This window comes from Convolutriloba macropyga, chromosome 6, assembly GCF_964194025.1.
Source record: "Convolutriloba macropyga chromosome 6, txConMacr16.3, whole genome shotgun sequence".
Lineage (NCBI taxonomy): Eukaryota > Metazoa > Xenacoelomorpha > Acoela > Convolutidae > Convolutriloba > Convolutriloba macropyga.
The window spans coordinates 70,612,140-70,684,228 of NC_134473.1; the positions used below are offsets into that span (position 1 = coordinate 70,612,140).

General features: G+C 36.3%; 3 protein-coding genes across 10 annotated transcripts in view; 1 reads left to right on the forward strand and 2 right to left on the reverse strand.

Annotated features, from left to right (window-relative positions):
* Positions 1-6,377: 6,377 nt before the first annotated feature.
* Positions 6,378-37,926, forward strand: LOC142340577 (uncharacterized). Its single transcript, XM_075391249.1, has 11 exons — positions 6,378-8,584; positions 9,905-10,011; positions 10,593-10,785; positions 11,479-11,714; positions 17,132-17,271; positions 22,284-22,536; positions 27,532-27,768; positions 30,081-30,281; positions 35,167-35,427; positions 35,764-36,006; positions 37,099-37,926. The coding sequence occupies exons 1-11, from the start codon at positions 7,714-7,716 to the stop codon at positions 37,684-37,686; spliced, it is 3,330 nt and encodes a 1,109-aa protein (XP_075247364.1). The 5' UTR covers positions 6,378-7,713; the 3' UTR covers positions 37,687-37,926.
* A 2,431-nt stretch (positions 37,927-40,357) lies between these two features.
* On the reverse strand, positions 40,358-52,822 carry LOC142341172 (leucine-rich repeat-containing protein 57-like). Of its 7 annotated transcripts, XM_075392074.1 has the most exons (7): positions 52,734-52,815; positions 52,051-52,147; positions 51,678-51,833; positions 44,138-44,262; positions 43,579-43,700; positions 40,958-40,993; positions 40,358-40,888 (listed from the first exon to the last, which is right to left on the reverse strand). In XM_075392074.1, exons 3-7 carry the CDS (start codon positions 51,750-51,752, stop codon positions 40,407-40,409), a joined length of 840 nt encoding a protein of 279 aa, XP_075248189.1. In that variant the 5' UTR covers positions 51,753-51,833; positions 52,051-52,147; positions 52,734-52,815; the 3' UTR covers positions 40,358-40,406. The 7 variants fall into 7 exon arrangements, with proteins under 7 accessions (XP_075248189.1, XP_075248193.1, XP_075248191.1 ...); XM_075392078.1 differs by lacking the exon at positions 52,051-52,147 and having other exon boundaries at positions 51,678-51,799; positions 52,691-52,822; XM_075392076.1 differs by lacking the exon at positions 52,051-52,147 and having other exon boundaries at positions 51,678-51,824; positions 52,691-52,813.
* Positions 52,823-61,243: 8,421 nt separating this feature from the next.
* Positions 61,244-72,089, reverse strand: part of LOC142340578 (uncharacterized) — a 26,886-nt gene continuing 16,040 nt past the window's right edge. The window contains exons 1-2 of one of the 2 annotated variants that reach the window (XM_075391251.1): positions 65,592-65,838; positions 61,244-65,203 (exon numbers count right to left, since the gene is read on the reverse strand). In XM_075391251.1, the coding sequence (XP_075247366.1) occupies positions 61,501-65,203; positions 65,592-65,617 (3,729 nt within the window). In that variant the 5' untranslated portion in view covers positions 65,618-65,838 and the 3' untranslated portion in view covers positions 61,244-61,500. Of the gene's footprint in view, positions 65,204-65,591; positions 65,839-72,089 lie in introns of those variants that run through there. The other variant, XM_075391250.1, reaches the window with a different exon arrangement.

Consider the following 72,089-nt stretch of genomic DNA (forward strand, 5'->3'; position numbering starts at 1 on the left):
GTCCTGGAGGGTTGAGTTGAGAGCGGTCATAATCCCGAGTGCAAAGCTGAAGAATCCCTGGTAAGCACTACCGTTTGTGTATGCTGAATTTTGTAGGGAAACTACGTGAGCGTATGCAATCATATTCTCATAGCTGGCCATCTTAGCCACTGCAGTCAGAAAATTCTTGCGGTCAGCAGCTAGGGTGATGCTATAGGCAACTTCCTGGTAACTCACAAAGTACACATTGGCAGCAATGAAGAATCTAGTCATACCTCGACCACGTATATACTCTTCAAGAATGTGTGTCACAAAAGTTCCCTTTTCCTCCCTGGCCCACGCAAGCAAGGTACACATGGAGCTTGCATACTTTTCACACAGCATACAGTATGAGTTCATTTGTGCCACTGCTTGAGAGCAGTTCTGCACCATTAATTTTCACCATTAAATTTCTGCACATTAAATTTTTGCACCATAACACTAATTTTTGTACTAATTAATGGCTTTAATTTGTAGCTAGGGAGGTGACAATTAGAACTGTGTAGGTGAGATAACTTTGTACGAGTGTTTGAACGATGTAATACCCGAATTTCAGAATCAAGGGCGAATAAATGACCATTTTGAGCAGAATTATTGACTTCGGCGACAAACTTTTTCTCCTCCGGATAATAAGTGAGAGGATACAGACACCATCGTAGGTAATGAACAACCTTGAAGCATTTACGATTTTTTATATTGATAAGTTTCAAGTGCCACTGACTGTAGTAAAGTTGAAATCATGAAATGCAAACCTGAGCTGAGAAAATGTTTGTTTTATGCAAATAGACACGCATCTGATCACTTTATAAATAAGGGCCACTTGGATTGTCGACTTGGATTGTCGTCAAGCGACAATGACTGAATTTTAATAAGTTAAGATATTACTCATTTACTACTTTTGTTATCAAACAATTCATTTTTTCTATCTCAATAATTTACATAACATAGGTTTTGTCATCATTCGGGTTTATGATGAGAGTAGAGAGGGGGTGTGTAGCGAACATGAAATGGAATTTGAAGGGGGAATACCTCTAGGTGGCGAAACTGCATATATTTAATCTCTTTAGAAAGATCGTAATTTGGACAATCTATTTAAGATAATTACTTCGCGGCTAACTTGAACAGAGTTTAATCCCTTTGTGGAAAGCAGACAATTAGCCGACCAGATTCTTATGACCACAAATGTGCACAGATGATAGCAAAGCTCTAAAATAGATAAAATGAACAAATGACACAAGCTGAGAGGATTTAGGGCTGTCAATTTAGATTGATTAGACAAACAAGCAACCTCTTCTGTGTTCAATGTTCAGTTTAAAGAACAGAATAGGTAAGTAAGTATAGCAAAGTTCAAGGACAATCTGGTTCCCACGACAGCGATTGTGCGCCCACTCCTTTGCTCCCTGCTTCATTAATCGAACCATCTACATCGTCTGCTTAACCCCGATGGAATCTACCCTGAATATAGAGGGAAAAACCTAAGGGGAGCTTAAAACTGAGCTCGAATAATATGTACATAAACAAATAACAATTCATTTTTCTGGACTTTTTTTTCATCTGACAGCGGTATATTATTAGGCAATGCGGTGTCTCATCCACTAACTGGAATTTATGAAATATGCCTCCTTGAACCAATCTTTTGTGAGTGCCGGATAAACTAAGATAGTGTGGCTGTTCGCCGTAACCAGAGTCATAATATACATAAATATTGATTCGGAAGCGTCGGGCAACTAATCTCAGGACTGTTGTATTAATAACTTCGACGTCCTCGATCTCTATAGATCAACTACTTCGTCGCGTCTGTTGTAAAGGTTCTTATCGTATCCAGTGCCTAATTTTACGGACAGTTTTTCGAATTCACCCGCATGCGTGCGGGTTCCCTTATTAATAGTCGAAGCCGTAATATTTCTAGATTCTAGATATATCTTTATTGAGATAGACCAGAATTGCGAGGTATAAAAGTCAGGGCAGCTGAAAAGGAGTGGGCTTTGAAAAATCTGTAATTATTTTTAGAAATTGATTTTCTTTCCTTTTAAATGATTCTTAACAATATCATCTCTTCTGCTCTAGTACCATCTTGCCACATACTCCGTCAAGGGTTTCCGGGGTGATGAAATTAATCGGTTCCTTAATGTGGCGATAGATTATACTCTCATTTCAGGTAGAGAAATTGCGTATAACTTACGCTCGATTCTTTAAGTTGCAGCCAGCTTCTTTGGCCAACTTCCGTGGTCATAGGCATTAACAGTCATATCCATCTGATTAGGGTTTTGTCGGTAGTATGTGATTTGGTTATCAAGTACTCTACCCAGCTGAGACGGGTTTGGGAATCGATCCATCTCACGACGAAACTTCTCTATCAGCTCATCCCGTTCTCGCTTCACCCACAACATACCCATCTTAGTATAGAATGACTCTGTATTCTGTGTAAAGAAGTCCTGGAGGGTTGAGTTGAGAGCGGTCATAATCCCGAGTGCAAAGCTGAAGAATCCCTGGTAAGCACTACCGTTTGTGTATGCTGAATTTTGTAGGGAAACTACGTGAGCGTATGCAATCATATTCTCATAGCTGGCCATCTTAGCCACTGCAGTCAGAAAATTCTTGCGGTCAGCAGCTAGGGTGATGCTATAGGCAACCTCTTGCTAACTCACAAAGTACACATTGGCAGCAATGAAGAATCTAGTCATACCTCGACCACGTATATACTCTTCAAGAATGTGTGTCACAAAAGTTCCCTTTTCCTCCCTGGCCCACGCAAGCAAGGTACACATGGAGCTTGCATACTTTTCACACAGCATACAGTATGAGTTCATTTGTGCCACTGCTTGAGAGCAGTTCTGCACCATTAATTTTCACCATTAAATTTCTGCACATTAAATTTTTGCACCATAACACTAATTTTTGTACTAATTAATGGCTTTAATTTGTAGCTAGGGAGGTGGCAATTAGAACTGTGTAGGTGAGATAACTTTGTACGAGTGTTTGAACGATGTAATACCCGAATTTCAGAATCAAGGGCGAATAAATGACCATTTTGAGCAGAATTATTGACTTCGGCGACAAACTTTTTCTCCTCCGGATAATAAGTGAGAGGATACAGACACCATCGTAGGTAATGAACAACCTTGAAGCATTTACGATTTTTTATATTGATAAGTTTCAAGTGCCACTGACTGTAGTAAAGTTGAAATCATGAAATGCAAACCTGAGCTGAGAAAATGTTTGTTTTATGCAAATAGACACGCATCTGATCACTTTATAAATAAGGGCCACTTGGATTGTCGACTTGGATTGTCGTCAAGCGACAATGACTGAATTTTAATAAGTTAAGATATTACTCATTTACTACTTTTGTTATCAAACAATTCATTTTTCTATCTCAATAATTTACCCTGATGGAATCTACCCTGAAAACTAAGAGAAAAACGAAAGGGGAACTTAAAACTGAGTTCCAATAAGTTGTATATAGACAAATAATAATTCACGTTTCTGGCCTTTGTGTTATCTCACAGCGGTATATTATTGGGTAATGCGGTGTCTCCTCCACTAACTGGATTTTATGAAATATTTATCCTTGAACCAATCTCTTGTGAGTGCCGGATAAACTAAGATAGTGCGGCTGTTCGCCGTAACCAGAGTCATAATTTACATAAATATTAATTCGGAAGCGTCGAGCAACTAATCTCAGGACTGTTGTATTAATAAACTTGACTTCCTCGATCTCTATAGATCAACTACTTTGTTGCGTCTGTTGTAAAGGTTCTTATCGTATCCAGTGCGTAGTTTTACGGACAGTTTTTCGAATTCACCCGCATGCGTGCGGGTTCCCGTAATAATAGTCGAAAGACAGGCACTGACGCAATTGTATTTCGTATGCCTGACGTCTAATGCGATAGGCTAGTTTTGTGAAGTAACAGTCAGGGCAGCTGAAATGGAGTGGGCTTGTGAAGTCTGCAATTAAAAAGGTTTTAACTTTTAAATAATTCATAACGGTATCTTCTTTTCAGCTCTAGTGTCATCTGGCGACATACACCGTCAGGGTTTCCGTGGCGATGAAATTAATCGGTTCCTTAATGTGGCGATAGATTATACTCTCATTTCAGGTAGAGAAATTGCGTATATAACTTTCGCTCGATTCTTTTTGCATAAAACTAAATTTTTGACTAATGAATGGCTTTAATTTGTAGCTGGGTAGGTGGCCGTTAGAACTGTGAAGATGGTGAGATATCTTCGTACGAGCTTTATCTTCTTTTAATCTTCTTTGTTATACCTGAATTATAGAACCAAGAGTGAATAAATGATCATTTTTGACTAGAATTTTTGGCTTCGACGACGAACTCTTCTTCTCCTCCGGATGATAATTGAGGGGATACAGACCCGATCGTAGGTAAAGAACAACCTCGAAGTATTTAAGATTTTTCATATTGATAAGATTTAAGTGCCACTGACTGTAGTAAAGTTGAAATTGTGAAAAACGAACCTGACCTGAGAAAATGTTTGGTTTATACAATTAGACACGCATCTGATCACTTTATAAATAAGGGCCAAGGCCGATCACTCGCCCAATTTGGTAGTTATTTTAAGCGGACGTCAACCAATTTTTAATGCCATGTACACCGATTGTCTTCTCGGGCTTCTATATTTTCGGGCCAATTCGACTGCCCACTCCGAGTTATTAGCACCGGAATTAGCGTGAATTGAAGTTTCTTGATATTTTGAATAGGAAAATGAATGTTTAAGCGCGATAGAAGGTATTTGAACCGTTGCAATGGGTCTTAAGTCTAGAGTATGGTACGAGGTGTTCTGGTTAAGATAAGTTTTTGGGTTTTCCGCTGTAAATTGGATCTTTTTGCTAGTGGATAGTTAGCACTTGTAGGGAAATAGTAATTTCTCGAAAAGTTGCAGTCGGATTGACGTGAAAATTAGACGCGGGAATCCGCCCGAGTTTGAAGTCAATTTTGAACCCCGCCCCTACAAATCCCCGTGGAACCCCCACACGCGAGTGCTGCGGGTCGTGAAATTGGAATTGCTCGTGGAGTATTGGTAGTAACCTCATAATTTTTTGAGGGTGAACCTTTTCAAGGGCTTTCTAATGGTGCTATTTTTAACTTCCGGGTACGACCGAAATTCGGTGCTTCGGGATCACCCGAGTGCGGGGAAATTGGCTTCTTTGAGCGGCCAAATGACTTCGAAATGGTAATAATATGAGAACCTGAGACCGAGTGACAAAAAAATAGCCACCACGGTAAATTTTGACACTCGGATATTTCGGTTTTCGGCGCCCACGAATCCATTAAAAACTTCAAATTGCAAACGACTGCTAACGATTTATATTAGGATAATAATTCTTGGCGTGGAACTAGTTGGCACCTTACAGCTCCTAAATATTTTTATTACGAGGTGATTTTGACCCCTAGAACACGGTATAAGACCGGTTGTATTTTGTTTCCCTGTGGAACACACACGAGACATGTGCGAATGTACTGCTCGTATCCTATCAAGAGTTAGGTCATAAAAATTTGTGGGTATGTGCACCTGTGTATGGACTTTCCGCGACAATATTTATTTTCATCACCTTGACGCCCTCATCCATGATAATGACCCCTAATTGACCGGGGAATTTTCGGTTTTTGACTGGTTTTTGTAAGGGGAATTGCATGGAATGACGGGAAAAGCACCCCGAGCCATTTTTTTAGCTTTAGGTGGCTTTACTTAGTGAAATAATCATGAATGGAAAACAATGGCCTTTGAAGAACAATAGTGATACAATCAGTTCGGCGACAAACTGAAGTGCGCAAACAGATCGACAAGAATCGCAAATTTTGACGTGATGTGTTTGTTTAACGAATGGTATCCCTCCCACGGATGTCTCAGTTAGACATAAATGATTTAGGTAAGATAACGTTAACCGAAAATTAGAAAGATTTAATCAGGTGATCGAGCTAAAGTTAGGAGAAAAAGAACTGAGCTAGAGAGCAGTTGGTTTAGTGAGACTAAACCTTTGAAATTAATTTGAAGTTGCAAGACCAGTCGGAGAAATATGGGAAATTTGGTTTCTAGAAAATTCGAATGGTTCACGAAAGAGTTTGAAGTTAAACAAAGTTATTCGCAATAACATTCTTTCACTATTGTTGGTCGCTTGAGAGATTTGTTTGAATTAGTAATGTGGGGCAGCCATTCGTATCCCTTTTAAGCTTGCTAGAGTGGACGAGGGCAAATATCGGAGAAGAGACAAGGTGGCGCTTGCTTTATCTTTTTTCTTTTTAACCTTCGGTTTGTTACCAAAATAAGGTTGATCGATCTTCTGGGCGACGAAATCCCCTCACTGTTAGCCTAGCTGAAGTTCAGAAGACGACACCTTCTAAAGGGAAAAATCCAAAACTCTTACAAAGAGCTTTTGAAATCTCCAGACAATTTTAGAACACCTATAACCCTGTGAGAACATGTCCTAAAACATTTTCGATAAAAACATGTCTTAAAATGATTTTAACTGTATTTTACATAGTCGTTTTTAATTTTCATTCGATGTGGTGCTATTAGTTGAATTGACATGTTTCATTCAATTATTTTGTTTATCTAGGAACAGCTGATTGTCTTTGACCAAGTCAACATATTGATAACATTGTTTTTAGTCTGCTTTTTTCGTTTTGCTCATTTTCATTTTATTTGGTGATCTCTTGAGATACGTTTTATATATCGCTTTTGTCCAGGAGATCTAATTGTGAAGAAGCATAAGTTCTTATAACTTTGCTTTGATGTCTATGATGACCATATACATTGAGTTGTACACTCTTTAGAATGGTATATAATGATAGTTCCACCTTATATTAGACGATAGAAATCATTATCAACGCTGAAATGCGAATTACTATGTCTTAAATTTATGTCAACCAGCAAAATTGCTCTTGACGTAAAGAGACAGAACAAAGTTATCCTCCTATTATTGCGATACAATTATTGAATCGTTCTTTAGAGTCCTGAAATTTTATTTGACTTTTTTTTAGCTGATTGAAGTCACTTAATAATCAACTACTTCTTCACTTCATATAGAATGCATTTTTTCAGAGAGGAGGATGGAGTGAGAATGAATGGAGGAAATATTTGGTTCCTTGAAAAGAAACAACTTAACTACAATTTGTAGTCAGTCATTGACACCAGATGTTGCGGCGTGAATAAACCACAAGAAAACCAACAACAACAACAAATTGCTCCTTACTTCAATGAATGTTTCTCTTTTCTCCTAATATTGTGTTGTAAACTAAATTTCTCTCAAATGATGGAAGTTTAGTATAAACAATTTTCGTATTAGCTATTTTCCGTTTACAGTTTAGCTATCCTAAATTAGAACGAAATTCTTCAAATTTTTTATGAGCTTTCTTTGTGGGTTGTACATTTTGTCATTTTGCAGCAGCATAATTGTGCTAAAATTAACCCAAGTCCGACGAAGTTCTTCATGGTTTAGATGTTTATCGATAGTGAAAGTTGTTCGTGCCTAGTTATTGTTGTTTAGAAGACATTTATTGTCGATCGCTCTTTGCTTCATAAGCAAATCTACTATTGGATGTAATTACAGATATGCTCTAATTTGATTCACAATATTATAATCTTGAACGTTTTTCCATATTGCTTACTCCGTAAATTATACCGTTCGTTTTTATTGCTCATATTGACCGCTTCAATTTGATTGTTTAAATAAAGATGGCAGTCAAAATATCAAATGGATCCGATAACGGAGATTCGAAAGACTCGAGTCTCAATTCATCCGGATTACTGAGTTCAGAACAGTCAACCTTCACGCAATCAAAGGCCAATGATGGTAATCGGAACGGACCTTTTGTAGCGTTATCAACTAGCCCGGATTCAGTGCCCAAATCAACAGGGTCTGGGAGCGAAGCTGCGGCAGGTAATTCACAAGTTAACGGACTAGGTGCTAGTGACGTAAGCAATTTTGAGGAGTCTGGAGGGCTTGACGATAGCTCCTACTTGGCTGCGTCTTTTGGAAGTTCAACTGTGGTCTCAAATGAAGAAAGCCATGAACCAAACAGGACAATGCGATTGAGAAGCGAAACAGTAGCTAATGGGTCTGTAACAGGAAACGCCGAAATTGCGGCCTCGACAAATTCTACAGAGGCTAGTCCTAATTCTGGAAGCATTAATTCCTCGGAAACAAAATCGAATCGCGACAACTCTGTTCTGACCGATACGTCACTAGAAAGTAGCAGTGCTTCTCCACACGGCGTGCAACAATTTTCATCAGCTCAGCTTTCTGTTAGTGTCCCGAAGCAGGCGCTTTTGAACTCGCCAGCTATGGAACCAAAACTGACGGCTTCCGGGTCTGTTAGTCAGAAGTCGGGTTCAAAGCGGAAGCAGGATCCGAGGAAGGCGTCAGTGGCCAACAGTGGTAGCAAGTCCTCTGGGTCTTTATTCTCCAACATATTTTCATCTTCGTATCAGAAGATTGTGGATGATTTTGAGAAGTTGTTGGGAATGAATGGTGAGAAGAAACAAGGTATTTTGCTGACCAATTACAACTGTGCTCTACAGACGGATCCGGGATTATTAGAGCAAGGTGAGATAAGATTAGGTTTTTAATAGCCGCCCTCATCTTCTCAGCCGGCTATTATAGCGCTCCTATTTTTTTTAATAGCCGCCCTCATCTTCTCAGCCGGCTATTATAGCGCTCCTATTTTTTTTTACAGTTCAAAAAATTTGAATTGTATTGGGGCGCTGTCTTTTTTTTAAGATCTGTTCACACATTTTCGTGATTTTTGAAGTCAAATTGGAGTAGTGATTTTGGTCACGCCGAAACAGGAAGTGGAGCGAAAAAGCGAGTGGTTTTGCGGCGTGAATTTTTTTCGCTCTAAATTTAAAGTAGAGTGAGAAAACGGTGTTTGAACAAAATTTTACTTTCTCGCTAGTGGTTTTTTGTTCACATGCGGCAATTTCACTTTGATTTTTACTGTTTTTTTTATTTTTCGGATCGGATTTTTTTCTAAATGGTTTTTCCAATCCATTCATAGTCCGGTTTAGGTCTAGTTTTTTTAGTCAATTAAAATTCTTTGAATTGTACGTCAGGACTTGTCCTGCTATGTTTTTTTACTTCGTCGAATAAAAAAATGTTTCGCTTTACCTCATTTTGCCGCCTTTTCAACCTTGCGTGAAATCTTTTTGACTTCTCTAGGCTAGTTTCTCTCTTCTCTCATTCTGCTAAAAGTGATTTTGAACATCAGTTGCTCAGCAAAGCAATTCAAAATGAACAGAGTCAGTATAAAAAATTGAAGTCAGAAGTAGAAACGGGATAAACCCATAAAGCCCAATTTTAGATGCCCGCTATTTGAACGTCGTTCCTATGTCTTAGTTACCATCTCTAATGCTTATTGGTATTGATAGTAGCCCCTGTAGCCTCTCTCTAAGAAACAGAAGTACGTTATGTTCAACTACGAAATGCCATCAAAATAAATCGGACTTAAAAAATGTTTTTGTACAAAAATCTTTTTTTTTTCAATATCTTCTATTCTTTCAATCCAAATCATGCTTATTGGAATCAACGGCGGCTATTTTCCGGCAATCTGCCGGGTATGTTTGTTTTTATTCGCTAAGCAGGATATGCTATCCCAGGCGTTTTCATTTTCCGAAGTATCAGGGATAGTTCGTCAGGGATAATTGTGAAGTTTTTGATTTAGTGATGGAAAGTAACGATCGACGCTTGAAATTTTGCAGTTATAAGTTTAGTAGATTTCACAATTTTTCTTTTCGACTTCACTGTTAACAAAAAGCAGGTGTATTGTTGAAGAGTAGATAGATTTTGTTAGGAAAGCTTTAATTTATCGATATACCGTCATTTTTTTTTACCGAGAATCCTAGAATCTTTTAAATTTTGTCTTTTCAGGCAAGTTGTACGTGACGTCACAGGGTCTGTATTTCAACTCAATGATCCGCAGGAAACTTGTCATGTTCATCAGCTTCAGAGAAATCGAAGTACTTAAGAAACATCAGGTATGACACATCAAATCAAGATCTAACATAAGAATTAATGCTAATATAAATTGTGTATTATAACATAAGCTTGACATAGTTTGAAAAGAAGCTGTACTTGTTCAACGTAAACTTGACTAGAGAGATGAAGCCTTGAGGAAGAAGAAAGAACGAGTGAACAAGTTATTAGAGTTAGCATGCTTGGATTCGAATTTACTATTGGTCCTTTTTCACTGTGTTTGCTTAGACCCCCCCCCCCCTCAACAATCAAAAATTTTAAGGTACAGCTAAAAACAGTTCACATAGAAATGGAATGAGTATTTAGGGGTGGAATCTAATGTGTATTTGGTGGCTGGCAAATGCGCCTCAAGTACGCCCACTGTCTTTTGTCTTCATATCTTTTGCACCAAGTTCTTGGCAGTACACTACAATTGCTGACTGTGAATAAAATTGGTGTAATCCATTGAAACCTTCCGCCACATAGCTTTTCTGGTCACTTATTTAGACGGCAGATCCAAACGCTCAAAAATTTAACTTTCAGGTTCATTGCACTTGTTTTTGGGGTCTTTTTCGAAAATTATTTTGCTAATATTTTGCAACAGGTAATGGTGGTGTTCCCCACTGCAATAATGGTGGCTAAGAAGGACGGATCCAATACAGTGTTTGCTTCCTTTGCTAGTAGGGACAAGAGCCTCACTCTCATCAACCACTACTTCAAGTGCTACCAAAAAGATCCATTCTACTTCGAAAATGGCAAAGAGGAGCTACTCTTTAAAGAGCTCAACCGAAACTACGGTTAGCATTAGTTGCTGATTGCACAAGTTCATTTTAGAGAGTTGTACAAACTTGCTTTTATTCAACCTCAGCCCAAGATCTGACGCTTTTTACTGGTAAGTGTTCCGTCGGCATAAAAATGTGACTGGCAAGTGTTTGATTTGAAAATTAACGTTGTTATAAATAAAAAATAATAAGAATTTTTTTCCGAAGATCAACGAGCAATAGCTTATCTCAAGGGACAGTTCACGCAAACAGCATTTCAATCTATATTTAAAGGGATCCACATAACCGGATCTTCAATTCTTGTGCAACTGACCACACAATTGGCAAATTGCCGCAATGTTCACGTAGTCGGGATTATCTCGTTTTGGATCAGTTGTTACTGTGATTCCTGAACTCTCATTGAAGAGTTATGTACAAATGCATTGGTTACATGCTTCAATGATCCCAAAGTGAATGAGATACTTTGACGGCTTCTTCGATCAAGATATCCTAAAATTTTCGGCCGCAAAGTTTCCTCTGTCAACAAAGAAAGCCCTCATCATCTTCGCTCATAATTGGTGCTCAAGATATGTATGAATTGCATATTAATACATGTCTTAAGCACCAATTATGAGCAAAGATGATCAGGCTAGAGAGCTTTTCTTTGCTGGCTGTTATTGCAGTAGCATCCCAATCTGAAACTAGATTTCGTTTTTTTTATTTATATAGGACGTAAGTTTCAACCGCCAGCTGCAAAGGATTCTGACAACGACGAGAATGAAAACGAGAACAGTCCGGTAGAATCAGAGAACAGTTCTCCAGAATCAAACAATACGCGCAGTGCACAGCCTGCTGAAAGTCAAGCTGTTTACCCGAATATCCTTCATAGTGAAGCTACAACTACAAGTGTCAATGTGGTTGCATCGAGCGCCTCTGTCAATGAAGTTCCCGAGAAGAAACCCAAGGTTTCGACTATTTTCTCAGCATACAATTGCTTTTTTTAAATAGACAGGAAGTGGAGCAAAAAAGCGAGTGGTTTTGCGGCGTGAATTTTTTCGCTCTAATTTCAAAGTGGAGTGAGAAAACGGTGTTTGAACAAAAATTCTTTCTCTCTAGTGATTTTCTGTTCACATGCTGCAATTTCACTTTACTCTTTTTTCGATTTTTTGGATCGGATTTTTTCTAAATGGTTTTCTCAATCCATTCATAGTTCATTCTAGGCCTATTTTTTTGTTTGAACCAAAATTCCATTTCTCGCTAGTGGTGTTTTGTTCTAATGCGGCATTTTGACATTGATTTTGTTTTTTAATCTGATTTTTTCAGAAAGCGTTTTCTCAATTCTTTTTTAGTCCGTTATAGGTCTAATTTTTAATAGCCGCCCTCATCTTCTCAGCCGGCTATTATTGCGCTCGTATTTTTTTTTACTTCGTCAAACTTTTTTTCGCTTTACCACTTTGCCGCTTTTTCGACATTTTGCGTGAAATCTTTTTGACTTCTCTAGGCTAGTTTCTCTCTTCTCTCATTCTGCTAAAAGTGAATTTGAACATCAGTTGCTAAGCAAAGCAATTCAAAATGAACAGAGTCGGTATAAAAAATTGAAGTCAGAAATAGAAACGGGATAAACCCATAAAGCCCAATTTTAGATGCCCGCTATTTCAACGTCGTTCCTATAAGTCTTAGTTACCACCTCTAATGCTTATTGGTGTTGATAGTAGCCCCTGTAGCCTCTCTCTAAGAAATAGAAGTATGTTCAACTACGAAATGCCATCAAAATAAATCGGACTTAAAAAATATTTTTGTACAAAAATCTTTTTTTTTTCAATATATTCTATTCGTTCAATCCCAATCATGCTGATTGGAATCAACGGCGGCTATTTTCCGGCAATCTGCCGGGTATGTTTTGTTTAGTCAATGAAAATTCTTTGAATTGCACGTTAGGACTTGTGCTGCTATGTTTTTTTATTTCGTGGTCAAGATTTCACGACCATATAACGTCACAACCACTTCAGATTTGCTTTTTGTTCATTCGATCATGCAATGTCATTTTAAGTGGAGCGAGTTTTTTTGTTCATTCGCGTGATTAAATTTTTGGTCACATGTGACTTGCCTCACTCTCAAAAATGACTTCCTCTCTCTGAAATTGTCTTTTTAAAATTTAATTCAAAGAGATAACGTCAAGTGAGTTTATGTTACCCTAATTGAAGGTTATTTATGAGCAGCTAATAGAAGCTTCAATAAGTTATACAGATTCATAATCAAAATATAACATCTCAGCATTTAATGAAAATTCTTCTTTTTTCGTCTCCTTTTACTATCTTTTTGAGATTGCAGATCTACAAAGCTATTGCGCCTATTTTCTGGCAATCTGCGAGCTATGTTTGTTAAATTGTTTTTTTGTTCACGGTGTGTTATAAGTGAGGAAAGAATCTTTTAACTGGATAAATCTTCCAACTTTTAACAAATATTTATGATACTGGTTTCTTGGATAATTCACGTGATCATAAGGAATAGATGACTTTAATTGGGAAAGAGAAAAATTCAGTATGAATTGAATTTTGCATTCAGTTTTCATTAATGCAAGTCACATGTGACCAAAAATTTAATCACGCGAATGAACAAAAAGTTTCGCTCCACTTAAAATGACATTGCATGATCGAATGAACAAAAAGCAAATCTGAAATGGTTGTGACGCTTTGTAGATCTGCAATCTCAAAAAGATAGTAAAAGGAGACGAATATAACGTCACAACCACTTCAGATTTGCTTTTTGTTCATTCGATCATGCAATGTCATTTTAAGTGGAGCGAGTTTTTTTGTTCATTCGCGTGATTAAATTTTTGGTCACATGTGACTTGCCTCACTCTCAAAAATGACTTCCTCTCTCTGAAATTGTCTTTTTAAAATTTAATTCAAAGAGATAACGTCAAGTGAGTTTATGTTACCCTAATTGAAGGTTATTTAAGAGCAGCTAATAGAAGCTTCAATAAGTTATACAGATTCATAATCAAAATATAACATCTCAGCATTTAATGAAAGTTCTTCTTTTTTGGTCTCCTTTTACTATCTTTTTGAGATTGCAGATCTACAAAGCTATTGCGGCTATTTTCTGGCAATCTGCGAGCTATGTTTGTTAAATTGTTTTTTTGTTCACGGTATGTTATAAGTGAGGAAAGAATCTTTTAACTGGATAAATCTTTCAACTTTTAACAAATATTTATGATACTGGTTTCTTGAATAATTCACGTGATCATCATAAGGAATAGATGACTTTAATTGGGAAAGAGAAAAATTCAGTATGAATTGAATTTTGCATTCAGTTTTCATTATAGCTGTGAAGCTGTAAGCTGCGGGGCGCTGTGTTGCGGTGCTCTTAGTTTTTATTACAATTCAAAGAATTTGAATTGTATTGGGGCGCTGTCTTACGACTCGAAGAGGAGTATTGGAAAATTCTTTTTTAAATCAATTTCATTGGAGTGAAATTTGAAGCAGGAAATGAACCACGTGAAAAAATGTGGAGCGACTTTGCTGCCGAACAAAATGAAGAGTGGAGCGAGAAGAGAGCGGAGTTTTTCATATCTCTGTTTTCTAGAGCGAGAAATTGTGGTGTAAAAAAAATTTTGTAAGCCTGCGAAATTTTCACGTGCGGCATTTTAAAGCAGTATTTTTCATTTTTTTTGGTTAACAGGTTTGGTTATGATTTTGTTGTAATTTAAGTCTAGTTTTGTTTGTGTTTTGAAGGTTTCTGGAAATTAATTTGAATTTTATGCTAATTTGGAGGTTTTCATTTATTCTGCTGTTTTTTGGGTTAATTTTTGCGATTTTTTTGACGATTATTTTCTTTCCTGCCTCAAATGGGTATTGAAAACATCTTAATCACTTGAGCAATTTTTAGATAACAAGGGGTTAGAGTTTTGTGGATATGAAGTTTTCGTTTTTTTCTGTTTTTTAGACAATTTCTTAGCCTATTATGACTTGCCTATAGTTTTGCGAATTTCTGGATACCCTTTTGGCTGAAATTTTGTTTGGAATTGGAGCAAAGGAATTTTTGTTTGGATTTATGTGCTTTCGTAATAATTTTTTTTTACATTAATTCTCCAGTTTTTTAGTTTGTAAGAGCTTATTTTTCATGCGGTGGCTTCAAGTATTTCTAAAAATTTCTCATAAGTGGTTATTTTAGGCAGAGTTAATTATTTCCGGATCTCAATTTATGACATAGTTTGATCCTTTTTTCTCATATTTTAACAGATTTGATTTTCCTGCTTTTACTTTTTCGTTTTATAGTTTTGCTTCAAGATAATCATGAATTAGTGGAAGAACGTTTTGTTTGACGAGTAGTTGGATGGCGTTTAAGTGGATTACCTCTTCGAATCGTTTCCGGAATTTATCCGGCTATGTTTTTTTTAAGATCTGTTCACATTTTCATCATTTTTGAAGTCGAACTGAATTATTTTGGTCACGCCTAAACAGGAAGTGGAACGAGAAAGCGAGTGGTTTTGCGGCGTGAAATTTTAAATCGCTCTAATTTTAAAAGGGTTTTTTGTTCACATGCGGCGTTTTCACTTTGATTTTTTCTGTTCAATTTTTTGGATTGGATTTTTTCAAGCGTTTTTCCAAGTCATTCATAGTTCAATTTAGGCCTAGTTTATTGTTTGAACCAAGTTTCCATTCTCGCTAGTGGTTTTTTCATTTTGACATTGATATTTAGTCAATGAAAATTCTTTGAATTGTACGTCATGTCTTGTCCTGTTATGTTTTTTGTTTCGTCTGACGCTCTTTTTCGTTTTACATTTGTTCACACAGCAAAGCTGAAGGTTAAATTTTCCGAATGAACTCTTCCTCTCACGAACGGCGTTTGCGCGCGTGACGTCATTTATGTCTCTCTCTCTCTCTCTCTCTCTCTCTCTCTCTCTCTCTCTCTCTCTCTCTCTCTCTCTCTCTCTCGCTCTCGCTCTCTCGCTCTCTCTCTCTCTCTCTTTCTCTCTCTCTCTCTCTCTCCCTCTCTATCTCTCTAGCAAAGATTTTAAGTTCATTTTCGTTATTAGATTTTGATCATACGTGACTTACTTGACTCTATAAAATGAATTTTACACTTTAAATTTTTTTTCATTTGAATTAGTTTAAGGTCAAAACAACTCATATGTGCAGTGAAGGTCATTAATAAGAGGCTTCTGTGGAATGAAATTTAACAAGCTATAATAATTTATCGCAGAATTTTTCACCTAGCTTTTTGAGCGGCGTCTATTTTTTTTCAATTTAGATCTGTGTCTGTTTCTATCTCTATTTTACGGCACGCAAGTCTATTCTTTCGCAGCTCTTCAGGCAATCTGTCGGCTATGTTTCAGATTTGACCTGAATTATAAATGTGATAATAAACCTCTGACCTGATAAGGTCAGATAAAGCTTTGACCTGGATTATTAATTGCTCTCAAACAAAGTTTGTAGCAATTATATTAGTCATGTGGTCTTTTTTATGAGAATTTTTGCTTGACCAATTTTTCTTGGCCCTCAAAAACGGGTAACGCCTGGAGGTCATTAAGATAGTTCTTAGCCTTCCACCTTATTAGTCTCTAAGAATGCGATTCAACAAAACTGTTTTCAGGAGACAATTTGTGTTCCTAAAAATTTGTGTCCCTCACCCCTCCCCCACCCCCACTCAGCTCACTCTCCCGAACCCAAATGCTAGCATCCTTCAGCCTCAGCGGGCTATTACCGCTCGCTGATCGTTTAAAAGCAGTTCGACCGACGTTATTCGGTGATGTTTTTGAGCTTTTTTTGTAATATCCGCGAAACGATATCCAGAGGCTAAATATCCATGCCTTTTTACAATTCATTGTTCGTTTGTCTTTGTACAATTCGTTGTCCGAGAGAAAAGTTTTGACTTTTCTTTAGAGATGAAATGTTTTTATTGCTGCAAAGCTGTAAGCTTAGCGTAGCTGTTTTGGGGTGCTCTTGATTTTCTCGGACTCGAAGAGGAATATTGGTATTCTATAAATTTTTAACTGGAGCATGTGTGTTCATGACTTGATTTTTGATTACTTAGTTTTTGAACCTCGACTTCTGTTTTAGAACTTTGACTTAAGTTTTAGAATTTTGGATTTTAACAGTAGCTTTCAAATCTAGTTCCTTTTGGCTGAATATGACTATAGGTTTTTTCCAGGATTTCCCTGTCTGTGTCTTTTCACGATCTGTTATGATAATTTGAGGGGTAATTTGATAATTTGATCTGTTTTGATAATTTGATAATTCAAATTTGAGGGGTGATCTTGGTCACGCCTAACCCAATAAGCGGGGCGAAGAGGGGGATGGTTTTGCGGCTTGAAAGGTTTAAAGTCAGCCATTGACATCAGTCGGCTATATGAAACGAACATCAAGATTTGCTGCAGGTTGATGTCAGGGTAGATGTTCCTCAGACAGAGAGACCCAGAGAGCAGAGACGGGTTGGCCCCAGACGCAAAGAAGTGGATACAAGTTTGGAAGTTGTGACCGCAGAAATCAACGCAAAGACACTCACACGCGAAGAGGGGTAAGTAAATGTTCTCTTAAAAATAGAGGTTTTTTAATTGAGGAAAATATTGTTCTAGAAAGCGTTCTTTACTGCAAATTTTGTTAAATTGTGATCAATTGTGAATTCGCATCTTTTGATTCTTATAATTTTTAATAGCCGCACAGCGATAGCTGGGGCTATTATTGGCCTTCTCTTGGTTTTTTACGACTCGAAGAGGAGTATTGGTTTTCTGAAGGTTTTTTTTTTACCGGAAGTACTATTCGTTCAGACGCTGTTTTGACCTAAAAGCGAAAGTGAGTAAAATTGCCGTGTGAACTAATTTTTTCTGAGCGAGAGAAGTTTTTTGATCATGCGCTGCGTTTGGTGAATGACTTTTCGACTTTGAAAAGCAGTTTTTGACTGAATGGCACATATAGATAGCCATTTTTTCGTCTAAGTGGCCCAGTTTTTATTGCTTGTAATTTGGGTTTTTTGTAGAAATGATTTTTATTCGATGCTATATTGAAATGTAAACCTTGGAAATTGATACCACAGTGTTTTGCAGAGCCTGAAAATGCGTTTCAATTTCAAAATTAGCACATTTTTCTTGATTTTTTAGTTAATTTTTGGCTTTTTTTCTATTAATTTCTTCATTTTTGAATCTTTCAGCCGTCTTTTTGTCAAAAATCAGTTAATATGGCAACTCCCCTTTGATAATTCATATACTCACCGCCTCTTTCCACCTCGGTGTAATTTTGTTTTATAAAATTGTACATATGCTAATCCGATTTTGGTAATTTTTTTTTCCAATTTTTGTCAGTTTTTGTTTGTCTTTTGGTTTTAATTACTATAAATAGTTTTTTTGTGCAACACAAGGAACTTTAATTTCGTTTCAATAAAAATTCATTCATTTTCTGGCGTTAAGGTCTTGGAAATCAGTTAAAATTTTTTTCATAAATGCAGCCTTAAAAATTTTTTGGCCATTTTTCTGCAAAATGTTCCAATGTTTCGTTTGTTTGAATTCTGCTTTCCATTTTTCTGTTGTTCCGCTCAGGAGGATGGATATTTTTCTCGGATGAACCGTTGTCTTTTCGATGTCTCGAATGCTGAACAATGAAATGTATTCATTTTTCTTGAATTACTTTGATTTTTAACTTTCAAAAATCAAGAATGTCTTTTTGTTACTGTGTTCCTTACATTGTGTCCATATTCTTCACATTCTAGTTTGAATCATTCTAGCTTTGTACTGGCACCTACATTATTTTCTTTACATTGATTTTTTCAGTTGTTAGAAAGTTGAATGATTTCAGTTTTTTTTTAGATTTTTGTCATTTCTTTGGTTTGCAGTTGGTTTCATTCAAAATAAGGAAGTACTGAGAGTTTGCTAGACAGCTAGAAAGCCGTTTTCCAAAATTTGCACTCATTGGTATTTATTGCAGTTTTCTTCCGCCCTTGGTATTGTTTTGAAACGACTTTTTGCCTTTGAATATCATTCTGTTGCTTATGTCTTTTCTATGATTATTTTAATTTTTGAGTGACAAAGTATGAAATCATGTTGTCGAACATATATACAACAAGGAAAAAGTATGTGTTGTTTTTGTCTAAATTGCAGTGATTAGAAATCTTATTTTTGTGGTTTTCTGATTCTTAAATTTTGAGCATTCTTGTTTGAAAAATTTAACTTATTTTCTAAGAGCATTGTCTGCCGTTTGCTTTCGCGATCTTTTCTGAGATTAGATTCAAATGGTTTATTTGAGGGCAATTGATAACCCTGTCAGTTTTTTCAGCTTCTCAGTAATTTGACCTTCCTAATTATTTCGGACTTTCTTAACGTTGCCAAAGGTTTTCTATAAAAATATTTGCGGCATTTTGTTTTTCTTGGTGACAGTGGTTAAAATTTCACCAATTTTCAGATCAGACCTTGGGAGGTAATGAGTTGATAATTTTATACAAAAGGTAGTGGCTTCAGCTGCAATTACATTTTTTGTGAAGTTTAGACGCTTCGAGTCGCTTCCGGAATTCTTCCGGCTATGTTTTTTTTATTTCGTCGTCATGATTTTTGTTACGACCATATGACATCACAGCCACTTTTTGTTCATTCGTTCATGCAATTTCAACTGAATTGCATGTGTGACGTCATTTTTCGCTCTTAGTGGAGCGAGTTTTTTTTGTTCATGCTCATGATTAAATTTTTGGTCACACTTGACTTAGCTCACTCTCAAAAATGACTTCCTCAATTTGAAATTGACTTTTATTTACTTTAATTCAAAGAGATAAGGTCAAATGGGTGTGTGTCACTCTAAATGAAGGTTATTTGAGATCAGCTAATAGAGGCAGCAATAACTTATACAGATTTTTAATCAAAATATAACAGATCAGCCTTCAATGAAAAGACGAATTTTTTTGGTCTGTCTTTTTTTTTACTGTTTTTTTAGACTGCCGATGCCGATCTACGAGTCTATTGCGGCTATTTTCTGGCAATCTGCCAGCTATGTTTATCATTGTGTTGCCATTTAACAGAAGATATCAGATGTTATTCGGCAGAAACGTGTCCGTAATTAGTTAGTCTTGTTCTAATTTTGAATGGTTTTTATTCTCTAAAGCTTCAAAAGAACTTTTCTAAATCATTTTTCGAAGCAGATATATTTGTGTAATACGAACTTTGTACGTACTCAGAATAAATGCTTTACTTTATGAGTGATTAGTTCTACGCACTTTTATTACTACTTGCTCTGTTCTTAAATTTGTGCTAGCTCTTTCCAATTCTTCTCAATTCTACTTTCTGTTGAACGTATGAAAATGCTACTAGAGGTCACTGAAGTTCAAGTGACTGAATTGTTTTGCTGGTAATTGATAGATCTGTCTTTCAACAACGGAAAAATTCCAGTTTATTACTAACTTACTACTAACAAGGTATTAGAATTTCGGTGTTTCGGTAAATCCTATCTTTGCTATTTTGTAAACATTTGTGGCAGTTGAAAATAGTAATTGTTATAACAATTGACGCTGTAACACCTATGCTTCGCCGTAGTTGAAGAATTTTGTCATTCCTATAATTCAAATGTTGGACTTTTCCGTTTGTTCCCCCATCCAAGTACGTTATGCACTCCTTTCCAGTTACCGAGTACGTGTCGATACACAGTGAATAATTATTAATAGCCGCGTCAACAATCTCCCTGGAGAGCTCCCGAATCTAGTATATGTTGACAGAGCTTTAAGCATGTTCACGATATCGATGTTGACATAGGTATTCAATGTAGCTATTGCTTTTTTTTTCAAGTTACATCTAAGCTCACATGAGGTGTAAATATGTCAAGAAATGAAAGGCCGCCTTTTGCAAGAAACAAAATAACTTGAAAACATCTCCAAAATTTGATTGGACTTTCCGAGAGGTTTTCAATGCTGCCTTTTCTTGTGTGTCTCTGCAATCATTCGGTCAAAGTTGACTAAGCAAAAAAGTCGCCAATCTCGAAATAAATTTTTTTAAGGTCGAAGCAATGAATTTCTTGGTTAGATATCAATTTTAAGTTACAATGTTGAATTTTGTTTAATTAGACAAATACTTTAGGTGCAAATTAATTTCAAATATCTTTGCGACTGCAGAAATTTAGTGCTGCAACACGTATTATACTAATTATTATAAAATTGTTCTGAGCTTTATAATTGCTCTTGAACGCAGTTCATAGCAATTATTGTAAACGTGTGTCTTTTTTAATGCAAATCTTTCGCTTGACAATTTTGCGCTTTTCTTCTAGAACATTCGTTGACTTCTCAAGTGACTTTTTCACGCTTTCGTTCATCATTTTGGAGTGATCTGTAGTGCTCGGTCGATTTGTCGGTTTATGTTTATATGTACTAATTAAAATCATTATTCGGATTATTGCAACTTTTCGAACCATCTGACAACGATATTCAGAGGATATTGTAGCTGTATGAACTGGTTCAATCAGTGACTCAAAGGAATGCTTTAGTTTATTGTCGAGCATTTCAATATTGTACCAAGAATTTGATCAGAAAGGTGAGGCATTTCAGTTCAAAATAGCCGAGATTGATTGAAATTTGTAGTTCATGGTAAACAACTCAGGTGATCGAATGACTACATTAACAAACAATGTTGATTATCAGCAAATTTGCCACTTAGTCTTTACTGTACATATGTTCAGCACTGCGTTCTTGAAATTTGGACCAAATAGTTTGAAGTAATGATTGGTCCGGCCAAATTCCAAATTGATACCTAGAATTTTTGGTATTAGCTAAATGCTTCTTATCATATGGCACGCGTATAAGCGTAAACGACTCAGTAAAGATATGCCTTACTCTCACCATTACCGATCCTCGTATTCTAAGAAGAGTCACAAATTTGATAGCTCCAGTTCAGATGTGAATGTAAAGAAGACAGGCAAGGACGATCCCGATAATTGTGAACTTGTCAGGAGAAATTCGCGACAGCGGTCTGTCAGATATGGGTCCAGGGCAAAGCGGTGGGTATTTGTAATATTTTTGAGATGTGATTGCAAGAGGGTAAAAGTCAAAAATTTATGTTTTCGTACTACATAAATTCATTCAAAGCGGTTAATAGCTGAGTTGCTTACGCCAAGGCTAATATCAAGCTTTTTTAAATAAAGTATTAGTATGTCGGTTTCTTCCATTGTTCCTGCAAAGTTTTACAAAGTATTTGAGTCCTTTTGAATTTTTTTCTCAACGACGTGATTTATTTTGGTCAGTCTTTTTATGCGAGATTTGCGTGACTGGAGTAGTTTCCGTTTTTAATTTTTAAAGGATACTGAGCTCAACTTCATTTTGATTGGCAGAATTTTTTCAGTGAAGATTGCCTTAAAAATGAAGTTCCCCAGAGTGTAGTGTTTATATGCAGTTCAATTGAGCTGATCGGAGAAAATGTACTATCTGTCGCTTCGTTTTATTTTATTTTGTAGCGTTTGAATGTTTCAAAACCGCTTTATAATCAAATAGCTTTTTCAACTTTTGGTACAATATTTAATTTTTCTGTGAAGTAACTATCATGACAGAATATCAATGGTGTCGTTCTGTAGTGATGAGTTGACGAACCCTCTTAACATAACAAACCCATCCTCTACCCGACCTGTCTTCATCGAAGATGAGGATGATGAAGAGAATGACCACCCGGAACCCGCGATTGCCTCCTCGGACATTGAGGAGGTGCAGTGCCATTGTAGTGTACATGACAAGAAGAGCGACTATACCATGTACCTAGACAATGTCTACTACATCAGTGTGGACAGTGCTTTCAACATGCTTTTCATGAAGAGCGACTTCTATCATCAGGTAATGTTGTGAACAGGAAGCGATCGATTTTAATGTGTTACCATAAGTTAGAAAGAAAGAAAAAATCAATTTCGTTATTGTGATACAAATCAACAATAAGCGAGGACAGATAACGAGATCGTTCGAATCTGCTATTTCAATCTGCCACTAATTACAAATTAACAATAATCACTTAGCATATATAATGGACCTAGCATCATTTCTGAATTCAGTGCCTCTCGAACTAACAAACAATTAGAGTAGTATTAATGATATGTACTTCTAAAGAAATTAATGCGAAGCCCAGCGAGGAAAGAAACTTGTTGCTATAAAAGATTGACTAGTCATCCAGAGATTGACTGCTCATCATTTTGCAGTCGAGGTAGTTTTTGATTTTCAAATAATTAAGATGGTTGATTTTTATTCGAATATTAATCTTGTTAGTTCATAATTATTGACTAAATAGGAGTTTTATTTGGTGGCAAAAATTGGATATTTTCTTTCCAGAAGACAAATCCAAGTCTGATGAAATAACTCTTAATTTTAATCAGTCTGTTATAAAGTTTAGCACCTCGATACCAAATGGAATTTTTATCTTTGGTTTACAAAGGGGCTCTTCTAACAATTTCAGATCGTAACTTCTGAGGATTACCCTTACACAGGATTGTTTAAAAGTGAAAAGATAATTGCAAAAATCTTAAGTTTGTTGACTGTTTATAGCTTTCAGAACAAATTTGAGAAGAGGTATAAGTTATAAGAGGCATGTCAATTAGTGTTGCGAGTTGGAGAGAAGATTTGCTCTGGTTTGTTAGTAGCTATTATAGCTCCAAAGCTTTGGGTTTCCAGTAATACATTTTAATCGACTGCTGAAGGGACGTTATGGCTGCAGTGTTCTTAAGATCCTTTTAACCTGAATGTTGTAGATTATTAATAGCCGCGTCCTCAGTTCTAGGCGGCTATTACAGTGCTCCTAAATTTTTTACAATTCAAAGAATTTGAATTGTATTGGGGCGCTGTCTTTTTTTAAGATCTGTTCACACATTTTCATGATATTTGAAGTCAAATTGGAGTAGTGATTTTGGTCACGCCAAAGCATGAAGTGGAGCGAAAAAGCGGGTGGTTTTGCGGCGTGAAATTTTTCGCTCTAATTTTAAAGTAGAGTGAGAAAAATGTATTTGAACAAAAATTTGCTTTCTCGCTAGTGCTTTTTTGTTCACATGCGGCAATTTCACTTTGATTTTTAGTTTTTTCGATTTTTTGGATTGGTTTTTTTTCTAAATGGTTTTCCTTTCCCAATCCTTTTATAGTCCGTTCTTGGTCTAGTTTTCTGTTTAGTCAATGAAAATTCTTTGAATTGTACGCCAGGACTAGTGCTGCTATGTTTTTTTACTTCGTCTAACAGATTTTTGTTTCGTCTTACCGTGACTTCTTGGAATTGACTTTTTCAATGACTTAACTCACTCAAAAAAATGACTTCTGAGCTCACTTATGAAATTAAAGGTCAATAGTGTGCATCTAAGTAGTGCCAAACATATGCCCTAATTCTTGAATATTAGTCTTGAGTTTTTGATTTCGAATATTAATTTTGTGATCTTTTTCGTTTGTGCCCCCCCAAATATTGCACGTGCATCTGGGGGTGCAAATAATATGCGCCCACTAAGCTGAGGGGGCACAAACGGAAAAGATCCTAATTTTGGAAAGCCCTATTAGGGTTTTCTCCTTATAGAGCTTATGTGTCTCATAAAAATGACAGTCCGAAGCTAACCCAAAAAGTCTAGTGGTATATTAAAGGACTGGTGGTCAACCTGTCTATCTTATTTCTTTAGTTGTTTCAATTCATGAAAGGCCACAAGCGTTTATCGCGGCTATTTGCCGGCAATATGCAGGCTATGTTTTATTTCATAGTGTCTCGTAAATTGAAAACAAGACCAGAAGGTGATCGATTTAAGCTACCATGTGAAAATGATCATGTCAATGAAATTCTTTTTGGGATCAATGGTTATTTGGTTCCAGCTTGATAACGCATCTAAAGTGGATGGAATGAATAATTTACAGTATGTGCTTCATGAAATAAGAAAACAAGGAGGCTCTCTAGTGTACTATGGCACAATGTTCCGTCTTCGCTTATCCACATTCTTGGCTTAATTGTCTACCAATTAAAATGGAGATAGGCTACCTTCAAAAAAGTTAAGTTTTATTAATTGTCATGAAGCGATAGCGGCTATTATTGGAGACATTGTGCTTTTTACAATTGAAAGAATTTGAATTGTATTGGTGCGCTGTCTTTTAAGATCTCTTCACGCTTTTTTCGGCTTTTTCACGTCAGTGAGAAGTCAAATTAGAGTGGTGATTTTGGTCACACTGAAATAGTAAAGGGAGTGAAAAATTGACTAGGTTTGAGGCGTGACGGAATTCAAAATACCTTGCTTAAATTCATTAAGGGTAGCTAAAAGTTTTTATGACTTCATTATTTGTCATAAAATATTAGTGAATTTTAGATTTTGCCACCTTTTTTAAAATTATCTCTTGTCTTATCACTTAGTATCATCAATGACAGGTCTGATTAGTTGCTAATGAGGCATAAAAGAAATTAATTAACAGCTCGAGTTAACAGCTAGTGGTTTTCACGACTTTGACACTACTTTTTTCAAAAATTTTGAGTGAATTTTTGAGTTCTGCAAGTATTTATCGTACTTTTTGATGTCATATCATTTAATCTCATTAGGGACAGGTCTGTGATGCTGCTAATAGGGATTACGTTTATGGAATTAATCATTTTTGTTCAAAGCTAGTGATTTGTATGAGTTTGACACTAATTGTTATCAATAATATCGAAGTTTTTGAGTTTTGCGCGTTTGTCTTTTCAACGTTGTCGTCTTAACTTAGTGTCATTATCGGCCGGTCTCATTGGTTGCTAAAAAGGTTTCAATGAAAGCAAGTCATTTGATTTCACAGCTATTGCTTTTGTGACTTATACGCTTGTTCGGTTTTGAAAAAAGCCTAGTGATTTTTTTAAATTTTGCTAGTAGTTGTACTTATTGCTCTCTTATCACTGAATCTCATTGAATACAGGTCTCAACGGTGGTCATTGAGTAATCAATTAATGGATATAATTGTATCCTTCAGGAGATGTTGCGTTTTGTGACTTTTATACTAAGTGTTCTTGAAATATATTCAACGAGTTTTATTGCTATTTTTGGTTATTTTTTTGAATTTATGATTTAATATTTTTAGTGAGAGGACCCGTCAACATTTAATGACCGGTTGCTAATGAGAAGTATAGGATTATAGTTGGCAGTTTAACTTCATAGCAGTTGTTTTTTTATTTTGATCCTGTCTTTTCAAAAAAAAGTTGCATTTTTAGTCTTGCTTAGTTTTGTTGCTCTGGTGTTATTTTATTGGTTAGTCTCATTACTAACGGCTCTCATTTGCCTTTTAAAGCGGAGTAAATGATTGTCAGGTCACAAATTAATACATTTTTTTTGAATTGTATTTCATGGCATGTCCTATGTTTTTTAATTCGTCGTCTCCATCGATGATTCTTGCGACCCGACTTCTTGGAATAGACTTTCAATATGTGATTTCGACTGCTTTGCAGGTAAAATTTGTGTGCGTGAGGTCATTTTTTCTAATTTTTGGTCAGTTGCGTGACTTACCTCACTAAAAAAATGACTTCTGAACTCGCTTAATGAACTTCAAATTTTATGAACATTTACTAGTTTAAGGTCAATAGTGTGCATCTAAGTAGTGCCAAACGTATATACCCTAATTCTTGAGTATTAGAGTCTTGGCCTTTTGATTTTGAATATTATTTTTGAAAAAGCTCTATTAGGTCTTTTTCTTTATAGAGCGTATGTGTCTTCTTAAAATGACAGTCCGAATCTAACCCAAAAAGTCTAGTGCTCTATTAAAAAGCTGGTGGTCGATCTGTCAATCTTATTTCTTTAGTTGTTTCAATTCACGGAAGGCAACAAGCTTATATCGCGGCTATTTTCCAGCACTCTGACGGCTATGTTAAGACTTTATCAGAAGGCTGACTGAACAGAAATGTCTTTTATTGAGACTGAGACACAAGTCAACTAAAAAACAGTTATTCGCAAATCACCAAAAATTCACTTTTAATTTCTAGAGAAATCAAAGTCGGAAAAGCAAAAAAGTTCTTATGTGCACATACGTTTCAGAAAGAAGCAGCTTGGATTTCTTGTTAATGAGAACAATTTACACATCGTCAAAAGACATTAATTGCAATGTTTAATAGCCGCCCTCATCTTCTCAGAATAAAAAAATGTTTCGCTTTACCTCATTTTGCCGCCTTTTCAACATTTTGCGTGAAATCTTTTTGACTTCTCTAGGCTAGTTTCTCTCTTCTCTCATTCTGCTAAAAGTGATTTTGAACATCAGTTGCTCAGCAAAGCAATTCAAAATGAACAGAGTCAGTATAAAAAATTGAAGTCAGAAGTAGAAACGGGATAAACCCATAAAGCCCAATTTTAGATGCCCGCTAATTGAACGTCGTTCCTATAAGTCTTAGTTACCATCTCTAATGCTTATTGGTATTGATAGTAGCCCCTGTAGCCTCTCTCTAAAACAGAAGTAAGTTCAACCACGAAATGCCATCAAAATAAATCGGACTTAAAAAAATGTTTTTGCACAAAAATCTTTTTTTTTTCAATATCTTCTGTTATTTCAATCCCAATCATGCTTATTGGAATCAACGGCGGCTATTTTCCGGCAATTTGCCGGGTATGTTTATTAATGTTTTAAAATTTAAAACCCATTATCTAACAGAAGTTTAAAGCTCATGAATACATTAAAAGGTTTCATTTATACAAGATAAGAGTTCCAGTCGGGTTTCCAAAAATTGGCTTAGTTGAGAAAGCCAAATATAGTCAAAATTCAAGAATATTTTAAAAATTTTGCGAAAGTAATTAATTAATTAGCGTCTATTGCGTATCTACCGTTTGCTATCAACCGATAAAAAATTTTAACGGATCATAATAAAGTTGTCATTTTTAGGTGCTAAAACGGAGAGACGCTACAGACTTCAAGTGTGGAAGTTGGCAGAATGTACCCTCAGAGGGGAGTGCTTCTGGGGGAGGCGGAGGGGAGTTAAATGGGAGAGGAGGCAAGAAGAAGCAGCAGAGGGAACTGACTTATGTGATGCCCACCAACTCCAATGTACCCATAGCACCCAAAACTGTCGCTTGCACTGAAATGCAGTACGTCGATCCTGCTGAGTTTATCGAGAAAAAGGTACAGTTTTTTTTACCCGTTACTCGAAGAAGTTTAAACTATTCATCAGGATATTAATCTATTTGTGTTTAATAATCTAATATTATGATTAGCATTTGTCACAAATATGCTTTGATCAAACTTGAATTCACAATATCAGTTGTGTTGCAAAAAGAATTGTAGAAAATATTTTAATCTGGGTTAGTTTGCCCGTCATGGCTTTAAACGTGATCATTCATGATGATGATGGAGGCCTTAGCACTTTTTCTGATCTCAAAAGTGCATCAATAAGAATTAGTAGGCCTGGCAAAAAAGCATCGTTTTTAGCATCTGCTTGAACACTTTGTAATTTGGTTCGTTTCTAAGATAACTCTGCAGGCCATTCCAGAAGAGGCATCCACTGTTTGGAAAAGCAGCTTTTGGAATTTTGTTTTACCAGCAGGCACCCTAAACATTTCACGCCTATTTGGGTTAGCAGAGTCCACATTAAGTCGGAACAGACTTTGCAGATACGCTGGAGCATTTTTGTTTTTCACCTTGTGCATAAGACAGCCGACTTTAAACTGAATTCGCTGTTTAATTGGTAACCAATATAGCTCTTTCATCAGCTGTGTTGTTCTTGTTGAACGATGTTTCCAAAAATAAAGCGTTCTGAGGCATTCTGGACTTTCTGAAGCTTTTTCAGTCTTTTTTCAGGTAGGCAGTAATAATATAATGCATTACAATAGTCAAGTGGCGATAGAATGTAGCATCTGACAAATGACTATAAATCCTGATTATGAATCACTATGAATATTGGAATTCATCACTAACCTAGAGTGAATGAAAACGTTTACGATGGCCTGTGGGAGTGAACAAGCTAATGTGAGCTATTTGGCTGATAACTTGAGATGTGAACCGCTGTTTCAATTTATAACTGCCACTTTGAACGTTATGGCTATGAAAATATCAAAAACGGATGGCTTTATTCTACCTGGAGGAAAGAAACTGAAAAATCCTTATTATAGCTGCGAAGCTGTAAGCTGAGCTGAGCTCTATTGCCGTGCTCTTGGTTTTTACAATTCAAAGAATGTGAATTGTATTGGGGCTTTCTTTTTTTAAGATCTGTTCACACATTTTCATGATTTTTGAAGTCAAATTGAAGTTGTGATTTTGGTCACACCGAAACAGGAAGTGGAGCGAAAAAGCGGGTGGTTTTGAGGTGTGAAAGTTTTTCGCTCTAGTTTTGAAGTAGAGTGAGAAAGCGGTGTTTGAAAAAATGTTCGCTAGTGGTTTTTTTGTTCACATGCGGCAATTTCACTTTGAATCTTAATGTTTTTTCAAATTTTTGGATCGGATTTTTTTTCTAAATGGTTTTCTCAATCCTTTCATAGTTCATTCTAGGCATAGTTTTTTGTTTGAACTAAATTTCCATTTCTCGCTAGTGGTTTTTTGTTCACATGCGTGATTTTGACTTTGATTTTCTGTTTTTTTTATTTTATTGATCTGATTTTTTTTTTGGAAATGGTTTTCCCAATTCACTCAGTCCCTTCTAGGTCTAGTCTTCTGTTTATTCAATGAAAATTCTTTGAATTGTATGTCAGGACTTGTCCTGCTATGTTTTTTATTTCGTCTAACAGATTTCTGTTTCGTCTTACCCTGACTTCTTGGAATTGACTTTTTCAATGACTTCTACTGCTTTGTAGTTAAAATTTGTGTTCGTGACGTCAAAATTTGTGTTCCTGCTATGTTTTTCATTTCGTCTATCGCTTTTTTTCCGTTTTACATTTGTTCACGCAGCAAAGCTGAAAAAAATCAAATTTTCTGAATGACTTCTTCCTCGCTAAGGGCGCGCATGACGCCATTTCTCATTCTCTCTCTAGCAAAGATTTTATGATTATTTGCGTGATCATACGTGACTTACCCCACTCAATAAAATGACTTTTTCACTTGTTTAATTTGAATTTGTTTAAGGTCAAAGGAACTCATATGTGTAATAAAGGTCCCTAATAAAAAGGCTTCTGCGCAATCAATTTTTAACAAGCTTTATTAATTTATCGCTGAATGTTTTTTTCATAGCTTTTTGATCGGCTTCGATATTTTTTTCAACTTGTATCTGTATATGTTTCTATCTCTATTATACGGTACGCAGGTCTATTCTTTCGCAGCTATTACGGCAATCTGCCGGCTATGTTTGGCATGGATCCGAGTTCTTATAGATTAGCAGCAGTTGGGAGAAGTTAGGAGCAGTAATTTTGAGAAGTTCCTTAAGAATTGATAAAACTATATTTAACCTGCCTCTGCTCCATTAGATATTTTTATCTGTTTACATGTCATTTATTTATTTTTTAAAGCTGTACAGTGCTCATGCGACGGTGCGCAATCACAGCAAGTTCAGCGACAGTTTCATCATCCACACCAAGTACTGCCTGACTAGAAACAGCAGACACAGATTCAGATTGCAGCTCTTCTCAAAGACAGAGTTCGTCAAGTGGGTCATGATGAAGGACATCATCAGGGAGCAGGTTGAGATTGGAATGAGGAACCATTGCGAAGTAAGTACTTTGACCCCCCCCCCCCTTTGGTCGACTGGCCAGTTTTGGATCCACCTTTATCCTCAAAATAAATTTTTGTGCTAAGCGTATATGAACAAAGTAATGAGCGTTTTAGCATTGAAAACGCTGTTGTTCATATAGCCTAACGAGTGGAGGGATAAATCCACCGAATATCCACTACATTTTACGTATATCTTAGTGAAGAATTTGAAATATCATCAGTCATAGATGACTATGTTCTACCGAGAGAATAAGCAAATCCGAATCTTCTATGCTAGCAATTAATCCAACGGCACGTCCTTTTGGTTTCCGATTTTAGTTGAACCTTAACGCTTTAATTCCGCCTTAATGAAATTATCGCATCTAGAATGTACTTCTAAATTCACTATTCTCATAAAGTATAGATGTAAACTAAATCGATGCATTATTATAACTTTTACGGCCTACATCCTTTTTAATTTCGAAACTACTAATCTGACTTGATTACAGGAAATGCGCTAAATTTCGGCGGATGTGTTATTGCGTTCAATGCAACTACAATTGACTTTCGGTTAATTTGGTTAGTTTTTGTTAGCCACAATTAGGTTATTGAAGCTATTAAACCTTAGTTTATTCAACAACACAGACCCAAGGGTAAATAATCAATTGCTGTTACTTGTTTCTTTTTTCCCATGCACCACCCCATAAAAAAGTGCCAAATAGTTGCTCAATTATGGTAGTTGCAAAAGTCTGTAGGTTCCGCACGATTTATAGTGGTCAGTACAGTTTTCATTGGTTTCAGTTGATGTCTTCAGCAGTTGTTTGGACGATTGAGTTTGGCTTTTTATGACTAGAACAGGAGTATTGGTTTTCTTTTATCTCGAGCACATTTTTAACCGCTTAAACTTTGCCATCTGTTTTCGAATGTTGGGCGTCATTACAAAACGCTAGATTTGATTTTAATGTACAGTAGTTAGTAACCGCTGGTACTATTCACAATCAATAAGTCATTTTGAGAAGTTTTTACGTCTTAACAGTCCATCGCTCCCCGCTACCGAACCGGTCCCCCCCTTTTTTCTATGATTTGTTTACTGACAACGCTAGAAAACTATAAGTTGCAGAGTCGAATCCCATCATGGAAAATATTCCTATCTCTCTTGCTCTCTGTTGGTTAGGGTTTCTTTCCCTCTTTCTCGTTCAGGTTTCATCTCTCTCTCTCTCTCTCTTTGTTGATGCCTTACTTCAGTTGCTGTTATGTGGCGTAATGTCATGTCTGATCCTCATTAACAATGAGTTATAGTAGAAATGTTTTTATCGTACGTGACCTAACAGGCACTTTTTAGGAAATCATTGTTAATTGCTCTCAAAAGCAGTTTGTAGCAAATATATTAATCCTGTTTGTCTCTTTTATGCAATTTCTCGCTTGACCGATTTTTCGTCTGACCGATTTGATTTTCGTCTTCAGAAACGGGATCAAGAGGTAGTGCCTTGTTTGCATTATGTTCTCTTAGAGCCTGTCGACCTACTTGTCTTCAAGTATGCGATTAACAGAAACTGTTTTGTTGGCTTATACTTATGGTGTGAAGGGCGGTTCTTAGAAATTGATCCCAAACCCCACCCACCCACCACCCCCACATCAGTCCCTCCAATCCACTTTTGCACCCCCGCTGGGGTGCACGCCCGCTGCTCTCACCTTACGCCCATTCAATTAATCTAAAGCTAGCCTCAATAAACCGTTGCTAGCTAATGACGAAGGCAACAGCTCGCCGGTCGTTTGAGAGCAATTCTCCCGACGTTAGTAGGTTATGTTGATAATTTTGTTTCTGCGTAATCGCAGCATTAGGCTTCTAATCTACAGTGCATTAACGTTAGATTGTTCTCATCTACGGTTAAGTTAGAGCTCATCCTCACACAGACAGCTTAACAGAGGCACGGGATCGGACTATCGTTCATTGGCGTGTCAATCACACACCTTACCTTTCGCCTATCACGCCATATATTAGGTGCAGAACGGTTGATGGTGGATCGCCGCGTTGATTGGGTCAACCATTTTAACATTCTTTCCGGCAATAAGTGTGTATATTTTAACGAGTGGGTAACCGATATAATAAGCGAGTAACCGGTCATAAGCGATATTTTCAATTTTGACCAACTACTCGCTTTTACTGCTTTTCATTGTATGCAGGTGATACTAATTAGCTCCAACCGTTATTTTACTGAGTGTGTTTTAACTAAAATACTTCTTTTATAAGTTTAATGCGCTTACTGCTGTTTGAAGCTTTGACTAAGTCGTTAACTCATGACTAGTAAGAGCAATATTTGAGCAGTGGTGCGTAATTTCACTGCGCATTTCATCTCTTCAGTTGTTAAAAGATAGGTAAGTCACTGGTTTTAAAACCACATCAATTAATTAATACACGAGACCAAGATGCATGAGACCGAGTGCCAAGTTGGTGATTTTTAGTGGTGGATGGTGTTTCAGTTAAGGATAGTGTTTTTACGAACATAAATATAGACTAGACTAGTGCCTTTGGACACATCAATTAGTAATGGATTGAAACGAGCCCTGTAGACCTTGGAGTGAAACTTCTAATGACAGGCAGCATCAAAATGCAGTTGTCTAATATGCGTGTTTTACAAGCACGTAGTAATATTTGTTTCCCATTTAGGATTGCTTACTTGAATTTGTGGACCAGTTTTGGGCTCAATTACTTAAGATCATATACATTTGATAACTCCAAGTTTTATCAAAATCGCAAGTTTCACAGTAACAAGAATGTTTTTTTTTCAAAATGTTTTCACTTTTGTTCAGCTACGGTTAAAGTTGCATTTGCGTTAAACATTGGACGTAGAAAAGGTATGAATACATTGTAAAAAATAACTATTTTACTGTATAGCTTAGATAGAGTTTATCAACTTTACATGGGCGTATCTGGTAATTTACCATTTCTTTTCCATGGGTACGAAGGCCAATAATGTAGGAGATGGATGATGTAATTAATATGGTGATTGGCTCAAAAATTTGGTTCTTTCTACTAATTTCGGGCGTTCAGTGTAATATTGAACACCAAATTATGATTTTTATCGCATTATTGAACGTATATAGCTTTAATACTACACTGCTAGGTTTCAACCGCTGGTTTGTACGGAGAAATTTTGTCTACTCAAATTTTGAAAAGAATAGAACACTTCTAATACATGAACACGCATTGAATGCACATTAAACTACTGCTTTTTGACGTATCGAGTTATTAAATGATTGAAACAAAGCCGTAGGGAGAGTGAAACTAATAAAAACAAGCAGTGCCACAAGTATTCTAAGTATATGGTACAAAATCTTTGTCACTCGAGGGAATTAGTGCCCTGACACGGGTGCTGGGCACGATGCCCGGCGTGGAGGAATAAGATTTTGTTCTAACTTATTTAGAGAGCCTAAGGATACGAAAGTGTTGAATTTCATTTGAAATTGAGGTTAAGAGTTCAATTTTACAGATTAAACCACAGATTTTTCAGATTTTGGTTGAAATAAACCAAAAGTCTCCGTCTCCGTAGCCGATTATTTTAGTGGTTTGATTCAAGTGTCAAAAGTTAGATTTCTTATTTGGAAAGATTGAACTTAGATTTAAAGAATAGAAAGTCTATTTTTATCCTAAACTGAGTCTCCTATAGGACATTAAATTACAAAAAAATGGACTTTCGCTTCTTTAAGGCTAAGTGCAGTCTTTCAAAGCAAGCTATCTGCCTCGAAGTTTTAGTGACCGAGGAAATGGTACCCTGGTTTCTCTGATGTACTTAATTTTGAAGCGTTCGTGATTTTAGTGTCAGATTTAATTTTTGATCTGTTTTTGATAGCATTATTTGATAGTTGAGTTATCCGACAGTTTTGCATGTATTGCTTTAATCTACGCACACAAAAATCACGTACGTCTGTAAATTAGTATAAGTTACTTAATTTTGCTAATTTAAATGGTGAAATGCCTGTCGTCGAAGTTAATACACTAGGTGAGAAAAGTAAACAATCATAGAAGTTTTACACAGGAAACCGTCTGGGATCTTTTTTTGTTATCCCCCGCACGTCCATTTGCACCCCCACTAATACATGTTATAGCATATTGTTTGCTTGTCATACACTAAAATATACAATTATGCACAAACGGCATTTACAATTGAATGATGCAGCGAAGTTTTGAATTAAAGACATAATTGTATGTGGTAATTAAACTATGCTTATAATTTAAGCAGACAAAGAATAACGCAAGTTTTTGCTATTTTTGCGCTTATCTTTCGTACGAATATCTTCATGACACTAATTTGTTTGACAACCGGAAACCAAAGTCCATCTAATTGTCTACTGGCGCCGGAAATTTATTATTACTAATTCGAGGGACCAAAAAGTACATATTTGGGGGTGCAAGCAGACTGGTTATATAGGAAGGGCGCAAAAACGGAAAAGATCCACTGTATGTTTCTGAAGTCTGCTTTGGTCAGCCTAATTTTGGCCGTTTCATTAGATTTTTCTATCAATCGATACATATAATTCAGGAGTTTAATAGGTATAAATTGGAAAAGCTGACAAGTTTACTTGCTCAGAAAATTCGAAATAGAAGTTGCAGTAATCTGAGCCTCGTTAAACTTAATGCCAGTGACAGAAAACTTGACAATTTTTATTTGGATTATCAGCAATTTGAGCGTTTATTTTGGTCAACGAGTGTATTCTGGCATAGATCCAAATTAATTTAATTGAAAATGCCGCGTCAATGTTAATTGTAGCTTCATTCAATTTTAGCAGTAAAAAGGACGTTTTCTCAATATATATGAAATCGAATTGGTATTTAAAACTGAATTATGGTAATAAGTGTACCTTGATAAAGTGTTAATCTGATGGGTTTTTTTTTACTTTATCCAGGCACTGGACAAGGCTCTTCAGCTGAAGATTAGCGAATCCAAAATAGCCCCAAATGCAGGAGTGTCGCGTGTCGCTTCAACATCGTTGAGAGGGAACCTTACACAGCAGCCGTCTAATAGCAACAACAATCACAATGATGCGAGTGAGAGATCCGATTCTGCGAACAATTTGAACTCATATCCGAATCAGTCTGCTCAAACAACTATTAGAAGACGACCAACTGTTCAGTCTGCAGTAAGCAGAGAGATGTCTATTCATAGGGTTAGAACTCTTCGTCCTTTCTCCAAAAATCTTTCTTCCTTTTCAAAATTGTGCGGACGTTTGTTTTTGCATTGATGATTGTTCGTGTAGTCAAATGAGAGATATTTGGGGACTTAGAAAATAAATTAGCTGCCGGATTTTCGAAGGAATTGGGAATGAACTTGGCGATTGTATAAGTTACTACTACATATTTATCGAGTGCGTTATAAAAGACGTAAGTTGAATTCCAATTCCTTTTAAACTCCCTGAAATATTTCATTAAAATATAACCCAGAAGATCCAAAATTTCGAAAGCTGGTTGTGAGGATTTTAATATAATTTGATTTAATTGTTTAGGATCGAACATTTGCTTTTTCAAATGACCAGATTGCAGCGAATGGAGGAACTGTAGAAGAGTTAGTGGAACACATGCCAGGTGGAAGCCTAGGAAGACACCGGAGCTCTGCTGTGAGTGGAATAGGTGGAGTGGTGCAACAGGTGGCATCTTCTAGCCTGGTGAAAGGACTGGTGGTGATGCTGCTCCTTTTAGCCTCTATCTCTCACTCTATGCTCATTTATCAGCTATCAAACATATCACAAGTGAGTTCTGAATACTTTAATATATTTTATACAGTACTTGGGGATATATCACGCCCCCACCCCGCGCGACCACCCGAATGCTCACCTAAAAATTATGAATTATGTGTTTTAATATAACATATAACACGTTACTATGTAAGAATAAAGTAGTACGTGCGCCTGAGGGCTTAGTGGAAGTTATACGCCCAGTTAGATGGGGGGGGGGGGGAGGTGGGGGTGGGGTGGCAGAGTAGATCTGGACTGGGTGGGGTAGATCAAATGCAACCTATTAAAGTTAAGTTTAAAGGACGATCACATGAGCTTCGCAGCAAATTGTAGTCATTCAATTTGTAAAACTTCACACAAAAGACGATCCAAGAGGTACTTCCGAGATTACAAGGCACGTCCAAGATTTCAAGGCACAAAAGATTTCAAGACTTTACGGAAAGCCAATAGAGCACACAGTTAGGTACCTGTAATCTGAGATGTGACGCAATTGCCAGGTACGACAGATTCCGTGATAAAATAGAATCTGCCTTTACTGCAGCAAATTTGTCACCAGCTGTCAAAACCTCATTCCATCGATCAACTCGCGCACAGGAAATATTTTCAATCTATCGTGCAAAAGCATTTATGTTCCGCGTTCGACAGTTTTCAACTCCTGGCTGCGATCGAACACTGTTCTCAATGCTTCTACCAAAAACGGGTCTTGTTGGCGATGTAGCGGAGCAAAAATTTGTGCTTCATGAACAACTGATAGAGGAATACGGTTTGTGCAGTAGAAGCACTTAGACTTTTCGATGCTCATTAAGAAAACTCACGAGGTGTTTGGCTATAGGGCAAACAATATCTGTTGCGTTTCCGGAAACGGCAAAATGCTCCATGAAATTTAACGTTTCCAAACTTAAACTCACGCAATCAAAGGGGAGTTTTTAGCTGAGTTAGCATTGCGCTATTACTGGGTACATTCTTAGGACCATATCAAGGCAAGGTCTCGCCCAAAGAGGAATGAGCAAAGGAAAAAATTTATATTAATCTGATTGTGTAGATCATAATTTTCTCAAATCCTTGATGCCAATTATGTATTTCTTAGATTGTTTGGCCTTGTTTCAGATTTCAAGATCATTACCAGAGTCCAGAAGCCCAGACTTAGATCTGTCCAAATTCCAACATCAGCAGAACAGTCCGTCATCAGAAAAATTGCAATTTGATAGCAGTACTAGTGAAAGCAGTAGTAAAAAAGCTCCACAAGATTCTAAAGAATACAAACATCAAAACTCAAATCAAAAGTCGACCGATTCAGAGTTCACGTCTCAACAGTTGATGTCGTTGATAGTGAACTCACATATCCAACAACAGAATCAATTCCAGCAGATCATGAAAAACAGTCTTACAGTTTTGGAAGTCATGACCAATAACATGAACAGTATAAACATGTTGGTATCTTCACAAATTGCGCAACAGGGCTCATTTGTGAACGAATTTGCTAAAAGTATGAACAAAAATCCAGTAGATAAACAACGTAAACAACCATCTGGGTCAGCTGGACAATCGCAGCAATCGTCGGAGAAAATAGCGAACTTAAAGCAACTACAAGATGGTCGACAATCAGATACGAAATTAAATATTAACTCAAATCAACGTGATCAAATTATTTCTAACTCGAATAGTAATCATTATTCGGAAACTGATTTAAAATAGTAATGGTCGTATGCGTTTGTTGGCAAAGATGCTCTGCCATTTGTTTGCATTTGTTTTCTGTCAGTCAAATCTCATTGAGTTCGTGTGCGTGTGACCATTTAGATTTTAGTTCTTATAGATGTTAAATTATGGTGCTAGTTTAATAGACATATTCAAATTGTTTGATTATATAGATATGATAATCGAATTGTCGGTCTTGGTGTCACTATAATTCTTTAAATGAAACATTTCCGATCATAACCTTTTAAATTGCTCTCAAGCGGAGTTTGTAGCAATTACATAAGGCCTGTAGTTTCTTGATTTTTTTATTAATAGCAGCACAGCGATAGCTGGGGCTATTATTGGCCTCCTCTTGTTTTTTAATTGCTCTCAAACGACGTTTGTAGCAATTATATTAGTCCTGTCGGTCTTTTTTTTATGCGATTTTTCGCTTTACCGATTTTTCGTCCGACTCTTTTGAATTTTCGTCCTCAAAAATGGGATAAACAGGTAGCGCCCAGTGGGCAATAAGTGCTCTTAGAACCTTTCAGCTCTGTTTCAGCTCAAACTGTTTTTACGACATACTTATGGTGTGGTTCTTAGAGGTTGAAGACCTCTACACTGTTGACCCCCCCCCCTCACTATTGCCCCACCCGCTGTTACCCCCACCCCATTGTTACCCCCATCAGCCCTCGGTGCCCCCCCCCCCGTTTCTAGCTACTGACGAACAACCGCTCGCTAAAAACACGCAAATTTGAACTGTTTTGCACAAGCTTTTTGAAAAATTTTGAAATTATTTGATTTTTATTAGCTCTGTGTCAAGGGAACTCCTCTAAATTATAATAATAGGTTACTGCATAGTTTATAGTGGTAATGGAATAGTTTCAACATTTTAACATCACGAATGTTAGCATATTTTTTGATAAAACGTGCAATTTTTTTCACTTTTTTTCCTTAAATTTTTTCTTCCTTATTCAGATCCTTCCAGACCCAGGGGCCAAAAAACCTCCTAAGGGGTTTGAAAATAAGTTAGTGACATTTTTTTATTGGCCATGGAATAAATTTCAACCTTTTAATGTGACAAATTTTTGCAATTATTTGATAGAACTTGCTTTTTTAAGTTTTTTTTTTAAATTTATTGTCGTTTTTGGATTTTTCAGCGTCACAAGCCACTGAACCTCCTCTAGTGTTTGAGAATAGGTTACTGTATAATTCACAGATGTAATCGAATGTCTTGCATGATTTGAACATCACGAATTTTAGTATTTGTTTTGACATTCGTCTTCAGAAGCGGGATCAAGATGTAGCGCCCAGTTTGCATAAAGTTCTCTTAGAGCCGTTCAGCCACCTAGTCTCCATGTATGCAATTAGCAGAAACTGTTTTGGAGACTTATACATATGGTGTGAAGGGCTGTTCTTAGAAATTTATCCCACACCACCACCCACCCACCGACCCCACATCAGTCCCCCAATCCACTTTTGCAGTCCCGATGCGATGATTCCCCGCTTCGCTCAACTTACATTCCATCGTTTAATCTAAAGCTAGCCTCACTAAACCATGGCTAGTTACTGACGAAGCCAACCGCTCGCCGGTTGTTTGAGAGCAATTCGCCCGACGTTAGTGGGTTATGTTTTTTTTTATTTCGGCGTCAAGATTTTTGTTAGAACCATATGACGTCACGACCACTTTTTGTTCATTCGTTCATGCAATTTCAATTGAAACGCGTTTGTGACGTCATTCTTCGCTTTTAGTGGATCGAGTTTTTTGTTCATTCGCGTGATTGAGGTTTTGGTCACAAGTGACTTACGTCACTCTCAAAAATGACTTCCTCACTTTGAAATTTACTTTAATTCAAAGAGATAAGGTCAAGTGAAAGAGTCACTCTGAATAAAGGTTATATAAGAGCCATTGTTATTGGCAGCAATAACTTCAAAATATAACATCTCAGCCTAAAATGAAGACTATTTTTTTGGTCTGTCTTTTTTACCGATTTTTTGAGACTGCAGATCTACGAAGCTATTGCGGCTATTTTCTGGCATTCTGCCACCTATGTTCTGACGCTTTTAGTTTTTCCAGCTTGTCTCCGGAAAAAAGTTTAAAAAATATCGATGGCATTTCTACAGTAGAATTATTGTGGGTTTCTGTTTTTTAAAACTTGTTCGAAGTTGCTTTTGTCAAAATTAGGATTGCTTGTAGACTTTTACCAATTTTAATTCACTTTTTAATGTAAATTACCTATTGACTGTTAATTGCTCTCAAACGAAATTTGTAGCAATTATAATAGTCTTGTCGGTCTTTATGCAAATTTTCGCTTTACCGATTTTTCGTCTGACCCATTTGACTTTTCGTCGTTAAAAACGGGATAAATAGGGAGCGGGTATTAAGTGCTCTTAGAGTCTTTCAGCTCAGTTTCAGCTCAAACTGTTTTGGAGACTTATGGTGTGAAGGGCGGTTCTTAGAGGTTGAAAACCCCTCCACTGTTGACCCCAACCACTATTGCCCCCACCCCCCGCTTGCTGTTACCCCCACCAATCGCACTGTTGAAAACCCCCCACCCATCAGCCCCAGGTGCGACCGCTCGTTTCTAGCTACTGGCGAACAACCGTTGAAAACATGCAAATTTATACTATTTTGCAATTTTTACTATTTTGCAAAAATGAAAAAAATGCATTTTTGCTAATTTTTCCCACTATACTAAAATATTTCGAAGGAGAAATAAAGTTTTTATCTCATTTCTGTGTCAAGTAAACTTTTTCTTGGTCGCAGTAAACCTCTCCAAATATTTTCCGTATTCTTCTGTGCTGTTGAGTTCCTTTTGCGTTATCAAATTCCCATCAAGACAGATTAACGAAACTGTCGAATTGGCCAAGACATTTTTCAAGTTTTTGCTCAAAGTCAGACAATTTTCCTCTAAGCGAAGTATTTTGAGCCGCGAACATGACGAAAGTTCACACGAGAGGTCAGCAAGTCGATTTCTATTCAAGTTAATTTCGACGATGTTGATTCGGCCAAACCCTGAGGGCAATTTAACCAAATAATTGTCGCTCGCTTCCAGAACCTCCAATCGGGAACATTTTGATAGGGTACTGGGCAAAATTTGAACTCTGTTGCACGATATGTTCAAAATTTTGAGGTTGGTGAGTTGTCCGATATCTCGACTGATGAATTGGATGATGTTGTTAGAAACATTTAAGGTCTCCAATTTTGGTGAGTTATATACACCTGAAATATCTATTTGTGATTGCGAAGTTTTCACAAGGAGGTTCTGGTTTGTATGACAAGGCTACCCACTCTGGTTGATTTCCAATGGTGATCTTGCAAGATTTTCTAAACAATTTTTTTGCAAAACTTAGATGAAAATAAGCACTTCATAGCATCTTGCGGTGCAATTAAACTCGCCCAGTACTGAAACTGACTTGGCGGTAATCACGGAGTGTTTATTTTGTTGATTTTTTCCGTGAGGGGTTTGTTTCCGAGACCCAAAAATGTGATAACAAAATGATCATGAGAAGCCGTACATGAGCTTTTTAAAGACAAAAACATAGCCAGCAGATTGCCGGAAAGTAGCCGCCGTTGACGCGCTTAGACGCACATCGGGATTGAAACAGAAAAAGAAAAAGAAGAGATTAAAATGCACAAAATTTTTTCCTAAGTTTGTTCTAATTCACTGCAGTTTCAGTTATATTCTAAACCTATGCTTACTTCAACTTCTAAACTGAACGGCATTAAGCTTAATACTAATATCAGCTAGTAATTGCTCTAACGAAGTTCGATAACCTAATGCACTATGACTTATCGACCGGGCTTTATCGGTTTATCCCGTTTCTTTTGATTTTGCTCTTTTGAGTTTGATTGTATTGACTACATTGAATAATTCAGTGCGAAAAAAGAAATCAATAAAAGAATTTAAAATCCATTCAGGTGAAACGGGGAGTGAGATAAGTCAGAAGTCAAACGTGAAAATCGTGACTTATGCAAAACGAAAAACGTGATCAAAAGGAAAAGCAAATTAAAAAAAAAACATAGCAGGGCAAGTCCTGAAATATAATCTAGAGAATTGAATGAAAAACTTACAAGTACTTACCTGACCAGAAGATTAATTGAAATGCCAGCCAAAAAACAAACAAAATCGTATCAAAAAGTTGAGAAACTAAAGCAGTCAAACAAAATAAACAAAGACTCAATGCTAAAACTTTTACTCTGAAGGCAATGATTGATCTCTTTAGATAAACCTATTTCCAAAATATGTTCAAAACCAATTCTTGTCTCTAAAATCGGTCCAGGAATGTTGCTGCAAATCCTGACTTTAATATTTCAGAATCATTTCTGTCTTTCTAGAGGCTATCCAGTAACCCAAATCCAAGCCTTAAAAATTCATTTGCTCATAAAATCGGTAGGCCAAAATTTTTAGAAAAAATTTTAAAAATACAAATTTGTTCTGTTCTATTAAAACGTTGAAATCCATTCCCTTGCCCCCTAGCATTTATGTAATAACATGTCATCAAAACTTGGAGGAGGTTTTTTGGCTACTGAGGCAAGAAAAACAAAAAAGGAGAAATAAAAGACAAATTCTTAAAAAAACTTGCAAAATTTATCAAAAAGTTTCTAAAGTTTGAAATATTAATTTGTTAAAAATAATTCAATTTACACTAACAACCAAGCAGCAAATTTTTTTTATCAGACCCTGGAAAAGGTTTTTTGGCTCTTGAGATTGAACAAATATAAAAAATTGATAAAAATTTTAGGAAAACTTGAAAAAAAATTGCAGATTTTATCAAAATAAAGCTTAAATTCGAGACATTTAAACGTTGAAAACCATAACCATTCCATTGTTACTAGCGACTATGCAGGGCCCTACTATCAAACCTTACAAGAGATTCCCTGGCCCCTGTGGCTGGAAATACCCGAATTAATTTATCTATAAAAATTGCAAAAATTAGTATCATTTTGCGTGTATGTGTTTGTAGTACCAAAACATGTAGCTTATAAAAAGGTCATAACAAGTAATTGTGTCTCGCAAAAAACCTTCATCAATTTTTAAAAACTTCAATCTAAGACTAATCAATCAAAAATCTTTAAAAAATTACAAAAAACATGTAAAAGTACACCATTTTGAGCCCAAGAACTCTTAAAAATGATCTTTTAACCTGAAAGTAAGGTCATCCCAGCAGCTACATCACTCTAAGCACTTGAAGGACTAGTAAAGCCTAATCTGGGTCTCTAATGAAACTTAGTACCCGCTGGGCTTTACCTGTTTATCCCGTTTCGATTGGTCAAAGTCTTTAAAAAATGTGTAAAATCTTTAAAAAAAACAGCGCTTCAATACAATTCAAATTCTTTGAATTGTAAAAAAATGAGAGCACCTATATAATAGCGTTTGAGAGGCTGACGGCGGCTATTCAAACTTTTATTGAATGGACTTTGAATTCACCAAAAAGGCTGAAAAAGTATTTTAGCATATCATTGATTGCTCCTAATGCAACTGCTGCAGATCAACAAGCACAACGTTTTTTTAAGTTTTTTTTTCATTAATGCAGTTTTATTAAAGTTGATAAAGTGGCTCAGTCATTTATTAACTAGAAAACAAATCTGTTTTCATTAGGTCAATGAAGATTTGCGTTTTAAGCTGTGCTGATTACTTTTTTTCCTGAAAAAGAAGGTTTTCTTGTAAGGTGCGCGCGACTCACAATAAAATCGTGTCATGGAGGCGTCACTTACCTCGTTCAAAAATTGCAAGAATCTTGCAAGATGACCGTCTTTAGTAAGATCTTGCATGAGAGACCTGACAAGATAACCATCTTCTAGCAAGATAACAGTCTTAAGTAAAATCTTGTAACACAACCGTTATTGGCAAGAATCTTTCCAGATAACCGCCGGAGTTCGAATAGGATTTAGAGAACATAAAAGTGTACCAGGTGGGATATGGGTGAGGTGACAGTTGTACAGCTGTAGAGATTTGAGTGACTGAAAGTGGCCAAACCACCCTGGGAAGCTGTCAGAACGGCCTAATGGGTTCACACTCAGGTCCAAACATCTGAAAACACTCAAGATGAGCTCCCAGACCCAAGATACCTATTGGCCAGACCAACTCGGGTCGCGGACATTGGGGTCCGGTGTGACCCAACCTATTGGTCTGAAAAAAATTTGGTCGCGCCTTCTGTCTGGCCAATACCAATTTTTGGTCTGTTCTGGACCCAAAATTGTCCGGCCAGTACCTATCTTGTGTCTGGGAATTCATTATTCTTGGGAAAAATCAGAGATGCCAAAAGTTTCCATAATAAATATCAAGATAACAAGCATTGACAGAATTCGATAGGAGATGAGAAAATGAACTTCAATGGAGATTAGTTGTGCGTATCTTGTTTATTTTTAGTGTATTTACTGTATAATGTATTTATTGTATGATTTAGCTGAATATTCAGCACCAAACCCGCGCAAAACTTGAGAAATTTTCATCCATTTTTTGCATACCTCAATTTATTCTGTATTGATTTCAGGCTTTCTGGCACGCGTTTTAGTTCAAAGTTAGCCAATGAGAGAGCTCCAATTTTACCAGCAGTGTCAACACGAGCTCGTACTTGGCTGGCACTCTCCTTCTGAAAAAAGTGTTCGGGTGCCCGTGGTGAGGCGTTGGAAATAAGAACTGGTTGATCCGGACAAAAATTGACCATGATTAGACGATCCAGACAAAAATTGGCTAAGACTGGATTTAGCTCGACATGGCGCCAACTACCATGCAATAATCCGAGGAAGCGCGTTTATGTTTCGACCCTCTGGGACTATAAGAAGTTATGGTGTCATTCTCAGTTTGCCCACAGAGATGAAATATAAATTTTTATATTTCAATAGGACTGAGGGCGCAAAATTGACCATGGACTATGATACGAATTAACGCGTTTTTGTAGCCATTTGATTTGACATGTCGGGCTTATGAAGAGAAGAAAACTAAAGACATTAAATTAAACTGATGCAATTTAATCAGACGTTTCGTAACTATGATCCGCAATTATGTTGTCTCATGATTCGACATAGCGCGACAAAAATTATGGTTCAGACCGTTCACTTAACGACTGGTAGGGTACACCCCTCGTCAATAATTTTGGAAACATATTGCCACCACCTCACCCCGGGTGGTCTAAGCAGGTGTAACTACTGTTAAAATAGACCAATACTTGATATATAAACCATCTCCAACATGTAAGTCTATTGTACTATGCCATTACACAAAATGGTCGTTAGGTTCTCAAACTTTGTTATCCCCATAACACGTTTTCAATATATTTCGTGTTCCTCACATTCTCTCTGTCTCCCTCTCCCTTTCTCTCTCTCTAGCCAAGTTTATGTTGAATGGTCACAGCTTCCAATCTAAGATATATTCAGCAAAAAGTAATACGCAATTTACGTTGGTTGAAACTTTTCTACCGAAGTAAAACACATGAAAGATGACAAAATGGAGCTCTAAAGCAGGATTATAGCAACGACGTTGTTTCCATCTATGGAATCAATGAAAAGGAAAAAGTGAGAAATATACTGAAGCATATGTGCTCACTTCGACAAAACTGAAAAGTTTTTAATTTGACTTTTTACACTCTTAAAAACTTGGTTTAATTTATTGAGGCGTGAGTGATCCAGCCTCCTTAATTAAAAGCTAAAAGTGAACTTTATTTTTTACTCGAATTGTGACTTACGTTGAAATGTTTAATTTTTCATCCTTGACAAGGCGGCTCAGCAATGTGCGATGGCACATAAGGTTCCGACCCCGCCCATTCACAATTTTGGCATAATTCTCTACCAAATGAGGAACAGATAGAAAACTCGAAATTTATTTTTTAGGAATTCCAAAAAACCCAAAAAAAGCCCAAGTATTTTTCGAAAAAATTGTGTATGAACGATAAGCCTCCAAAGCAAATAACTCAGTGGAGTAAAAATTAAAACATTAAATTGCTGTGATATGCCAATATTGAGAAAGCGAGTGAAGACCAACAGCAAAATCAAACAACAACAACAACAACAAACATTAATTACAACAAAAACTTTTTGTCCGTTTTAAAAAACAAAATTTAATAACAAAGTCAACATACCGTCAGATGAACCTAAAACTGAACAAAATAACTTATAAATCACCAGAAGAGATATGGACCAGTCCATAAAAAGGTTTGATAACAATTAAACAAAAAAGAACGAAAACAGTAAAGTTAAAAAATTCGCTTATTTTTTAAAACAATTAACTTCAAAGTCATTAAAAACGTTAGAAATCGAGCAAAATATCCCAAAGGTTTACGATTATCAATTTTTCTATAGAAGGGCATTAGAACCTGTCCTTATTCATTTCTTTAAGCGGCTAAAAAGAAGAACAAAAAACAACAAACTAATATTCAAATGGAACTTGCCAGAAAACGCTGTCAAAACCGTCAAGCCATAATTATATCCAAAGTCATGAAAAACCCCATATACAAAATGAAAAATTTAAATGGGGTCGTTTAATCATCCAAAGGAATTTTCTGAGACTTGCAATTATCCAGAATAATTCTTGCTTCAACGAACGTCAAACATGACAAAAATCAAATTAATTTACTTTTTTTGAGAAAAACCGGTGTCGAAGTCAGTAAGGTCATAACGCATTCTTTAAAAAAATAGATTTTGGGACATCAATCCCTTTTGACAACTTGCCTTTACATCCATATTGTCATCTCTGACCTGTAACTAACAAGATTAGGTACCAAAAAGAAAAATAAAAAGAACAAACTTGCGAATTTAAAAAGTTCTTGATTTTCAGTTTTGGAAAACGATTGTTTTCAAAGTCATGAAAGCCATCAGCTATGTACTAATTTCAGAATATCGGCTCATCTATTCTTCCATAAAAAGCCATTGAAACCTATCACTATACATAAAATTTCAAACAACTGAAATGACAAAATAAAAATGACAGTTAAAGACAAAATTAAAAAATTCAATTAATTTCTTGAAGAAAGAAGTGTCGAAGCCGTTAAAACAATAATCTATTTCTTTAAGGATTTTAACATGTTCAATTGTGTTTCATTTTCAACGCTAATAATGTGATAGGAGAACTGTCAGTAATGTTATAATGTGACTAGAAAACGTGAAAAACTGGCTATTTCTAAAAACAAAAAAGAAATCTGAAATCTAGTGGTATGAAAGCCAAAAAACAATAACTTCAAGCTTAAGAACGCAATCGATACTAAATTTGCAATTAGTAGATTGAAGAAGCATTCTTTCTTTGCTGACGCTAAGCTGCAAGTTGGCCAAATTAAAAAAATGGAGGAAAAGTTCATTAAGCCATTATTTATTTAAAAATCAATTATTTTTTTAAAGTCGATAAGATCATAACTTTTAATTAAAAAACTAAATGCATTAGTTTGGAGCTGCTTAGGAAGCCATTTGGCCCTATCACTCCTGAGCTCTCATTTGATATGTTCTGTTCTTTATTATTAAAAAAAAGTCTTTTTTCAGAAAAAAAGACCGACTGATTGCAATCCGGATTCTCTTTGGATTGTAACAGTCCAAGATTGGCCCAAAACTAGCCCTGCGAATGCTTATTGTCCGTTGGGAGCTATTGATTTGTCGAATATTGTAGATATAGATAATTTGTTAGTTGAAAACCCCAAGAAATTTTGCTTTTTTGATAATAAACGAGTAAAGCTAGCAAAAAATAGCAAAGTTTTAATTGCAGAGCACTCTCAGCGGAAGTTGATGTAGCAAAAGCCCACTTCTGAGTCTACAAAGATTGTAATATTGTTGTTTGGGGGTGTAGTGCCGGCAAATCTTATCAAAGTGGACTAAAGTAGCTTATTTCGTCCTGTTTTCGATGAAAAAGGCTGAATTTTGAAATATTATCCAGAGGTTTTGACCAAAAAATTAAATCAGAATAGTCAACAAGGCTTGTTTGTTCTTAAATTTAAATCAACGACTCTATTCTTAAAAATTTCAACAAATTTTAGCAGAATTGACGAAAAATTAGGCAAAAATTTCGAAAATTGTGAATAAAACAACGTGAATTCACTCTACTTTTTTCAGAAGTTTAAACATCGATAACTCCGTGCAAAAAAACGAAAATTCAAAAAAATCTTTTTAATTCAATATTCTACGCTGGACGAGCTTTCTAATGATACTAGTCTCAACTCTCTACGATGAATATATCGATCGGCGAAAATTGACTGAACAAAAAAAAAAGTCCATTTGAGTATATAGTTCCTCCCCCCTCAAGAGGGGTCGGAACAATAAGGATTAGAAAGACGGCCCTTAACACAAAATCTCAACAACTAGTCAGAACTAAATTATTGATAAACGTGCAGAAATCATAAGAAATGAAAACAAAACGCAAGCAATCCATAAAATTTTTACGAAAACAATTGTTCAGAGCCATAAAAACCGTGAGCTTAAGTCAGAAACCATAATATAATCGCGTTGGGTCTCTTTTATTGTAAACAGTATCTATCATTAATTGAGCCCTGATTTGAAATTCTTGTCCGTAATTTACATAAAAAACATTTACTTAGCGGAAATCTTTTGAAAAAATGGTCGCGCCCCATTAAAATCTAAAAAATTTTTACCATGAGGATATATGGGGAGATCAAGATCAGCTCAGATATTGCTGAGCGTCCAACAAGACACTCAATTGTTGAAATGGTTGCGAAATAGATCGACTCTTTATAAAATTTTTCAGTTTGTCAAAAATAAATAATGCATTTTGTATAATTATTGACTTCAAATTTGCAAAAATTGGCAAAATAATATTTCCAGAAGACTCTTAATGACAACAGGAGTACAACTAGCCATTTTTTGAGATTAAGAAGATTATGGTCGCAGTTTAAAGGTGTCTACTTTCAGCGAATTTAAAAGAAGTGGGCTAAAAAAGCCATTTTTCGACGAAAATTGTCTGAATCCAACAATTCAGCAGCCCTCCTCTATACTTAGAGATAAATTCAATTACACAAAAAAATTAAAAATTTTAGCATATTTTAGCAATATTGACGAAAGTTTGGTCAAAATTGACGAAAATTTGGTCAAAAATGTGAAAAAAAAGGTGAAATAGGTCTAATATTCACAAAGCTTTAAACCTCGATAACTCCCTATAAAAATGAAAAAATGAAAAAATCTTTTTAATTCCATATTCAACGCTGGGCGGTCTTTCTAATGATACCACTCACAATTCTCTACGATTATTATATCGATCGGCAAAAATTGTCTGAACAAAAAAATATAGCCGGTAGAATACCCTAAACGACTCGAATCGTCGTGCATTATAATATCTAACCTTGCCTTACTGAAATCAGAACATCAAAATAGACAAGAGAAAAAACAAAAGTAGCCCAACAAACCAATTTAAAGAGTTTTTAAAATGCCGACAACTTTGTAGGTGCGGTGGGAGCTAGGTGGGGTGGGTGGGTAGATAGGTTGGGGAGGTGGGTAGTGCTGGGGTAGTTGGGTTGGGTGGGGGGGGGGGGGGCACGTGGGGTTAGTTAGGTGAAGAGAGGGGGTAGTTTGGGGGTTAGGGGTAGGGGGGAGGGGTAAATTGGGGCGGGGGTAGGTAGGTGGTGTGGGGCTAGGTAGGTGTCTGGGTGCGTAGATAGGTTGGATAGGTTGGTGAGGTGGGTAGTCCTTGGGTAGTTGGGGGGTAGGTGGCGGTAGCTATGTGAAGGGAGGGGGTAGGGGTAGGTGTTTGGTAAGTTGGGGGGAGGGTGCGGGAGCGGTGGGGAGGGGGGGGGGGTAGGTAGGTGTTGGGGTGGGGGTAGATAGGTGGTGGGGGGTGGTTTGTGCGGTGTAGTTGAGATAAATAGGGGCGACTTTTATAGGAACAAAAAATCTCAAAATGACTTTTACCCCTTGAACATTATCAGCAGTTCCTAATTCCTATACATTACAAGCGAAGCTACTGTTAAAGTCCAATCTTCGAAAACAGAAGTCAACAATCAAAAACGGAGATAAATGCTCGAACAGAAAGAAGTCAAAATTTAAGATATGAACAAACTTTCTTTCTGCTAAAAAAGCCTGTAGAATCTCAAAACTCCTCTTCGAATCGTAAAAACCTGTAGAGTCTCAATAATCCTCTTTGAGTCGTAAAAACCCATTTGAGCATGTTTGTGAGACTCTGATATCTGTTTTGGCACCAATTGGAGGAGAACTAAACAACTCTCCTTGTTTTTAAGTTTTGTAAATTTGAACCCGCTTGTTAATTGAGGTAAGTGTATATATAAATTTACACTCTATGGGGCTGGCAAGAGAATTTGTAATTTTTCATTTTTCTTTGCGCACGAATGAAAAAATTTATCATGGTTCCTAGTTTATAAACGCATCCAATAGCCACTATCAGGATCTATGAACACAATGACAACTCGCTCCAGTATCATGGAGTTTATGCACGCTTGCAAAAGTTTTGTGAAGTTTTGTAAATTGCAAATTGTTTCAAGTTTGCAAATCTGATGAAGTAAACATCAATTTATTTTTTTTAAGGTGAACAGTTTAATGATCAGGAAAAGACGTATAACGAAACCCTTATGGACAACTTGATGGCGGTTTTTTGTCATGAAAAATTTCGTGGTCTTGCATACGGTAGTGGATAAGAAACAAAATTGCGTTGTAAAAGTTCACCAACTTTTCTTCTTTTTGCTTACGAGTCAGTTTTTTACATGTAAACCAAATTTGGGATTCCATTTTTGTCCTAAAATAGAAAATAATTTTGAAATTTTCGATATTCTATAGTATATGTTTTGATAAATTGACGCCTGGCGGCAAAAAATTGAATGTCGTATTTGTCTAGGAGGAAGCAACAAGAATTGGCAATTTTTAGTATGCTTAGCACCAAAAAAAATAGTTTCCCGATAAAAAATTTTGAACCGGGAGGTCTAAATAATCACACTAAAATTTTATCCGATATAATCAATTAATTAAAATTTGCAAGATCTGAATGCATTTTTTTTCAAAAAGAAAAGAATGATTTTTGGAGTTATGGATCCACAGTTGCCTGTTTTTTTGTCTAGCCAATGGTCACAGACCAACGAGACACAAAATGACCAACTGCATTTTTTGCATTTTGCAGAATTGTTGACCGATTAGTTTGATTTTCAACAAAACGGGGAATCATTTTTTACTTTCAGTTTGTGTTTTAAAATAAGACTCTATGAGCCAAAAAAGGCTTTTATTTTCACAGTAGTTATTGGTATTACATAAGACACTATACAGGCGCAATCCAGCTTCGGATATTGTCCTCATATATTTAGGATCTATTGTGCCTACATTTTATTCATTTTTACCACAGAAACGGTGAATATTTATTTTCACTGTTTTTGAGCCAAAATTGCAGGAACTTACTTATTGAAGTTTTCGCTGGAAAATTCTGCTTTTTGTCAATTGTATTCAAAAAAAGTGTTTCACTTATTTTGTCTACATAAATATAAACGTGAGTTTAAATATTGGGATCTTTTCCGTTTGTGCCCCCCAGTACGTTATGCGCCCCCCAGTTACAGAGCACGTGCCATTACATAGTAAATTACTATGTAAAAATATTGCACGTGCGTCTGGGGGGTGCAAATAATATGCGCCCACTAAGCTGGGGGGGGGGGGGGGCACAAACGGAAAAGATCCAAATATTGTTAATCACCATTCGTGAGGTAAATAATCGCAAAAACTTCATTTTAAAATTTTAGCTGGTAGTGTGAATTTCACAAAATGTTTAAGCCATGATTCAACACTATGAAATCAAAACGAGTATCAGAAACATTTATTTACATCGTTTTTAATTTTCTAAGAAAACCAGCTCTTCCATATTTTGACCTAGGATTCTAAAAATCTGCTGGCATGAGTTAAGATTTCATAAGAGACAATTTCATCTCCCTTCTTTTTGTTCGTGATCAAGAAAATATTTTTTTATGATCAGCCACTTTGGCATGATATCTATTCATTTTTCAGAAGAATTTTACTCAAATGCTAATGATTAAAGTTCTTTTTTGTAAAATAAAAACCTAAGGCTCGAATTAAATTAAAGTTTTTAAACCTGTTTTGCTCGACCCTGGCTTGAACCCTGACTTTTAGACTGAGCAGTAGTGCTTCGACTGCGTCTGCTCTTCATGACTTCTCTATTGCCATTTCTGTGTCTTGCCGGCTCCGATTGTTGTGCTTTTTTCAGTTAGTGCTTGCCCCGCTCATTCAACTTTTTGGATCTACTCTGTCCCCCCCCCCCCCCCCCCCCCCCCAGGGTTTTTATGACTCCCAGTAACAAATTATGTGCTGTTATATAGCACGTTACTATGTAAGAAAATAGCACGTGCGCCTGGGTCATAAAAAATTTATGCTTACTAAGCTGGGGGGGGGGGGGGGGGGGAACAGAATAGATCCGATTATTGTATCGGTAAGCATAGCACTACTACCAAAAAACTGGCCATTAATGGTGAAAATTATGTCAACTATTGAACAAAACAGGCGCCTGTTACGTCATCTGTCCAATAATATTGGCTATTTCGTCAACTGTGCAATAATAGGTAATATTAATGAACAAATGACGTAATCTACACCTTTAATTGTTCACAGGACGACTATATTAAAGCATTCAAAAGACACGCACAATCGTAAATTAAGCAAATTAGACTGTTTTCGACGATCGTTTTTAAAGGTTTCGTTCGGCATTTGTCCTCGTATCAATCCATTTATAACTCGATAAATTGAAAAGCAGTAGTCTAATATACACATAAAGTACGCTTATCCTTAGTTTAAGGGCGTGATTTTTGTATCCGTAAATTTATAGTGCTAAGATCGGATCTTTTCTGCTAGCTAGAAATTTTTAATGATGCTTACGTTATATGCAACAAATATTGGTTGAATACGTAATATTTTCCAACCATAGCTATGCTAGCTTTTAGTAAATGCATATTGCTCATATATGTTCACGTATAAGATTACTTAGCTTTAACAATATGTTTACACATTTATAAATGGGGGTGCCTAACTAAGCGGGGGGCGGGGGGGGGGGGCTAGCAGAAAAGATCCCTAAGATCATTAGTGCTGATTTACGTCAACTGTTCATTAATAGTGCTGTCTGTTTCGTCATGTGTACATCGAAACTGATTGTTACGCCAGCTGTCCAATAATAGCTGAAGTAATTTGGACAGCTAACTTTATGGTCAGCGTTATTTCATATATTTGCTCTATATTGACTGATAAAAGTCACATAGGCATGTAGGCTAAAAATACAAATGACAAAACTATCAATTCCAATTGCTCTTAAACCTTCAATTTTATTTTGTGCTTTTTGGTGCTTTAATGATGGTCCCCTCAGTGAGTTACAAATCCTGTATCATTAATTGACCTAAGTATATGTTATAACAAAAAACTTGGTGACCCGATGGACTTTGTGGTTTAAAACAGGGGCGCTTGCACCGAGGTGGTGACTTAATAACGTATTAAGTTTTATGTTCTTAATTAATTAGACTACCACATGCAAGCTTCATCGATACTCTAGCAAATGAGTGCAGACCTCTATTGGCACCCTCATTACCTTGCCGTCCACTGGGATCAGTATTCTAAAAATAGAACAAAAATAGACCATTTTCCACATAAAAGATTGGTTTCTGTAGTTAGAAGAAAAATTCTTGACCATGCGAAGAGCTTCAACATTTGTAGAGACACAGAGAGAGAGAGAGAGAGCCGTCAAATTGAGCTGTATATGTAAGCTTTTCATATGGCGTGCTCTTCTAAATTTATGGCCGCGGGAGGAAAATCAAAAGAAATTGGACCTGTATAATTGCGTCATGATTGAATTTTTTTTATCGCACAGCAAATTAAACATTCGAAGTAGCTATTTAACCTATTAGAGTGCTAGAAAATAAGATTGAATGTAAACTTAGAATTTAGGTGGCTTTTAGCGTAGACGTCTTGATCTAATGTCTATTAATACAATTTCTAAATAAAAAGTTTTTTCGAGGAAAAAAATTATATCGGCAATTTCTTGAGATTCTGAATTAATTCCCAGTAAATAAAATTCTATGAAGCGTGTACTAATGAAAATGTTATGAAGTGTTTTTTACTGTCTTTTAAAAAGATTGTTAGTTGCTCACTCTTTGACGACTCACTGGTTAAAAAACGTTTTGCTGTGGTTTGAGTGCCTTGTTGAACAATATTGTTTTAGTTGAGGAGTCTAAAACAATTGGAGAATGTTTTTACGAACCATATTGATTTGTCTCCAGGGATTTGTTTCCTATCGGGTATGCATCAACCAACTCCCCATCTCCCTCTCTTTTCTCACTCTCTCTATTTCTCTCGCTCGCTCTGTCTCTCTCTCTCTCTCTCTCTCTCTCTCTCTCTCTCTTTCCCTCTGTTTCTATTTCCATCTCTCTCTCTCTCTCTCTCTCTTTCTTTCTTTCTTTCGTTTCTTTAATAGAATTGACAGAATATACATTACTAGGCTGAAAATTCTTTTTGAGTTTTCTATCAGTTTGGTCATTATAATCAAACCATTCTTTATAATCAGACCATTCCTTATTTCCATCAATTAACTGCAAATACTCTCAATTATATATAACAACCTATTCTGACAGATAATAGCGAATGATTTTTGAATTTATCGGTTAAAACTTATAAAACATATAATTTTATTTAATAACCAATGGATCCATTCTGTTTTGGCCCACAGTGTTTTTTATACCCCCCAGTTACAAATTATATGTTATATAGCACGTTACTATGCAAGAAAATAGCACGTGTTCCGTGGGGGGGGGGGGCGTAAGCAACATGAGCTCACTAATGTGTGCGGGGGGGGGGGGGGGGGTTGGTCAAAACAGAAAAGATTCGTATTTTTACTAGGTTAACAAAATCGGTCGCAACGTTTTGTAATTACGCATTCTCTCTTATTTTGATTTACTGAATGTTTGAGCTTTAATTTAGAACAAAAACAAAACAAAAAGCTGTTTTCCTTCTTTGCTTGACAATTCATCAAATACCACTGTGAGTTTACATTGCAGTATTCTCTGTTTTGTTTATCAGTAATTTTTTTTGATAAATGGGACATGAAAAGAGTAAACAGCGTGTAAAAAACTTTGTCTAATCATGGTCGCAAAGTTTTGCACAGTGTGTTCCGTTGGATCATGCTTGTTTTAATTTGCGCAGTTTTGAACATTTTCTCTCTTTTTCGCACTTAAGCTTTGAATTTCGAATCTTGTCACCTTCCTGGCTGTGTATCTATCTGATCATAGCTATTTTCTCCTTAATCAAACGGTCTGATCATAGTCGCAGAGTTTCGAGTTTTCTCGAGTTTTCTCGCGTTCAATTTATAGACTCGAAATTTTGCATAGTCCCGCATTGTTGAGACATAAAAGCGTTTTGTCTGATTATTTCGTGGTAGTTCGCGCTATTGGGGGCTAAATCGAGTCTGGGCCAACTTTTCGCTTTGACCGCTTAATCATGGCCAATTTTATTTTGGATAAACCGGTTCATATTGCCACTACGTCAACTCGGGGAGGATGCCATTGGCTATCCGCAATTATTGTCCAGCGAAATGCTATTGTCTGTTGGCTTCCAGTTGATCCACTCATGGTTCCTGAAGTATAGAACTAAAATCTTTGGTTTCAACGTGTCACGTGGAGGTTTCTAATTTCTCATTTTTGCCCCTATGACGAAAGTTTGCTCCTAAAGATTCCAAATAGAAAATTTCGAAGATTAACTTTTATTCACGATGAAGATGCTCAGCAATTGGATTTGTGATGACGGAGTGTTTGGATTTTCATAAAACGGAGTCCACAATTTACGCAAATGAAATTGCGAGTCTAATCAATTAGTCATTTTTGACTGTTCGAACTTTCAATCAAAATGATCGACCGCCACCAATAATCGACCACCAGCGAATATATCACCGACCACATTTTTCTTTTATAACATACAGAAAAAACAATGTATTTAATGAAATGTGATATTGAAAGGTGAGGTAATGATGCCCGAGATAATAGTTATCAAAAATCCAGTATCAAACAAACATTAAAGACATGCACATGGGCAGTATTTTCAGAAAATACTGCCCATGTGCATGTCTTTAATGTTTGTTTAATAATAATAATAATAATAAATTGTTTATGGTTGGTACAGGATAATTATCATTAATTTTACAATGATTGCAAAATCAGAACACTATTTGTAAAATCAATAGAAATCGCACCAACCAAGAGCACACTATTAGGTCTCACTGACCTGTTTTCAAGTGCCTCTAGCGGAAAATAATTCACTGTCAATACCTATTCACTAAGGTAAATCAAATTGTTTGTTTTTAGTAAATTGAAAACAAAAGAGACAAAAAAAATAAATACCATAATCCGTAGTTTTGTTTTTTTGTTAACTAAAAATTGCTTCCGTTAGTTGTTCAATTTCCAGTATGAAATTGTCTAAAAAATTGTGTGAAAGTTTACGTATTTCGTTTTCTTTCAGGTTTTTTACTTTGTCTACAAACATTGGTTCGATTATTAAAACTAGGTTTAATAACCTTCTTAACCTTGTATACAAACAATTTTTCACGCATGAGTTCTTACTAGTTGAGATCCTTTTAGACTGACTGCCTGAAAGGTTTTCTAGATCCTGACCACTCAACAAATTTGACGAGGATGCAATTTTGCATTCGCCCCGAAGGATATTAATCAGAATTTTGAAAAGTTCATATATGTGAATTTTCCTAACAGTGAAGAGTTTATGTTCTTCTCTCAATGAGCCCAGCGATTCGAAACTCCTTTTGTAGAAGATAATTTTAATTAACCGTTTTGTAAGTTTTTCCAGATTTTTTAACACATTTTTAGAAGTTGAGCCATAGATGAGAACTCCATATTGCAATATTGGCTTGATGTATGTTCTAAAAACTTGGATCATTTGACGAGATGTTAAGACTTCTCGGAGCCTGTAGAAAATGCCACAAAATTTGACAAGGCGTTTTTCGATGTAGGATACATGATGTTGGAAACTTAATTGACAATCAATAATCACACCTAAATATTTGTACTGCTTTACTGACTCAATCGTTTCATTACCGAAAGAAAATTCTTTTTCAAACTGAATTTTTCGTCGACCATTAAAGAGCACGTTTTTTGTTTTATTTGCGTTGAGGACCAGCTTGTTTTCTTTTATCCAATCATTTGTGTCATTTAGTGCTAACTGATGATTGTTCAGTAGTTCAATGTTCCTACTTCCTGTTATAATTGCTGTGTCATCAGCATACAGTATTAGATCTGTTTCTTTCTGCATTGATTTGATGTCATTAATATAAATAAGGAACAGAATTGGTCCCAGAATAGACCCTTGGGGGACACCTGTTTATACGAAGTTTCAACGAAGATTTCTTTGTTCCAATTCGAATGTATTGCTCTCGGTTCTTCAGGAACGATTCAATAAGCTTATATGTTTCCTTACGAAAACCATAACAAAAATATTTTTGTAACAAAAGTTTGTGATCAACTGTGTCGAACGCCTTCTTTAGATCGAGAAATGTGCAGCAAGAAACATTAGTTCTGTTTGTCCATAATTGACGAATTGTTTCCACCAATGTAGCAATGGCATCAACTGTGCTCCGTTTGTTCCGAAAACCGAACTGTTTTTCACTCAGAATGTGATAGCGATCGAGGAACTTTACCAACCTATTATAGATCAGTTTCTCAAAAATCTTCCCGATTGTCGGTAGCAAGGAGATTGGCCTGTAGTTTGTTGGCTCATGTTTGTCACCCTCCTTGTGTAAGGGTACAACTTTGGCAATCTTTGAAGCATCAGGAAAATAACTTTTGATAATGCATCTATGAAACAGTCGTTCCAAACAACTTGCAAGAGGATCAGACATTTTCTTTAGAAATATGTAATTTAGGCCATAGCAGTCTAAGCAGTACTTAGGTCGAATTTTATGCAGTACCTCTTCTATTTCTTTTTTGATAATTTTGCTAAAAAAGAAAGAGTTGATGTTTTCCGGTGGTAATTTAGTTTTATTGTTGGGTTCAATTTCAGACGAAAGTTTTTTCCCAATACTCGCGAAAAAGTTATTGAAGTTTTCAACTTGGTTTTGGGTGAAAATATCTTGTTCTGGTTTTTGTGATTTTCCCATCAATTCGTTGTAGATGTTGAAAAATTCTCTCGAATTTTGCCTACTTTCCACGTGTAATTTTTCTTGATAGAAAGTCTATCTTTTTTTCCTTTCCAAGTTTTTTACAAGATTACTTTGTTTTTTGTATGCAAGTTTGTTTTCTTCGGAATTTATTTCATTCATTTTTCTTCTTAGTTGTTTCTTTTCAGTAGTCTCTTTTTTAATTTCCTTGTCAATCCAGTTTTTTCTTGCGTCAAAAGGGGGGTTTATTATTAGCACACTATCTTTCCTCGTATAGCGTTCTTGAGCCCTGAGGCGGTCGTTTATATTTCCTTGTTTATCTTTCAGCGCAACAATTTGTTTCTGTTGTTCTACTACGGTTTTGCGGAGGCTCCAAACTTCTTTTGTTAGATCATTTACCTTATCGTTTTCAATTGTACTCACGATACTCTGCCCCTTGCTACTGCTGGTTGCATCCATGCTCTCCATCGATGATAATCAAAGAAAAAAAGTCAAAACAGTCAAATAATTCGCTCAATAAAAGTTAGATCAAGTCCAATAATAGGTTAAAGATACGATGCAGAGAAAAGAAATCAGCCTGTGTAAGCGCTGTCTAGAAAGAATGCAAAAACATCAAGGTCAACCGACTGTACTCAAAGCGTTCTTTTTCTTTTTCTTATGCCTGTGTGGGCAAAGTTAAGTGTGATTTTGATTTCATATTAGATTGTGCAGCCTGTTAATTAAATGCCATTCCAAGGTTGAGTTCCGAGACCGAAGTAACCTGTGATCAGACACAAATCAAACGCATGTCTCCGTGTTTCCAGACAGGAGACCAAAAAAAGGTTTGATACTGGATTATTGATAACTATTATCTCGGGCATCATAAATTGACCTATCCATATGACATTTCATTAAATACATTGTTTCATGTGTATGTTATAAAAGAAAAAAAATGTGGTCAATGATATTTTCGCTGGTCTATAAAGCACGCGGAACGGGTTTCAGCATAGTCCGTTTTCCGGGTTCTCGACAAAATCAAAATGGCCTTGCAATTTTGCAATCGAGATTTTTTGATGTTAATTTGTTCCCCAATTTAGGAGCACCAACGTTTTGTGGTCAACCAATAATGTAATTATGGTTAAAAACAATGTTTTTTTTTTAAAAAAAATATGTTAAAATTCATTGGTCGGTTAAACTCTTTTATAGAGAAGAAATTTTGTAAAACTGTCTTTGGAAGCTCTAAATTTAACTTTTAAACCTAAATTGTGAAAATTTTTTGAAAAATCCTGAACCGAATCCTTCATAGTCAATTCCCTTCAAAAGCAAATCCAATTACGAAGGGACGAAAATTTCTTCTCATATAATTTTTTCCCTGAATGCAGCTTTAGAGCAAAGAAGCAATACTCATCAGCAAAAATGATTTATGCTCACTGTTTGAAAATAGTCATTTAACGAATTCATTTTTAAAAAATTCTTATTGAAGACTTTGATGAATGCATATGTTTGATCCTGACCCAATACTGCTGCCCGACCAGGGTTGAGGTAAAGGGACCTATTCCAGCTCCGATAAGACTGAATTGGGTTTGGAAAAAGCAGCACAGTCCCTCCCGATAGAAATTGGTTCTAATCAGACCAACTTGAGTTGCGCTTAGAGGCAGTAGACAGACCAGAGTTGGGCACTCGTGTTGTTAGACTCCTTTGAGTTGCACACTGGAGTTACAGACCTACTTTCGTTGGAAGTACCTACCTGGGAAGCACAACTGGGGGTACCCGAATTAAAATGTGTAAATTTCAGACGGCAGTGACAATTGATATAATGAACTATTTTGAAAAAAATGGACACTGCACTTTTTTATACGTCTTCTGTGTTCATCAATAAACATTTTTAATTCGTTAAAAACAAAAAACGCTCAATGCAACAACAGAAATTGTTACTTAATAGTATTTAGCATGATATTTTCTGGTCAACAATTAAAATTTCTGACGGTCGAGAGGATTTTGATCAAATTTTACGCGCTTTGTAAATTGCTCTTTTCAGACTATCCAGGCCATACCATCACACTATCTAGACTCTTACTGAACTACCCACACTCTGGTCGGAATTCTGATCAATTTATACAGATGCATGAACTGGTCTGAAACCGTTCACTCTGGACTGGGCCTGACTGTATTCAGATCGTAAAGAGTTCAATAAACTTTGTCGCTGCGTTACCCAGGTTGAGGTGCCATCCGGAAGTGACCTCTGATCAGACCGTGCCAGACGAAAGTAACCTCTGATCAGATCATCCCAGACCAAAGTATCCTCTGATTAGACTAAAGTGCGCTCGAAACACCGTGTGCGCTCGAAGTGCGCCAGACGGAAAGGACCTCTGATCAGAAAATCGACCATTGTCCAGACGATTTTGCAACCATGGACCAGACCAAACCCAGACCATCGTCCAGACGATTGTGCGCACAAAATCATTTCTGATCAGACTATTGTGCGCTCAAAAGTCACTACTGATCAGATTATTGTGCGCTCGAAATCACCTCTGATCAGTGAATGGTTTTCACTATCAACGAATTTTGTTGTAATATATTCATTTTTATGAAAATTGATGTTTGCATTATTAAATTCGGCTAAAGAAAAGACCATTCTAAAGGTATTGCTAAAAAATAGAAAACCCAACTGCTGAGAATTTATTTACTATACCATTAGTGCATTAGTCCAATTTATTTACTATACCATTAGCACATATTTCGAACTCAATGAATGAATTTAGATAGCTTTCCATATAAAACGTCGTGTGCTACAGTTGAACAAAATTTCGTTTTAAGGGGACTGTCGTTTTCTATCAGTTGGACCTCTTTGGATCTGATCAAAGCCATCAGACTCAAGATTTGTCGGTGATCAGGATACTGCTTTTTGTTGCCTCTTGGCAGAGCCAACATCTCTCGATAAAAAAACAAATAATCAAAAGAAAAAATTTCCGCTCGAAATGGTCTCTGATCAGAATAATGTGCGCTTGAATATGCCCATGATGCCCCCTGATGCCCCCTGATCAGACCATTACCATCTTGAAGTGACCTCTAATCATACCATCCCCAGACCGAAGTGACCTCTGATCATACCACCCCAGATCGAAGTGACCTCTGATTATACTATTGTGCGCTCGAACCAATTCCCAGACCCTGTAAATTTGGTCTGGGAACACGTGTGCGTTGGAATTGGTGTGATCAGAAGTCACTTCCGGATGGCACCTCAACCGGGGTACGCTTAATCACTGCCCCCCCCCTGCGCGTGTCTAAAGATTCTGTCTAATCAGAGCTGGCTTGGGTACCGCTCCTCAACCTGGGAACTCAGGAATATATGGGAAAAATGCAGAAAGTGGCCTGCGTTTAGTCGAAAAATAGGCATGAAATGACCAATATTTGGTTCTAAAAAGCTAATTCTTGTATCGGAATTGGGGCGTCGTTTCCAATCCCCCTTGTTAATTATTCCCTATCATAGTTATACTCCGATCGGTGAAAAATTTTGCAACAAGAGATGTGAATAAAAAATTAAATATTCACAATCAAGCACCAAATTTGTACATGACTATTATTGAACCTGAACTAATCATTCACGATTACATAATCAATATTATTTATCATTCAAATTTACAATATAAATTTTATTTTTACAGTAGAAAATCTAAATAGATGCCAAGCCAAAAAGTTAAATTTTGAAATTTGTTTTGGCGTGGCTGTCACAAAATTATTTACAGGACTTAGTCAATTTTTAGATGTTTACGAGTCAAACTTTTCAGCTGTTTGTATTTGTGTTTGTGTTTTGAGTTGCTTGTTCGCACAATTTTGTGTACTCGGCTAAATGAGCTTGCATTTGTGCGATCGCTTTCTGCTTTCGGGCGAGATAACTTTCAACTTGTTTGACGTAATCTTTAAACGCTTTATTTCCCAGTTCCATTTCTCGTAGACAATTTAGTTCTTTGGTACAACATTTTGAAACCTGAGTTAAATGTTCTTTGTGAGCTGATATTAAAGTGGTCTGGGCTTTATGGATGATGTTACTGGAAGGGGTTGAAGTTCCAGAGCCGGCGGATGACTTCGAATCTTTTCGGTTCTTTGAACCCGGACTCTGGCTTCGGCTACGTTGGTTGCTGGTCGTTGACAAAGCACTTTGACCATTAGAACGATTTGTTCGCATACTTTGAGATCTTACAAAGCTTTGAGATGTTGTCGTTGGAGCTTCGGTTGCGGTTGTGGTCTGATTTGAGGAATCGACAAGTTTTGCACTTTGCAACGGACTGACGTTAGATGCTAGAGTTTGTTCAGGCGAGTTATTAGCTGTTGACGAGGCACTGTTTACTGTGGCTTGTGGCGATGACGAACCTCCCGAACCGGTCCCGACCCTTGGCGATTCTCCAATCACAGATGTCGCATCTTCGCCACTGGACGAGTGTCGGGATCTAGGTCTCTTCTGAGATGTCAGTGATTCCTGAGTACTCTCAGGTGTCACAGGGTGACTGCCGGAACCTCCTTGTTGATTTTGCTGGACTAAGTTTTCAAAACTTCCCACGGCTCTTCCCATTTTTGGGGGTGGTTGTTTAGAAAAGTCGGCTAAGTTCATTTTCTTGGCTGCCGAGAAAGAAGTTGCACGATCTCGAGGAGTTGTGCGGACGTTGGGGCGAGAGGGTTTCGAGTTGGGTGGTTGGGGTGCCGAGGGTTGCTGGGTATCTACATTTGGGTCTGGAATAGCCCGGCTGATGTTAATATTTGATGTGTGTGGACTCGGAGTTTCATCCTCGGACACTGAAGGACTCCGGCGTCGCCTCGTGTCGGCAAACGAAAGTTTTCCGATGTTGGACATTTTGCCAGTGGAACTGGAGGTTGGCGTTTTTGCAGCCGCTTGGCGGATGTCGTCCGCTGAACTTGAGAATCTTTTAGATGCCGATGATTTCGGAGTTTTTGAATTCTCACTAGAGCCAGTTATGTTCCTATCAGGTACTGCAATTCTACTATCAGCATTCTGTCTCTGCGTAGCTACTGGATCCTCGCCACTTGGGTCAATTTCTGAGTAACTGCTTGACTCTATCCCAAAAAATTTCACAATTTTCCTTTGACTTTTGGGAGACCTTGTTTGGTCGGCAGTTCCCAATTTTGAATTCCTGGCTACTGACCGTCTCTCAGCTTGATCCAGGTTGTTGCTTTTTGGGCTTTTCATACTTCTGAAGAACGCGACTGGATTGTTTTTGGATTGGGTCTGTTTCTGAGGGCTAGATACAGGGGTTTCAGTTTGAAGTTGAGCAGAGCCCTCTGGAATAGATAACTGAGATTCAGATTCGCGTCGAAGATCAGGCGACGAAATGCTTTTCCGAGTTGACACAGTCGTCGGATCTTTGGCCGGACCGTAATGATGAAGATAGTTAGAAGCAAACACTTCATTATCAGCAGCAGTGAAGTCTCCTGGTTTTACGTCATTCCCAGCCCGTTTTTGAAAAAAGGATCCAACTTTTGCACTGGACGGGATTTCGGAAATTGGCGATACAGATCCGGAGGAAACCGAAACAGGTGAGTCGATTCGAACTGTATTCTGCTGAGGTTCTGGCACAACATTTTGGCTCCTTGGCACCGGAATTGTAGTTTCCTCATATAAAGTCAATTCGTCAAAACTTTCCACAGATTTTGACCTTTGAAAGTCGGTGTTATCTGAAATATCATCTATAGTTAAGGCATTAAAAGTGGTCATAGTTGTAGTCATGGTTGAAATGTCGCTGTTTGATCTCTTCAGCCCACTGGATGACCCGGCAATGAACCGTTTCTTTTTGGCTGCTCTATTTGGTTCTTTTGCAGATTTGTTCGGCGATTGAACGGCAGTCGCGACAAGCGATTTGACCTTTCGGGTAAACTTTGGGTTTGAGCTTGCTGTGCTTGTCACATTAACTGCTTGCGCTGAGGACGGAGAATTTGTTGAAAAACATTGCGCTTTTAGCTGCTTAACCCGATCAGCATATCTTAGTGTGTTTAAGGTATTATCACAAGCAGAAACTGTGGGCGAAATGTTGGCGATCATGCAAGTTTTGGAATCCCCGATAAAACTCTCCTTCAAAACTTGGGTCAGTTTACTTTGCCTGAAGGGCGTATGTTTTGAGTCCTGATCCAACGCCCGTATACATTCCTTCAGGGCTAACAATGACGTGTTTATTTCAGCACCCTCCTGTCTCGTTTGTTTATTTTGATCACCCGCTTCCGCAGCTCGTTCGCTGCCCGCCAAGTCAATAAAAGACATCCTACCCTGACCAGAGCGTGAGTCATTGTTGCTACTTCGTCTTGATTTCTCACTTTGAAGGCTTTTAAGTTGGATTTGAAGAACTGCGTGTGACCTTGACGAATCAGGATTGACCCCCGATTGACCCACGCTTCGATGTTTGCCCCCGATGGCCACAACCGCTAAAAGGTCATCCATACTATTAACCCTCGTCTCTCGCAAATTACTAATATTTACCCTCTGTTTTGCATCCTCTCTCGCGTGCAATTTTGCTCGGCCATTCAGCAAATCGTAAAGTTGCCCGCAGTATATTTCGAAAAACGCAACATAAACAATTTGACCCGATCTGAGGGTTCTGAAAATTTGATCAGCCGCTAGCAGGTATAGCCCAGGGTTGTGAGAAATGTTTCCGCTGCCCATAATTGTATGTGTTTTTCCACTACCAGTTTGGCCGTAGGCGAAGCAGGTACTTTTACCCCCGTTAATAACATGCTCAATTAAGGGTTTAACGGCTCTCTCGAAAACAGTTTTGTTGTCATCTCGTTCCGAGAAAGCCTCGTCAAAAAGGTACTCGTGTTTATGAGAATATTTCGTCATATCAACCGCAACTTTTTCTTCGTTCACTAATACAGTCGAGTCATTAACACGAACTATATCGACATCGTCTCGTTTCTCACGCTTCAACATCGGTCGCTTCCGAACACAAACTCGGATTTTATCCGAACTTCGTCCCGCAGCTTTTGCGACTTTCCGCGTTGGGCTGGGCGAGGTGCTAGTATTATGACTAATACTCGGGATTCCATAGTTATAGGGCTGCCCCTCGCCATGTTTGCTATGTTGGTTAGTCTTTCGGGCCCTGAAACTTGAGTTGGGCGAAATGGGTTGTTGCCCGGATGGGTAAAACGAAGGGTTGAAACTTAAATAATCATTGCTGTCATCTTGATCATCATCATCGTGTTCAAAATCTGCGTAATTTTGCTGTGAATAATTCTGATATGTTGGGGCTGGTTTGTTTGGGGTCTGATTGGCTGGGACGGTTGACAGGATGGACCCCGGGGGTTGCCTATTTCGGGCGACGTTGGAGGCGTTTCCGAAGTAGGAGCTCTGCTCGGTTGAGGGGTGGTAGCTTCTCCGCAACGGGCTGGCAGATTCAAAGTTATGATGGTGATTGATGTGGGGGTTTTCGAGCAAGTCATCGTCTTTCTTGTCACTGTCCGATTCGGAGTGACTCGATCGTTGCCTAAAAAAAGTTAGAAGTTTGTATGTCTCGATTTTTAATCTTGTTAAATTAATTTATAATTTAGTCCACTGTGCTTAGATCAAATAATTAACAGGACTATCAGTAACTGATATTTTAAGTTAACTTACAGGTTTCTGTCACGTAAGCATTTGTATCACTAAATATGGTAAAGAAAAAATTTATGCAGCGAAAGATTTGACTCTGAGACAAATTTCAGTTTCCTGACGGGAATGGGATAGCTGAGCATTATCTTATAAGAGTTTACTAGGTCTTAAGAGATCGTTTTTTTATATTAGTGTGAAAATTTTATTATATTAGGCAGCAAAACATATCCTTGGAGACCTGTTTTAAGACTTATGAAAAATAAATTGAAACTTTCAAAACGTACCTGTGAAAACAAATGTGTTCAATCATCCCAACTTTTCTCAGATTTTAATGAACTTTCGCCGCAAACAAAGTTTAGTCACGATTGTGGCATCCAGGTTATAAACTGGTTAGACTTTTAGTTATAACTTATTAAAATTGCACCAGCAAAAACTCTCTCAACAACTTCAAACAGAATCTGAAAAGCTTTGAAAATTTGACGACAGCGGGACAAATTTAAAATCAAAATTCAGAATTTCTCTGTTGTGTTGCTGTCGTTATAATAGACTTCTAATTTTATAATTACATCATAAACCACGTATATATCTTACTAGTTATACTTATGGTTATAACTTGTTAACTTAAGTCATGTTGTTAACCGCGTGAATAAAAACCATATGTTCAAAGATTGCCTGTCAAAAGTTAAAATGGTACATCAACCTGGTTGAAAAAAATTAAAATTATTAATAACAGATCTTGCTATAATTGTGAGAGATAATTAAAAACCATCTGTGTCATAAAAATTAATGCACTGAATTTTATCGGTATGTTTTATTTTATTTTACAAGCTAGGATATCTCAAGCCAAAATGCATATTTGGGTAATTAAGATTAATTATCGTAATTTTGTTTGAAGATCTTGTAATTAAAATATCTTTACTTTAATTGATGATTAATTTCAGAAATTTTGAACCGATGAAAATATCAGAAGAAAACATGTTATACTATGGCATAACAATCGTCTCATGCTTTTTTAAAACAAAAAATCCTCCTTTTTTAATTATGTTTTCAATCTTTTTATATCAGCTTAGTTAACAATAAAATTTTGTTTTAGCAAATTTTTCAAACAAATGTTCTTAAATTGTTGTGCTTAAACTCTACGCTTACCTTGAAAAACTAATCAGCGCGTGACATGAATCGTAATGACTGTAAGATAACAATAAAAGACGAGCAAAATTGTTGTAAAAATTTGCAAACATTTTTTGTAAATCTTTTATTAATATGCAAAACAACTGTGGAAGTTTCGCTGAACAATTTGTTTTGGGTTTCATTCATCTGCGGAATAAAAACCTAGATATTTTCCTTTTTTGCCCCCTAGTTTAAGGGATCATATTATTTGTAACCACTCAGCGCACCTTGTATATTTAAAGGATTTACAAAACAGTGACACATTGAATTGAATTAAGTTCCTTGAAAACAGTTTACAATTAATAACTATAAATGAAGTAACTAGGGTGAAATTTCAAAAAAGATTTAAAAAATAGTTTAATAGTTCCTTAAAAACACTAAATTAAAGTCCCTTTGATAACAGTCGTATTTTTTGATCCAAATTCTTCTTTTTTTACACTTACCGGCTGCGCTAGTAAGCTGGTATACTATTTTCTTCTTCCCGCTGTTCGAATGATAAGACCAAGATACATAAGGTATTCAATTCGTCCAGCAATATTTGAGACACTTGAAAGCGGATCTCATGGGTATCCAATAGTGTCCTGCCCTTTTAGTTACTTCTAAATGTTCTGACACTACTCAGTGGGGGAGAGGAACTACATGCTCAACTCTTTATAGTTCACTCAATTCTGGCCCATCGATTTATTGGATATAGAATGACAAGAGTGGTATCATTGGAAAACCCTTCATGAATAGAATTCTAAATAAAAAATTTTTTTCCAACTTTTGTCTTTAAAGAATCAAATTTTTTGTTTAATTATTTGACATTTAACCGTAATTTTGTTCATTTTAAGTGTAATTTTTGACCAGTTCTTTTTTTTCAATTTTAAAGTCTCATTGTAGTTTCTACAATTGAAAGGACTGAAATTATATTGGGGAACCATTTTTTCATAAGCATTTCAAAGTTTTTACGACCGTTAGACATCAGTGAGAAGTAAAATTGAAATAGGAATTTTAGTAACGCTAGAATATCAAAAAAACAAAAGAAATGATTCGTTTCAAAACATAAAAATGCATTGAAACAGCTTTTAAATAAAAAAGCTGTAAATTTGTTTTAACATTTTGTTTCGATTATGGTGACAAGTTTTCCAGTGATCAAGTGCGGCCTTTTGATTGCTTTTTTGATGTTTTTCTTTTTATTTAACCTTGAAAGTTTTTCTGCTATTCTTGGAATCTGATCACTAGCTCAGACTAATGAGAGGTCAATTGGACTCCAGAGGGTGACCTTTTAAGTTTTGCATCTATTTGTTATTTTTTTCCCATTGTCTTTTGATGGCATTGAATCTCATTAATGACAGTTACCGCTGGGCGTTCTAACTTTCTACAATAAGTAAATTTATTTAATATTTCCAATCGATAACCCTTGAGACTCCAACACCAAGTAATTTTGTTTTGCCTGTTTTTGTTGTTTTTCGTTGCAATTTTGTCAGAAAACAATTGATTTCTGAATTCTTTCTGTATTTGTCTTCTTTGTTGTCGTTTCCCTTAATCTCATTTTTAACAGGTACCACTGAGTTTTTATTTCAATTTTATTCCTTGCGCGTTCATTCTGGAATTTAATTTACTGGCTGTTACAACATTCATTTTTGAAAAACTTACGTGACTTTTCAATCGCCCTCAATTGTTGGTATTGCCTTGTTAACTTTGAAAATATGTAATGAACTAACTCTTTTGAGAAAAAACTAGTGCCATTTTTGTAAAATTTAAGATTCTTCAATTTCAAAGAAAATCGTGTTTTATTTTGGGGCCAGATGTTTCTCATCGCGCTTGTCTTGCCTCAAACGTTTTGCAGCTCATAGAAGGCTGATATTACCGTTACAATGTTGAAAATTGAGATTTTGTCTGTTCTTTTTCGGTTTTTGTCGGCAAACTGCTTATATTTTTTGTAATTAGATGTCTTTCTCAAATTAAGTTTTGACCATTGGATCTCACACCATGAAGTCAAAAAGCAAATTTTTCGCTAAACGTTAAGATACCTATGCAAAATTCATGTTCTTGAGGTAATTGGTGTCCACATGCTGTAATTGTTTTTGGCCAACTTTTTGATAATTTGAAATCACTTAATAAAATTAATTCAAAATAAATAATAAATAAAAAAGTGGTCAACTGGATGACTATTGTGTAGGAATTTGGGTTTGAAAATTCAGTAGAAATTGATATGGGAATCTCATTTTGTTGTTTGACAAATTTAGGGGTATACTTAATCAAGTCAATGTTTTTTGCTCGAGATGTGGCTGATTGATTATTCTTTTTAGCTACACGTGAAATGTGTGTCTCCGTCCAGTTTTTATTCTTTCTATTGAAACAAATAACTAATCTTGTACTGAGATCACTGGTATATATATATATATATATATATATATATATATATATATATATATATATAATATATATATATATATATATATATATATATATTTATACCAGAACTTTTTTTTTATTTTATATTATATGTAGATATGTAGAATACTTGATATTTAGATTTTTAAGTCAATATTGTGAATGATCATTATCGGTCCTCCTTATGATTATTCCTCAAACTCCTGAAAAAACTAAATCAACAAATAACAAGAGAACCAAAACTTTTAATCGACTTTAATCAACGACAAAATTGATAGTTCACAAGAAAAGGAAACTTAAACGAGAAAAGTAATTATTTGTAATAATAATGTAGCATGAATACTCCACAGTGGCCCATAAGATCAAATAGCTTGATATCATCAAAACCGAATGTTAGATAAATTTACACTGATATTCTTTGAAAAATGCCTCAGCTGGTATTGATATTCTCCATTTTGACACTTATCTACTCATTTCAGAGCTTCTTCACGTCGGCATAGAATTACTTTACCAATTGACTAGCGAATCAAAGTTATAGTAAATTTTCAGTGCAAAGCTAAGCCATTAATAGTTACGATTTTTGATGAAAAAAAAATAATATTGCGGAGTTTGTGAAACCAAAAATTATTCTACAAGAAACAAATGAAACATAATAATACAAAAAACACCCAAAATGCATCTTTCACGACCACTTTTAACAAAGAGTTACTTAAAACATGACACGCTTGTATATAAGAAGCCATATCCATTTAAAAAGCAATTGTTTTTAACTTTACAGCAAGAAAACAAAAACACTACAAGAACACTGAACGAACTGAAAAAGCGAGAATGTTTGCAAAACATGCGGATTTTGTCAAACAATACGCTTGTTTATATTTAGCAATTTAAAGTGACAAAGAAAGAATTTGCGAGTATGGATCCAATAGAGCATGATAAAAAATAATATTACAACATCACAGCTGAAGTGAAAAAATGTGATAAAGCAAACCAAATTGCGGCATTTTTTAAAAAAAAATATAAGAATGTTTAGAGGTCAATTTTTTAAAAAAAACAGGTAGGAGAAACAGAAAGCGATGGATAACAGGATAACACGATTACCAGACACATGAAAACTCTATATCAAAACCGTTTTCGGGAAAATCCCATGCTAAAAACACCCAAAGAAAAATAGCCCCATGGAGAAACCCACAGACATAAATCCCTACTTGACTGTTAACTCGCTTTTAGCTCGTTTGGCCTAGTGAGCCCTGGCTATGCTTTAGTGGCCGTTGGACTTGATATGAAACAATCACAATCGAGCAATGTATGACAAACAAGTTTTTAGGTTCGAAAGGAAGGGTTTATTTCCGCGTGGTTAATTCCTTGAGGTTTTACTTCCAATCTAAATTCAGGTGACTATTTTTTCAGTGAGGGTTTATTTCATTGGGATTTAATTTATTATGGATTTATTTCTTATCTAAAATTAACAGGTTGTTTTTGCTGTAGGGGTTTATTTCCTAGTCCCGCTGCACCTAGTGAAAAAGTTATGGTATAAAAGACCAGAAGTAAAAATTGAAAAAGAACTACTGCAAAATGGCGATAGATTTTGCACCCATTTCTTATAAAATAAGCTTTAGCAAAAATACCGCACTTTCCTCTCTACTCTTCATTTTAGGCATGCTGATTAAGTAATTAACACATTGAATTGCTTTTCATCCGTCTTTGCTTTTCAAAATTCAGTCTTTTGAAATATTGATATAAAAAGTATTCTTTAAGTAAGTATTCAGTTCAAAAAATAGGGCAGTCGTAGATTACCCATAATTTTTTTGATGAACATCGTATGGATGAATTTACAAGCAAAGGTAGAAAATCAAAATTGAGACAGCTTAATGCTCTTATTTTGCAGAAAATCAAAAATCTTACGTTGATAATATATTTATAAAATATCATAAGGAGCAACACAATATATGATATGTTACCCACTAAATGCTGCGCCTTGGTTCAATCAATTATGTACAATTTTTTGTTTAGATCAAAGCATAAGTAATTGCTCGTAGTTATTGCATTGATTTTTATTAAACTCAAATCGCAGGTAAAAACTTAAAAGTATGGTTGGGTTTGTGTGTGTGTATGTACGCGTATGTGTGTGTGCTTACATCAGTGCGTGCGTGCGTGTATGTATATGCGTGTGTGTATATATATGTGTGTGTGTGCGTGTGTATGCGTGTGTGTATGTTTGTTTGTTTGTTTATTTGTTTGCTTGTATGTTTGTTTGTTTGTTTGTTTGTTTGTTTGTTTGTTTGTTTGTTTGTTTGTTTTTGCGTGTGTGTGTGTGTGTGTGTGTGTGTGTGTGTGTGTGTGTCTGTATCTTTGAGTGCGCGTTTACCAGTGTTTTTGCCCATCTAATATTTTTTGAAAAATTAAGGTATTGAAAAAACTACTAGTAGTTTGAATTTTTTTTACGTGTACCTTAACTTTGACCTCACAATCAATGAACCAAAATCATTTATGAAATAGCGATTAATGTTTGTTTTGGGAGGGCTATCCCTTGATGTCAGTAACATTATTTTGATACTTCATTGGTTGAGAGAGAGAGAGAGAGAAACTAAGAGCTGCTGAGGGTTCAAGTTTTCATCAGGCTTCAATTTATGAGATCTAGTAATAAACGGTGTTTTTAATTAACAAAATAGCTCGTCAGCAATGATAAACACAACCCGTCTATGAACATCTAACGGCTCGTTTATGATCAGACTTTACAATTTTGCATGTTTCTTCGACCTGTACTTTAAAGACGACATAGTTTTTAGTAGTCTTTAAAATGAGCCGCGATCTTTGATTAGCGGCGCTTGTTCAAACGAAAACATCGGAATCATAATTGATACAGCTATAGTATTATTGATAACAATTGTTGGCATGAAACCGTTATCTTATCTTGTAATGAGATAATCGTCCAAACTACATATACCCGGGTCGAGATGTCAGCGCCGTTTCAGCGCATTTTTTTGTAAGAAATGCGCTGAATGCGCTGAAATTATGTAAGAAATGAGCTGATTTTTCAAAATTTTCAGCGCAAAAACCTCACATAATACTGCGCTGAAATGTGCTGAAATGCGTTGAAACTTTGTAAGAATTGTGCTGAATTTTCTGCGCAGTTCTTACAAAGTTTCCGCGCATTTCAGCACATTTCAGCGCACTATTATGTAAGGTTTTTGCGCTCAACTTTTTGAAAAATCAGTGCATTTCGGCGCATTTCTTAC

Excerpts from the sequence above, each read along its gene's own strand:
- LOC142340577 (XM_075391249.1), top strand. The coding sequence starts at position 7,714 with ATGGCAGTCAAAATATCAAATGGATCCGATAACGGAGATTCGAAAGAC. Across the intron at positions 11,715-17,131 it reads TTCCCGAGAAGAAACCCAAG|GTTGATGTCAGGGTAGATGT; the intron begins GTTTCGACTATT and ends GATTTGCTGCAG. Across the intron at positions 35,428-35,763 it reads GAGAGATGTCTATTCATAGG|GATCGAACATTTGCTTTTTC; the intron begins GTTAGAACTCTT and ends TTAATTGTTTAG.
- LOC142341172 (XM_075392078.1), bottom strand. The coding sequence starts at position 51,752 with ATGAAGAGCAGACGCAGTCGAAGCACTACTGCTCAGTCTAAAAGTCAG. Across the intron at positions 44,263-51,677 it reads GCCAGGGTCGAGCAAAACAG|AAGGAGAGTGCCAGCCAAGT; the intron begins GTTTAAAAACTT and ends CACTTTTTTCAG. Across the intron at positions 43,701-44,137 it reads TCAATACAGAATAAATTGAG|ATGTTTGGACCTGAGTGTGA; the intron begins GTATGCAAAAAA and ends GAGTGTTTTCAG.